The sequence below is a fragment of the Clinocottus analis genome, unplaced genomic scaffold, assembly GCF_023055335.1.
Source record: "Clinocottus analis isolate CAN_PGR_092001 unplaced genomic scaffold, fCliAna1.0.p SCAF_17, whole genome shotgun sequence".
Lineage (NCBI taxonomy): Eukaryota > Metazoa > Chordata > Actinopteri > Perciformes > Cottidae > Clinocottus > Clinocottus analis.
In genome coordinates this window covers 17,681,428-17,733,478 of record NW_027175898.1, presented here as the reverse complement: position 1 = coordinate 17,733,478, position 52,051 = coordinate 17,681,428, and the positions used below count along the sequence as shown (strand labels likewise).

At 45.7% G+C, this 52,051-nt stretch overlaps 9 protein-coding genes across 9 annotated transcripts in view; 7 read left to right on the top strand and 2 right to left on the bottom strand.

Annotated features, from left to right (window-relative positions):
- Positions 1–7,046: 7,046 nt before the first annotated feature.
- Positions 7,047–16,943, top strand: LOC137787727 (neuronal acetylcholine receptor subunit alpha-10). Its single transcript, XM_068580436.1, has 6 exons — positions 7,047–7,143; positions 13,207–13,352; positions 13,459–13,613; positions 14,012–14,258; positions 14,332–14,617; positions 14,797–16,943. Exons 1-6 carry the CDS (start codon positions 7,089–7,091, stop codon positions 15,543–15,545), a joined length of 1,638 nt encoding a protein of 545 aa, XP_068436537.1. The 5' UTR covers positions 7,047–7,088; the 3' UTR covers positions 15,546–16,943.
- A 5,230-nt stretch (positions 16,944–22,173) lies between these two features.
- On the bottom strand, positions 22,174–23,700 carry LOC137787865 (olfactory receptor 10G6-like). Its single transcript, XM_068580603.1, has 4 exons — positions 23,339–23,700; positions 22,884–23,083; positions 22,618–22,731; positions 22,174–22,232 (listed from the first exon to the last, which is right to left on the bottom strand). The coding sequence occupies exons 1-4, from the start codon at positions 23,698–23,700 to the stop codon at positions 22,174–22,176; spliced, it is 735 nt and encodes a 244-aa protein (XP_068436704.1).
- Positions 23,701–26,191: 2,491 nt separating this feature from the next.
- LOC137787864 (olfactory receptor 52E4-like) lies at positions 26,192–28,591 on the top strand. Its single transcript, XM_068580602.1, has 5 exons — positions 26,192–26,553; positions 26,782–27,008; positions 28,143–28,222; positions 28,370–28,483; positions 28,568–28,591. Exons 1-5 carry the CDS (start codon positions 26,192–26,194, stop codon positions 28,589–28,591), a joined length of 807 nt encoding a protein of 268 aa, XP_068436703.1.
- Positions 28,592–30,054: 1,463 nt separating this feature from the next.
- On the top strand, positions 30,055–31,002 carry LOC137787863 (olfactory receptor 8G17-like). Its single transcript, XM_068580601.1, has one exon. It carries the CDS (start codon positions 30,058–30,060, stop codon positions 31,000–31,002), a length of 945 nt encoding a protein of 314 aa, XP_068436702.1. The 5' UTR covers positions 30,055–30,057.
- A 3,172-nt stretch (positions 31,003–34,174) lies between these two features.
- On the top strand, positions 34,175–35,140 carry LOC137787861 (olfactory receptor 8G17-like). Its single transcript, XM_068580600.1, has one exon. It carries the CDS (start codon positions 34,178–34,180, stop codon positions 35,138–35,140), a length of 963 nt encoding a protein of 320 aa, XP_068436701.1. The 5' UTR covers positions 34,175–34,177.
- A 5,073-nt stretch (positions 35,141–40,213) lies between these two features.
- Positions 40,214–41,158, top strand: LOC137787661 (olfactory receptor 52N5-like). Its single transcript, XM_068580330.1, has one exon. It carries the CDS (start codon positions 40,214–40,216, stop codon positions 41,156–41,158), a length of 945 nt encoding a protein of 314 aa, XP_068436431.1.
- A 1,419-nt stretch (positions 41,159–42,577) lies between these two features.
- LOC137787860 (putative olfactory receptor 52L2) lies at positions 42,578–43,522 on the top strand. The gene has a single exon (XM_068580599.1). It carries the CDS (start codon positions 42,578–42,580, stop codon positions 43,520–43,522), a length of 945 nt encoding a protein of 314 aa, XP_068436700.1.
- A 2,834-nt stretch (positions 43,523–46,356) lies between these two features.
- Positions 46,357–50,694, top strand: or6at1 (odorant receptor, family 6, subfamily AT, member 1). The gene is made up of 4 exons (XM_068580598.1): positions 46,357–46,384; positions 48,470–48,654; positions 48,769–49,431; positions 50,560–50,694. Exons 1-4 carry the CDS (start codon positions 46,357–46,359, stop codon positions 50,692–50,694), a joined length of 1,011 nt encoding a protein of 336 aa, XP_068436699.1.
- A 1,065-nt stretch (positions 50,695–51,759) lies between these two features.
- Positions 51,760–52,051, bottom strand: part of LOC137787856 (olfactory receptor-like protein COR5) — a 945-nt gene continuing 653 nt past the window's right edge. Inside the window, exon 1 of the mRNA XM_068580592.1 lies at positions 51,760–52,051. This exon is cut by the window's right edge and continues 653 nt beyond it. Within this exon, the coding sequence (XP_068436693.1) occupies positions 51,760–52,051 (292 nt within the window).

Sequence of the window (52,051 nt, the reverse complement as noted above, 5' to 3'; positions counted from 1 at the left end):
CACCACAAGGGAGAGCTGCTTGTGGGACTGAAATGGAATTGGTGCAGCCTGCCTGGGTGGGGGAGCTAACCCAGCTGGTGAGGGCTGCCACCTTAAGAGAGGAGAGACAAGACAGGCGACGACTAAGAGTCTGCTGGGGATGTGGACAGCCTGGCCACCTGCTCCGACACTGCCCCCGTTCCACCGCGGACAAGGGAAACGATCCGGGGACCGCATAATCGGGACGATGCGGACCCCTGGCACTCTGTCCCAACCCCCTGTCATTACCAAAGCTACACAACAACCCGACCAAGTATGGACACCCAGACCACCGGAGGATTTCGATGGTCAGCTGGAGCGACTAGTGGTGCTGGGCCGGACCTGGATAGGAGACTGTTGGTATGCACCACTCACTATTGGAGGGACATACTGCTCTGCACTGGTAGACACAGGTTCATCAGCAACCCTGGTGAGGCCCGATGTGGTAAAAAATGGAACTGTTATTTTTCCCACGTTAGTGAAACTACAGTCAGTCACCGGAGAGCGAACTCCTATGGTTGGGGAAGCAGTAGTGACTCTGGGGCTGGGAAGAAAGTCCATCCGCTGCCCGGTGTGGGTTGCCATCCTAGAAGACTGTATACTGGGACTGGATATTCTCGGGGCTTTGGACTGTGTCATCGACACAAAGAGAGGAACTCTCACATTCCCTGATGGACATGTCATCCAGATGTGGCGCCAGCCACCCCGGCCTGGCTGTGTTGCGACCCACACTGTTGCCACACTGATGGCTGAGACAACAAATTTTGCTGCTCCCTGCTGCAGTCCTTCAAATGAGCCACCTCCACCGGCCTCCACCCTGCTAGCTGCTGAGCTGCACCCACCCCCAGCCTCTGTCCGACCAGCTGCAAGTCCACACACACAGGTGACGAACGCTTCTCCACCTGACGACTGTGACAGAGTCTTGGCAGTGAGGGAGGTCTGGCAGAGAAACTGCGACGGTCTGACTCCTAGTGAACAAGAGCTGTTGTGGCAGCTGCTTCTTGAGTTCAAGGACTGTTTTTCACTGTCGGAGGACGATGTGGGCTGCACAGATCTCATTCAGCATAACATCGACACCGGTGATGCACGGCCGATCAGGATGAGACCTCGACGCCTCCCACTGGCCAGACAAGCTGCGGCAGATAAAGCCCTACAAGGGATGCAACGTGCGGGAATCATCGAGCCTTCCACCAGCCCCTGGGCCTCGCCGGTCGTCATGGTTCCCAAAAAGCAGAAGGAGGCGTGGCGTTTCTGTGTGGACTTCAGACCCCTCAACAAAGTTACAAAAAAGGACTCCTACCCCCTTCCACGCATCGACGAAGCTCTCGACACAGTGGCAGGGTCAGCCTGGTACTCCTCTTTGGACCTGCGGAGTGGGTATTGGCAGGTCCCCCTCAGCCCTGAAGCTCGGGCCAAAACGGCCTTCATCACTAATGGGGGCTTGTGGCAGTTTAAAGTCCTCCCGTTTGGCCTCTGCAATGCTCCTGCCACATTCGAGAGACTAATGGACAGGGTCCTCGCTGGTATCCCCCGGCAGGAGTGTGTTGTGTACCTGGACGACATACTGGTGCATGGTGACTCCTTCCAGGCGGCTCTCAGGGCCCTGAGGCGGGTGCTGGAAAGAGTGGCAGCAGCAGGTCTAAAGCTGCACCCACAGAAATGCTCCTTCATGCAGCGGGAGGCCACATTTCTAGGACACAAGATTGGGGGCGGTGGTGTGGGCACCATGGATGATAAAGTGCAGACTGTGAAGGATTGGCCTACCCCCAGCACGGTACAGGACCTGAAAAGCTTCCTGGGCCTGGCCTCCTACTATAGGAAGTTTGTGAAGGGGTTTTCCTGCATAGCTGCACCGCTGTTCCACCTTCTTCAAAAAAGGGTGGTATTTGATTGGACTGAGGAATGCCATGCAGCTTTCACTTCACTGCAGAGAGCCCTGGTAGAGGCCCCAGTTCTCTCACCGCCTGACCCCACCCTGCCTTTTGTCCTCGACACAGACGCCAGTAATGCAGGCGCAGGTGCTGTGCTAGCCCAAGTGACTCCTGAAGGAGAGCGAGTGGTGGCTTATCACAGCAGACAGTTTAACAAGGCTGAACGCCGCTACTGTGTTACGAGACGGGAGCTGCTTGCTATGGTCAGTGCCATCCGACATTTCAAGTATTACCTTGGGGGCCTCCACTTCACAGTTAGGACCGACCACTCTGCCTTACAGTGGCTCATGTCCTTCAAGGAACCAGAGGGCCAGCTAGCACGCTGGATTGAGGAACTTCAGGCGCATGATTTCACTGTGATCCACAGACCAGGGGTGCGCCACGGAAATGCTGATGCGCTTTCACGCCGGCCTTGCAGCGCTAAGGGCTGCAACTACTGTGAGAAAAGAGAGGCGCATGAAGAAGAGCGGCTGCAACCTGATGTGAAATGTGCTGCAGTGGGCCCAGGGTGTGCGCCGGCAGGCCCTGGACTGACAGCTGTGGACGCAGCAGAGTGGGAGTACAAACAGGAAGAGGATGTCGACATAAGGCCGGTGCTGGCTTGGGTGGGATCCCAGCAGCGACCACCTTGGGGAGAGATCACCATGTGTTCTCGAGCCACAAAAGGGCTGTGGTCAATTTTTCAAGCCCTGCGCATGTGTGATGGTGTGCTGCAGAGGGGGTGGAAAGAGCCTGTGACTGGAGAGACGCAGTGGCAAGTGGTGGTACCCAGGGCTCTGAAAGAGACAGTGCTCCGGGCGATGCATGGAGCGCCGGGATCTGGTCACTTCGGGGTTAATAAGACCCTCCGCCGCCTCCGGCAAGGGTTCTACTGGGGCCAACATCGGCGGGATGTGGAGGACTACTGCCGCCGCTGCGACAGCTGCACTGCAAAGAAAGGCCCTGCGGACAGATCTCATGCCCAGCTCCAACAGTTTCCGGCTGGGTGCCCCATGGAGAGGGTGGGGATTGATGTTCTCGGGCCATTCCCTCACTCAGAGAGGGGTAACCGTTACATCCTCACTGTCATGGACTATTTCACTAAGTGGCCTGAGGCTTACTGCCTGCCAAACCAGGAGGCGGAAACGATTGTAGATGCTCTGGTGGGTGGAATGTTCAGCAGATTTGGGGCCCCTGAAGTCATCCACACGGATCAAGGCAGAAACTTTGAGTCTCGTGTCTTTGCTGCCATGTGTGACAAACTGGGCTCCCACAAGACCCGCACAACACCTCTCCATCCACAGAGCGATGGGCTGGTTGAGAGATTCAACCGCACGCTGGCACAGCAGCTGGCCATAGTGACGGCTAAACACCAACGTGACTGGGATGATCATGTACCTCTTGTGCTGATGGCTTACAGGTCTGCTGTGCAGGACTCCACGTCCTGCTCTCCTGCCCTTCTCATGCTCGGCAGAGAAATCCGGACGCCAGCAGAGATGATGATGGGGAAACCTCCTGACGCTCCGGCCGGGCCCCCGGGGCTCGACTATGCTCGGAAACTCCAGGACCGCTTGGAGTCGGCCCACGAGTTTGCCAGGAAACAGCTGCACTGTGCGGGCGCGAGACAAAAGAGGAACTACGACGTCCACGTCAGAGGGCGACATTTTGAAGTCGGCGAGCTAGTCTGGGTTTATAGCCCGCAGAGGCAGAAGGGCAGGTGCCCAAAGCTCGACAGTGAATGGGTGGGACCCTGCAGAGTCCTGGAGAGAGTTGGGGAAGTGGTATACAGGGTCCAGCTGCCACCACGCGGGAGGAAGGTCGCTCTGCACAGAGACAGGCTGGCCCCCTATCGAGGCACAGGCACCCCACCAGGACGAGAGCTTGGGACACGACGAACCCTGGACTCAGCCCGGATGACCCCCCAAACCTTATCCAATGGACCCGGTCTTTCGCCCGCATCTTCACCGGTTGGTCTTGGTGCCCCTGGACTCTCCCCTTCCTTGCCATCCCCTGGCCCCAGTATCCCCTCAACCACTTTCCCTTCTCCCCAAGACCGACGGCGTCCTCGGCGGAGCCGGAGACCCCCAGGGCACCTGAGAGATTTTGTTTGCCCCCTCGGGGGCGAGGGACTTTGTGGGGGGAGGGTAGTGTAACGGACTCAGCACATGTAATGTTATGGTTTCGATGTTAATTGTTATGTAATGTTATGGTTTCAATGTTAATTGTTAGTTACTAGTTCAGGAGGTCAGTGAATGTCACATAAGCTGTGTTGCTGTGTAAGCTGTCACTCAAAGTAGCTACCTATGAGCGTGCCTGTGATTGGCAGAGCGAGTGAGGGGGGGTGGATTGATGCGTGTGGTGTTGCGGTCCGGGGAGAGGACGACAGACAGCGAACCTGAAGCTCGTTGCGAGACTTTGAGTGTGGTTTTTGGGTTGTTTTGGCGTAGGCTACGGCCAACAGTAGCCTGTTCTGTGTTGTACAATAAAGCATCCAATAAGCCAGACGACGTCTCGTAACTTCCTGACGCAGGGTCGCTACAATATATATTACTTTAATGAGTACGTGTACATCTGAGATGTAGTAGGAAAGAAGTAGCTCAACATGAAAGAACCTCAAACATGTACTTTGGTGGTAAAGTTACTTTGAAGTAGATTATAAACAGAAACAACTGATGAGACTCACGAACCAACAGGATGATGTTGTCACACACACACACACACACACACACACACACACACACACACACACACACAACGCGCATGCGCACACCCACTCCTCAGCCGTTGTGTCGCAGAAGGAGGAAGTTGTGTGTAAAGTGTGTCGCTGTGCCCGCGGCGCTACCTTGCAGGGGAACGGCAGCGTGGACGCCACCTTCTCCATGGCCAGGTTCCGGATGCTCGGGGTCAGCGGGCCGCGGCAGGTCGGGCAGCAGCTCAGCTTCTGGCGGCACAGGTTGCACACCAGGTGGCCCGCCTGGCACTGCAGGATGGGCGGCAACACGTAGTCGAAGCACACCGGGCACTCGAACAGCGCCGTGAGCTCTGGGGAGTGACCGGGCAGGCCGACCGCCGCGGCGGCCAGAGACACGGGAGGCGCGGCGGCGGACCCGGGGCTCACCCCGCCGCCGCCGGCCGCCGCCGCCACACACGCAGCAGCGGCGGCGGCGCCTCCGTGCTTTCCTCCGCCTGCTTTACCGGCCCCGAGTCCTCCTCCGGCTGAGGACGGGCGGCTCATGGCTTCCAGCTGCGGTCCGTTTCCCCCGTGAAGTGCCGAGCGGGCGGCGGGTACCGTCATCGACTGTGTTTACTACCGGGACGTCGCTCCTCCTGGACCCCGGGGACACAACATGGCGGCTGCCAGTTCGTATCGCCTTTTGCTGCGAAGCTCCCATTGGACGCCGCGTCGCAGAGTGACGGGCCGCTCGGCCAATCAGAGAGGAGAGTGTCATTGCGTATCGATGGCAGCGGAGTGGACGAGTCAAACTATAATAATAAATCTATTTAATAAACACAGAGATTTAGTAGAAATGTGTTATTAAATACAAGTCATAATTATGATATACTATATATCTCTATCTATCTATCTATCTATCTATCTATCTATCTATCTATCTATCTATCTATCTATCTATCTATCTATCTATCATCCATCCATCCATCCATCCATCCATCCATCCACACACACACACACACATCCTGGGTCCTTCACACCTCAGAGGACCGGCTGCAGAGCTTTGGCTCCTGGTCCGGTTCCTGCTGGCGGCTCCGTCTGGCTCGGCTCTCGGCCAATGAAAAGCTCTCACTGTATTTCCAGGGGGAGGCGGCCTGCTGGCCAGCAGTGGCACAGCTCAATTAACCTTCAGATGCCTTCAAGGTCACGAAGAGAAGAGGAGAGGAGGAAACAGACACATGCTGCAGCTTCTACTGGCACCAAGTCCTGAGGCCTGGCAGGGCTGCAGGGAGCTCAGGGGCGTCCTAAGGGGTCTTTTGAGGGGCCCTCAGGGGTCCATGATATCACCACAACGTCCACTCCCCGTGTCCTTTAACCTGCAAAGGGTTAAACTGCTTTGCCTCCATAGAGACACAGGAGGAGGAATCTGATTGGATGAAACTCTCTTAAAGCAGCTTCAGCAGAGCAGCAGAGGAAGAAGACACAATGACATCACTATGATGACATCACTACGATGACATCGCTGTGACACATGCAGTGTGTTAGTGGAGAACTATGAAGTCATGAAACGTCCAGACCTCAGTGAGGGCGTAGAGCCTCCAGCTGGTGGGTTCTCACAGCAACGTTCATGAGACGTTTGACTTTATGTCAGATAATTCATCTCCTGCTAATCCAGTAATCTTTTCTTCAAACTCTATTTATTATTATTATTTATTTATTCATCCGACTCTGATGAACAGCGCTCAGTGAGAGGAAGGAACCTGAGGGTCTTCTGTTCTAGCTCCATGTTCTGCTAGAACCTCCTGAGAGGAGAACGAGCAACGAAGAGAAACGTTCCAGAAGAGATAACACGAGAACAGGTAGAGAACAGAGAACCTGAACAGGTAGAGAACAGAGAACCTGAACAGGTAGAGAACAGAGAACCTGAACAGGTAGAGAACAGAGAACCTGAACAGGTAGAGAACAGAGAACCTGAACAGGTAGAGAACAGAGAACTTTAAATGTTTGAACATAAAGAGGTAAAATATGTTTTCAGGACATCAGCAGTTTCTTGGTGAAAGTTCTGTTCTGAACGCTCACCCTGACTCCCTCTCTCTCTCTCTCTCTCTCTCTCTCTCTCTCTCTCTCTCTCTCTCCCTCTCTCTCTCTCTCTCTCTCTCTCTCTCTCTCTTTTAGCTCCAGAGTTGATTCATGTCTGTAACTCAGAGAAAGAACTGGACATGTTTTACAGTCTCAGCTTGAGGCACTAACGACCCCTCATACAGGAGAGCACCGCACTACAGCAAACACAGTGTCTCTCTCTCTCTCTCTCTCTCTCTCTCTCTCTCTCTCTCTCTCTCTCTCTCTCTCTCTCTCTCTCTCTCTCTCTCTCTCTCTCTCTCTCTCTCTCTCGTCCTCTCTCCTCGGTGGTCTCTCTCTCTCGTCCTCTCTCCTCGGTGGTCGTGTGATCATATTGTTCTCGTCGTTCATATCTTCAGCATCACAGCGTGATGAAGCTCCTCTGCGGCTCCGTGGAGTTCCTCCTGGTTCTGTTCTGTCTTCCAGGTGAGAACCGTTCCTCTGCAGAACTTCTTCATGGAGACTTTGTTCTGCTGGTTCTGTTAGAGACCAGCTCAGTGATGTAGAGATGTAAATGTGTAAAGGTTTAAAGGTTTAAAGTGGAACATGCCGTCAGTGATGAAGAGCGTGATGAAGACCTCTGTAACTTTGGTGAGAATTTCACCTGTAAATAAATAAATCATTTAATAACTTAACATTTGTATTTCTATAATACATTTAACAAACAATTAATTATCCTGATATTATTAACAAAAGTGTAATTTTATAATTTATTTCCAATAAAGCTGCAACTACCTAATTTTCATAATCAATATTATTGCACTTATATCAATGATTGGTTGTAATTAATAACACTTATTAATGAATAATTGTTTAAAGCAGGACTACAGGTTAATGCCTCTCAGCGGACGGTTTATGGGTTTTATTCCTTCTGTTGAACTCGGTGGTTCAAGTCCTCTGAGACACGAGGACATGCCTTCAGTCTGCATGCTTTTATTGTGAAGGAATGAATGAGGGATACTTTATTAAAGGCTTCATCTGAAGCAGCTGATCGTTGCTTTGACTTCATTCACAAAACTTCAGCAGTTTGTGTGTCAAGTCGTTCAAAGTGTCTGAGACAAAAGTTTGTGTCTCAATCTGTAGTTTAAGTCTTCTTCTATTCAGCAGGATGTTCACTCAGTACATGATGGTCTGTTAGAGTCAGACCAGCAAGCGGTGGAGGCTTTAGGGGCGGGGCTACAGGCTGATTGACAGGTCTACCAGAGTCGTTGTCCAGTCTGAGAGTTGTCTGTGTTTGTATCGTACAACTTTAACCCTTTCAGAGTGTTTCCACGACTGCAAAGATAATTGGAACATTTAATCATCCAAAATCAAGATGGTGGCGTCTATGAAAACAAGATGGCGACGTCTATGAAACAAGATGGCGACGTCTATGAAACAAGATGGCGACGTCTATGAAACAAGATGGCGACGTCCTGAAATAGGATGTAAATCAAATGCTGCTCATTTGTGCTCCGTTATGATATCGTTATATTATCGTTATGATATAATTTTGAACAACAGGGTCACCGTTATGAGGAAATAAAACCTTTTAAACCAGAGAGCAAATAGAGCCATATTCAAAATGATTCATCCAAAAATCTAATCAATGCTTAAATAGTTTTTATAGCGATGTAAACGTCTCTGAATGTTATAGTCTGTGATTGGGCTCTTGCCACAATGCACCCTGGGAATGTATGAACTCTAAGTCGTTGAGGAGAATCTCCTCACGTCCAACCGGCCTGTTGAGTTATTACATTTATTTCCTTCCAGGCGACAAATAAATGAGCAAAAAACTAAAATAAATCTTAAAAACACCTAAATAAAACGTGAAACCAGCTCTTCTCCTATGTATGTGTTATGTGTAGGGGAAGCTGTAACACACACACACACACACACACACACACACACACACTCCTGTTGAAGATCATGTTGAATAAGTGCTGCATTGTGTGTGTGTGTGTGTGTGTGTGTGTGTGTGTGTGTGTGTGCCAGCTGGCGCTCTTGGAGCCGTTAGCTCTCACACTTTGAGTCGATGCGTCTCTCAAAGTGCTGAGTCATGAGTCCAGCGGACCGTGAAGACGTCCAAACGCTGGACGGAGACAAAAGGAGGCGGAGCTTCAGGTTGACAGGAAGTCAGTCTGAAAGAGCAGCACACAAATCACACACATTTTATTTTAAGCATAATTATATTAGACTAATGTTCCCTCCCAAGAAGTTCCAGTAGGTGTTTTGGAAGTCAACACTATTATTGAGCAGGTTCTAGAGGTTCTTTGATTGGTTCTCTGGGTCTTCATGAGGTTCTAAAGGTCCTTTGATTGGTTCTCTGGGTCTTCATGAGGTTCTAAAGATCCTTTGATTGGTTCTCTGAGTCTTTATGAGGTTCTAAAGGTCCTTTGGTTGGTTCTCTGGGTCTTCATGAGGTTCTAAAGATCCTTTGGTTGGTTCTATGGGTCTTCATGAGGTTCTAAAGATCCTTTGGTGGTTCTTTATTGCCTTTGGGTGGTTTTATGAGTCCTCTAGGTTGTAGAGATCTTTTGATTGGTTTTAGAGGGAATTTAGGCAGTTATATTGTTTCTTTAGGTGGTCCTAGGCATTGCTTTTGGTGGTATGGTCCTTTAGATTGATCTAGAGGTGTTATGGGTCCTTTAGATGTTTTACAGGTGATTATTGAGGTCCTTTAGGTGGTTCAATGGGCTCTATGGCTCTAAGAGTACTTGGGGGGTGATATGGATCCATTATCTGCTCAGATGGGTCCTTTAGGTGTTTGTTGGTGTTTGTGGGTTCAAGTCATGATTGAGGACACGTTGCTCTGCCGGTCTGTTTCTTTTTCCTAATACTACGGAGGCCGCCACGATAATCAGACAATACGTTGCGCATGTGTGCAGCGCCAACACCAAATAAGGAAATAAAACCCAACCAAGTGCCAAGAAGGACGTTCATGACGTCATCAGAGAGCCACATGAGCTCCGACCAGAACACTGAAGTGCTTCCAACAGAGACGAGACCTGCTGCCGCTTCAGCCGCCATCCGTCAGCCGTCTGTGTACAAGACGCCAAGTTAACGGCCTCTGCTGCGCCGGCACTGAATCCATCATGGGAGGAAGACCCGACACGGAGGCAGGAAGCCTGCTGTCATTGGTTCTGTCCCTCTGGTCCTCTGGTCCTCTGGTCCTCTGGTCCTCTGGTCCTCCGGTCCTCCGGTCCTCTAGTCCTCTAGTCCTCTGGTCCTCTGGTCCTCTGGTCCTCTGGTTCTCTAGTCTTCCGGTCCTCTAGTCCTCTAGTCCTCTAGTCCTCTGGTCCTCTGGTCCTCTGGTCCTCTGGTTCTCTAGTCTTCCGGTCCTCTAGTCCTCTAGTCCTCTGGTCCTCTGGTCCTCTAGTCCTCTGGTCCTCTAGTCCTCTGGTCCTCTGGTCCTCTGGTTCTCTAGTCCTCCGGTCCTCTAGTCCTCTAGTCCTCTGGTCCTCTGGTCCTCTAGTCTTCTAGTTCTTTGGTCCTCTGGTCCTCTAGTCCTCCAGTCTTGGTTGATTGGTTGACTGATAACTGATTGACTGGTTGACTGGTTGGTTGGTTGGTTGGTTGATTGATTGATTGATTGATTGACTGGTTGGTTGATTGACTCATTGGTTGGTTGATTGATTGATTGATTGACTGGTTGGTTGGTTGGTTGGTTGACTGGTTGGTTGGTTGACTGGTTGGTTGATTGACTGGTTGGTTGGTTGACTGGTTGGTTGGTTGACTGGTTGGTTGATTGACTGGTTGGTTGGTTGACTGGTTGGTTGGTTGACTGGTTGGTTGATTGACTGGTTGGTTGGTTGACTGGTTGGTTGGTTGGTTGGTTGACTGGTTGGTTGGTTGACTGGTTGGTTGGTTGACTGGTTGGTTGATTGACATACAGAACCATGACGTCTGAACACCTGATTGAGGGACTCGTGAGTTTAATCCCTCACAGGGTGAACGCAGCCGAGCAGAATCTGTTCTGCGTGAGGTTTCTTATCAGATGCAGAGCTTCACTCCTCCATGTTCGTCCCTCTGCCTCCGCATAGTTGAGTCATGAATAACCGTCTCTGTATCTGAAGGCCGCTGAGCGGTCCGTGGTCTCGTGCGCTTCCTTTTTTGTGCAAGTTATGTCGTGAAACCCTGTGAGTCTTTATCGCTGTTGTCGAGCCTTCAGAGCAGAACTTTCTACTAATTCACTGAGTTCAAAATAAATCTGCTGGGTCAAAAGATAATTAAGAGTCGAAGAAAGAAACTAAAATTACATATTCTAATTTGTGCTTTTTCTTTTGACTGGACGACCTCTAAAGATCTTTGAAATGAAACAACCCGAATATAAAAAAAATCACTTTTATGGAAGCTTGTTTCTGTCAGTAAGAGACAAAAAATAAGATGAGCCTTTCGCTCTGATAATGAAAATATCCCCATGATACTCATAAGAAGCTCCAGACAGTCCAAAACAAGATGCTGACGTCTATAAAACAAGATGCTGACGTCTATAAAACAAGATGGTGACGTCTATAAAACAAGATGGTGACGTCAATAAAACAAGATGGTGACGTCTATAAAACAAGATGGTGACGTCTATAAAACAAGATGGTGACGTCTATAAAACAAGATGCTGACATCTATAAAACAAGATGGTGACATCTATAAAACAAGATGGTGACGTCTATAAAACAAGATGCTGACGTCTATAAAACAAGATGCTGACGTCTATAAAACAAGATGCTGACGTCTATAAAACAAGATGGTGACGTCTATAAAACAAGATGCTGACGTCTATAAAACAAGATGGTGACATCTATAAAACAAGATGGTGACGTCTATAAAACAAGATGGTGACGTCTATAAAACAAGATGCTGACGTCTATAAAACAAGATGCTGACGTCTAGAAAACAAGATGGGGACGTCTATAAAACAAGATGCTGACGTCTATAAAACAAGATGCTGACGTCTATAAAACAAGACGAGTGTCTCCACAGCCTCAGACCTCTCAGTGTGTGTTGGAGGAAACAGACACACAGCTTTTCCCTGTGACGTCGTTCCAGTGATATGAGCTGAAAGTCCTTCAGAGTCCATAAACAGTTTACGGATGAACAGTTTACACCTGGTCTTATACTTAGATCACCATCCTTCATCAAAAGGTTTTCTGTCGTCTGTTTCCACTCTGAATGGGAGCTGAAGTCGGCGGCAGCTTCAATCCTCACCGTTTGGATCGTTTGCCAAAGAAAACCCATTGATGAACACGTCGAGTGTGTTTCTGCCTCCTCGAACTCTCTGAGTCCTGAAGCTTCTCCTTGACCTGAAAACAACCGTTGAGGAGAAAGTCAGACTCCGCTACAGACCCTGAACCGCAGGTTGAGCCCCAGGTTGAGCCCCAGGTTGAACCCCAGGTTGAGCCCCAGGTTGAACCCCAGGTTGAACCGCAGGTTGAACCCCAGGTTGAGCCCCAGGTTGAACCCCAGGTTGAGCCCCAGGTTGAGCCCCAGGTTGAGCCCCAGGTTGAACCCCAGGTTGAGCCCCAGGTTGAGCCCCAGGTTGAGCCCCAGGTTGAGCCCCAGGTTGAGCCCCAGGTCGCTCCGCAGGGCGGGCCGTTGTATGAATGTGTATTACACCTTTGTGTTGTCTACAACATGGAGGCAAATGTCCCACAATGAACCCAACATGAGTTTGTGACGTAAACGTCCTCTTCAGAAGTGGACGTTGTAGAAATTATCCATTTAAATTTGAAAACAAACAACAAGATAATGCATATTGAATGCATACACCTTTCATTTTGATCTCATTTTGTGTTACTTTGTGCTGTTTTTGACGTGACAGAGACGTTTTAAAAGAACAGTGATGGACGTGGTTTCTTCCTCCATCGCCAGGAGTCTGAGGATTTAGAGGCATTATCAGTCTGCTGCTCTTCTGCAGACGCTAACCGCTAACGTGTCAAACCTGAGGCGATTAGCAGGTTAATTGAACTGGGAAATGTGGTTTCCATGTGCATGTGTTATTATGGTGTGTGTGTGTTCAGAGTGGTTCTGTGGGACGGCTGCAGGAGATATGAGACGTTTCAGGATTAAAAGTGAAGTGAAAATGATTTTATAGACACTGACAACCTCCGAGCAGTGAAAGTAACACAAAGAACAATCTGCCGGACGTTGGGAAAGTGAAGACTTCAAAGTGTGAAAACACGGAGCGGCTCATCTGTTCAAACACAAGAAATTACTTTCCCAAAAAGATTCAATTACAGTATTTAAACTGATTCACCAACAGTAACCCAAAAAAAGCAGTCAGTTAAATTTGGTTTGAAATCCTAAATAAAAAAAGTGGGAAGACTTTCCACATGAAGCCGAAAGGCGACTGACGAGTAGAAGGAAACAGAAACACAACCCTGATGCAGCTCGTAGCTTCCATCACCACGAGCGGAGCGACACCAGTGGTCTAGACTGTGATGGTGGGTCCTCTGGGGAGGACGAACGTGACCACGAGGTCATGATGAAGACGCTCCTCCTCTTCCTCCCCAGGTTGCCTCGCCGCTCACGGCCGCTACGCGCAGAAGCTGATGAAGGACTTGTTCTCCAACTACACCAACGCTCTGCGGCCGGTGGAGGACACCGACCACATCATCAACGTCACGCTGCAGATCACGCTCTCCCAGATCATCGACATGGTGAGCGCACCCTCGCCGCCATGCAGGTGTGTGTGTGTGTGTGTGTATGTGTGTGTGTGTGTGTGTGTGTGTGTGTGTGCTGAAGCGGGTGTGTACTTTTCCCCAGGATGAGCGGAACCAGATCCTGACCACCTACCTGTGGATCCGCCAGGTGTGGATGGACGCCTACCTCACCTGGAAGACAGAGGACTATGACGGCCTCGACACCATCCGCATTCCCAGCAGCTACGTCTGGAGACCGGACATCGTCCTGTACAACAGGTAGGCGTGGCCTCCACACGACCTCCTGCACTATCAAGGATAACCTGACCGAGAGGCTAACTATAACCACCTAAAGAAACAATAGAACTACCTAAATTATCTCCAAAACCACTCAAATGACTTCTTCAACCCTGTAAAAGACCAATAAAACCACCTAAAGCACCCATAGAACTGACCAAAGGACCTCTCAAACCACCTAAATAAACTATAAAGCCACCCAAGGACCTCTAGAACACCTAGAGGACCTCTAAAACCCCTCAGTCATAACCTGACCCTCACAAACACCTACTAGAACCACTTAAGGACATCTAGATCCACCTAAAGGTTCCATAGAACATCTAGGTCGACCTAAAGGATCCATAAAACATCCAGATCCACCTGCACTTCCTCCTCCGCAGTGCCGACGACGAGTTCTCCAGCTCCATGGAGACCAACGTGGTCCTCCGTAACGACGGCCAGGTCATGTGGGACCAGCCGGCCATCACCAAAAGCTCCTGCTCCGTGGACGTAGCCTTCTTCCCCTTCGATCTGCAGCAGTGTCACCTCACTTTTGGATCCTGGACTCACAACGGCAACCAGATGGACCTGTTCAACGCCCTGGACAGCGCCGACCTGGCCGACTTTGTGCCCAACGTGGAGTGGGAGGTGAGCGGGAACCGAGTTCCTGGTGCTCAGAGCGAGCCCTCCCGAATATGAACCTAACGATGTTTCTCTCCAGGTTCTGGGCATGCCGGCGAAGAAGAACGTCATCCTGTACGGTTGCTGTTCAGATCCGTACCCGGACATCACCTTCAGCCTCCATCTGAAGAGGCGGGCCTCCTTCTACATCTTCAACCTCCTCATCCCCTGCATGATGATCTCCTTTCTGGCTCCGCTGGGCTTCTACCTGCCGGCGGACTCTGGTGAAAAGGTTTCTCTGGGCGTCACCGTGCTGCTGGCCCTCACTGTGTTCCAGCTGCTGGTGGCTGAGAGCATGCCGCCGTCGGAGAGCGTCCCTCTGATCGGTGAGTCAACCGTCAACTTCTACAGCGGACCGTCAGGTTTCACCTTACTAATAAGTACCCCTTAATAAATACCCCTTAAAAAGTCAGATTTCACTAATAAACACATCTCACAGTTTCACGATCTTCACGGCTTCAATCATTTGACTGTTGGTGTTGAACTCTAAGTGGTTTCTCAACAGGAAAGTACTACATTGCCACCATGACGATGGTGACCGCATCAACAGCGCTCACCATCTTCATCATGAACATCCACCACTGCGGCCCGGAGGCTCGGCCCGTCCCCCGCTGGGCCGAGCGCTTCATCCTCAACTACCTCGCCCGCATCTGCTTCGTCTACGAGGTCGGCGAGAACTGCCTCGGCCGGACGAGGTCCAGGAAGCAGCCTCTGGAGCCGGACGCGCCGCCGGCCGCCGGCCACAACGACACCAAGGGAACCAACTGGGACGTGAAAGGGCAGGTGTGGGCGGGGAGGGTGGAGGAGGAGGCGGAGGAAGAGGACACCGGGGGGCCTCTGAAGCCGGGCCGGGACCCGACCGCCCAGACGGAAGGGACGGAGGATCTGTTCGTGACCGTCGACCACTCGGAGGAGGAAGGAGCCGCCGGAGGGCGCGAGGGGGAGCGGGAGGAGGCAACCGGCGGAGGAGGAGGCGAGCGCATCGAGGAAAGGAAAGGTGGAGGAGGTGAGCGAGGAGGCGGAGCCAGAGGCCGCCGGAGGGAGATCCTGGTGAAGACCCTGTGCGTCTGCCAGCACCAGGGACTGCGCAGGAACGTCGAGTACATCGCCAACTCGTACCAGGACCAGCGGGCCGCGCAGCTGCGCATCGGGGAGTGGAGGAAGGTCGCCAAGGTCATGGATCGCTTCTTCATGTGGCTCTTCTTCATCATGGTCTTCTTCATGAGCATCCTCATCCTGGGGAAAGCCATCTGAAGGAGGTCTCGGTGTGAGTCGGTACGCCGATGAAATAAATGGTCACTTTTTCTTTTTTTAAACAAGAAAACAATGTCGGTTCAGATTGTCATGACGTTCAGATGGTTTACAGTTCAAGGTTGAATTCAACATCCTGCTTTACATTTTAACATTTCAACTTTCAAACAAAAATGCAGATTGGGGTTTGGTACCTTTGTGTTTGTAAAGTAGACGGATCTTCGTTCAGCGCTTTGGTCGGCTAAACACACAGATCGTTATCAGTCGACCAATCAGAAAACACGTCAGAATAACAGAAGAGTTGTCGCCTTAATGAACCCAGACTATACTTCTTAAGTCATGTGTTTCTAGAAAGCTTCGCATTTGTCAATAGTCAAAAGCATCGATATACAACCGGAACGACGCGCCTCAAAGCAACACTAAAGAAACGATGGCCAATGAAAACCAATGAAAACCAATAAAATCATTCAAAACTCTACAGTTGTGTGCGACGCGCTCATGATAACACAACCTGGTGACACTCAGCCGGATGTTCAGCTGCTATGATTTTAATGTCGTCAGTTATAAGTCCACTAATGCTTTTGAACCACAGGAGGCTGCCGACGCGTCGTCAGAGCGCCTGAAACAAGTAAACGGAGCGACTGGAGCACGGAGAACCCGACACGGAGAACCCAACACGGAGAACCCAACACGGAGAACCCAACACAGAGAACCCAACACGGAGAACCCAACACGGAGAACCCAACACAGAGAACCCAACACGGAGAACCCAACACGGTGGAACCCAACACAGAGAACCCAACACAGAGAACCCAACACGGTGGAACCCAACACGGTGGAACCAGGTGGAACGTCTACCAAAGTCAATCTGAACGTCGTCCGGGTTCTGAACTCATGGAGGCTTCACCAATGCTCTGATCAATCCCTCGTGTGCTGAGGAGTTCAGAAATGAACTTTGAAGGTAAAAGAGAAGTTTCATCTGGACACATAATCCTCTTTGTTCAGAGAAAAGATCTCAGCTCTCCAGGGAGAACCTTCTGAACATTAACCATTCACATGTTAAAGAGGAACGTTACAGGATCCTGGAGGCCTCCAGATGATTATATGTTTACAACTGAACACACACACACACACACACACACACACACACACACACACACACACACACACACACACACACGTTTGCAACACGGTTTTTACTCAGACATGAGTGTTTTTTGACAACTTAAATGCATGCAGGGTGTTTTTTAAATCAATGACATTGAGGTGACGGCATGTGGGACTGTAACTATGAATATTTCCTTTCATGAATTTAATTCAATATAAAGAATTTAAAAAAACTTCAATTTATTCTCTTCTCAACTCCTCAAAACAAAGTTTGGAGATTAAATTACCTTTTTTAATTTTGTGTCAATCAACTTTCTACTCGCTTAAAGCGAATGTTTGAAGAGTCAAATACGATAATGAAAATAAGGATGGGAGATATTCTGTAGGAGAGAGGAGGTAAGGAAGGAGGGCAGGAGGCAGGAGGTAAGGAAGGAGGGCAGGAGGTAAGGGAGGAGGGCAGGAGGCAGGAGGTAAGGAAGGAGGGCAGGAGGCAGGAGGTAAGGAAGGAGGGCAGGAGGTAAGGGAGGAGGGCAGGAGGTAAGGGAGGAGGGCAGGAGGCAGGAGGTAAGGAAGGAGGACAGGAGGTAAGGGAGGAGGGCAGGAGGTAAGGGAGGAGGGCAGGAGGCAGGAGGTAAGGAAGGAGGACAGGAGGTAAGGGAGGAGGGCAGGAGGTAAGGGAGGAGGGCAGGGGGTAAGGAAGGAGGGCAGGAGGTAAGGGAGGAGGGCAGGAGGTAAGGGAGGAGGGCAGGAGGTAAGGAAGGAGGGCAGGAGGTAAGGGAGGAGGGCAGGAGGTAAGGAAGGAGGGCAGGAGGTAAGGAAGGAGGGCAGGAGGTAAGGGAGGAGGGCAGGAGGTAAGGAAGGAGGGCAGGAGGTAAGGGAGGAGGGCAGGAGGTAAGGGAGGAGGGTAGGAGGTAAGGGAGGAGGGCAGGAGGTAAGGGAGGAGGGCAGGAGGTAAGGGAGGAGGGCAGGAGGTAAGGAAGGAGGGCAGGAGGTAAGGGAGGAGGGCAGGAGGTAAGGAAGGAGGGCAGGAGGTAAGGAAGGAGGGCAGGAGGTAAGGGAGGAGGGCAGGAGGCAGGAGGTAAGGAAGGAGGGCAGGAGGTAAGGGAGGAGGGCAGGAGGCAGGAGGTAAGGAAGGAGGACAGGAGGTAAGGGAGGAGGGCAGGAGGCAGGAGGTAAGGAAGGAGGGCAGGAGGCAGGAGGTAAGGAAGGAGGGCAGGAGGTAAGGGAGGAGGGCAGGAGGCAGGAGGTAAGGAAGGAGGACAGGAGGTAAGGGAGGAGGGCAGGAGGCAGGAGGTAAGGAAGGAGGACAGGAGGTAAGGGAGGAGGGCAGGAGGCAGGAGGTAAGGAAGGAGGGCAGGAGGCAGGAGGTAAGGAAGGAGGACAGGAGGTAAGGGAGGAGGGCAGGAGGTAAGGGAGGAGGGCAGGAGGTAAGGAAGGAGGGCAGGAGGTAAGGGAGGAGGGCAGGAGGTAAGGAAGGAGGGCAGGAGGTAAGGGAGGAGGGCAGGAGGTAAGGAAGGAGGGCAGGAGGTAAGGAAGGAGGGCAGGAGGTAAGGAGGGCAGGAGGTAAGGGAGGAGGGCAGGAGGTAAGGGAGGAGGGCAGGAGGTAAGGAAGGAGGGCAGGAGGTAAGGAAGGAGGGCAGGAGGTAAGGGAGGAGGGCAGGAGGTAAGGAAGGAGGGCAGGAGGTAAGGGAGGAGGGCAGGAGGTAAGGAAGGAGGGCAGGAGGTAAGGGAGGAGGGCAGGAGGTAAGGGAGGAGGGCAGGAGGTAAGGGAGGAGGGCAGGAGGTAAGGAAGGAGGGCAGGAGGTAAGGGAGGAGGGCAGGAGGTAAGGAAGGAGGGCAGGAGGTAAGGGAGGAGGGCAGGAGGTAAGGAAGGAGGGCAGGAGGTAAGGAAGGAGGGCAGGAGGTAAGGGAGGAGGGCAGGAGGTAAGGGAGGAGGCATATCAACAAACTGTTGTGATGCTGAATTATAATAATAATAATAATAATAATAATAATAATAATAATAATAATAATAATAATAATAATAACAATAACAATAATAATAATAATAATGACAATAATAATAATAATAATAATGACAACAACAATAATAATAATAATAATGCTGGTGAAATACATCAACAACACGGTTCACATGTTTTGCATTGATTCATTAAGTGTTGGTTTGATCTTCTTTCTGCTTCAGTGTTTTAATGTTTAATAACTTCATCACAACTTCAACTAAACTGTTGATTTAATTAAACTTTTCACGCCTGTTTTCAAAGTAAAAAATAAAACTTCTTTCTTTGCAGTGTTTTTATTCTTCATGATGTAAAAACAAGAGCAGACGTTTCACTGTAACTGCATATTTATTAAATATGAACATCTCATGTTATTCTCTTAAAGGACCGAACGCTCCTTTAAGAGTGCACCAAGTGCACCCTGTGTGTGTGTGTGTGTGTGTGTGTGTGTGTGTGTGTGTGTGTGTGTGTGTGTGTGTGTTGATTTGTCAGAAGACACATTTACACACTGTAGTTTCAATGAGACATTACAACGTCTCATTGAAACTACAGTGCGTTGATGTTTGTGGGCTGGTTGAGTCTTTGAGGCAGAACATGAATCTTCATGTCTCATGAAGTCTGAACGGACTCCAGACTTCAAACTGTGACCTCGTGTCCATCACAGAGCTTCAGAGTTCACTTCATATCGCCGCTCTATGTTCAGCGACCTCACAACAAGTACAGAACAACTGCAGCAGAGGGAGCTACAGAGCTGCCAGAGAGAGTGTGTGTGTGTGTGTGTGTGTGTGTGTGTGTGTGTGTGTGTGTGTGTGTGTGTGTGTGTGTGTGTGTGTGTGTGTTCTCTTGGCTTCACTTCGACAAACATTCCTATCAATGTGTTGCGACACGTTAACACAACACGGTAACACAACATGTTACTGCCTGTACGGTGGCCCTGGAAGGTCACGCCAGGTTTTCATGGGCTTTGCTTCCCACAATGCCTTGCTCTCTGGCGGCCGACCTGCTCAGCTGGAGAGCAGCTCTTCCAGCCGGCGATGAAGCGGGTCAGAAGCTCTCAGCCGGTTCTGGTTCATGACGGCGTTTCAGTCCCGAGGCAGCAGCAACAAGATGGAGGAGCATGAATGAAGGGTGATGAGGTCGTCCTCCAGCTGAGCTGAACACACGGACGTGACCTCACAGACGCTCTGACCGTAGCCGTAGCTTAGCATCACATTCACCACCCCGAGCACCAACGTCCTCCGTCACTGGAACGCATTGAAGATCTGTTCTCTCTGAACGACTCCGCAGCTCGACTTTACCCCACACACACACACACACACACACACACACACACACACACACACACACACACACACACACAGTGTCGTCATAATTCCAAAATGTCGATCTGCATTTGTTGTGCAACTTTGTTCTGAACAGCCAAAACAGTTAAACCAACAGTATGAACTGTTGCATGCTGGGAGCTCAGGGGACTCAGTTACATCACCTCGCAGACGGTAACGAGCGTTAACGCCTCTCACACTAATGGGGCCATTAATGAGGTCCGCCGCGAGCGGCTGCCACGCTAAACACTTATGAGCGGCGCCGGGCGGTAACCGGGCCCCGGAGCCGAGCGAGGGGCGGGGCCCCAGAGGGCGGGGCCCCAGAGAGAGCGCCACGGCGGCTTCAGGCGCTAATGGACGCCCCGAGGGCCACGGGCCTGCTCCTGTGTTACCTCATGCTGCTGAGGCCACAGAGGACACACACATGTTGTGTTACTCTGTGACGCACACGGTCACGACAACCGCGTGACTTTACTCTTCTTCCTCGCCGCGGAAAGAAAGTTTGTTCTGTCTTTGAGTCGACAAATCAGGAAGAAAACCTCCTGATGCGCTGGGAACCAGTTCACAATGAACCGGTCCATAATGAACCAGTTCATTATGGACCGGTTCATAATGAACTGGTCCATAATGAACCGGTCCATAATGAACCAGTTCATTATGGACCGGTCCATAATGAACCGGTCCATAATGAACCGGTCCATAATGAACCGGTCCATAATGAACTGGTCCATAATGAACCGGTCCATAATGAAGTGGTCCATAATGAACCGGTCCATAATGAACTGGTCCATAATGAACCGGTCCATAATGAAGTGGTCCATAATGAAGTGGTCCATAATGAAGTGGTCCATAATGAACCGGTCCATAATGAACTGGTCCATAATGAACTGGTCCATAATGAACCGGTCCATAATGAACTGGTCCATAATGAAGTGGTCCATAATGAACCGGTCCATAATGAACCGGTCCATAATGAACCGGTCCATAATGAACTGGTCCATAATGAACCAGTTCACAATGAACTGGGTTTCTTGAATTGGCATGGAAGAACTTGACAGAACCTCAACAATAACCAAAACTTCAGGTATGAACGAGGACATTGGCCACGTGTCCAGCAGCCAGCAGGTTGTTGTTTCCAGAACACACAACAAAAGGTCTGCAGGCTCTCTTGTCTCCAGAGGACAGGGTTTCCCTGCCCTCTGGCCCTGAACGCCTCACTGCAGCTTTTAATTCTATCATCCTGCCGGTCACTGAGAGCTCTGGGAGCTTCGAGGCCTCCAGGACTCACACTCCAGCTGCGTCATTACAACACAGACGAACCACAACACACACTCTCCCAACCTGACACAACAGCTGAGATGAATCCATTATTGGTGAATGTATTGTCATTTAATTGTTTGTGTTGTTTTCCATCTGAAAGCAGCTTCAAAGTGATCAGTCGTCTGCAGAGCATCCAGAGTCCAACAGCACCATGAAGACGTTATGTCACAACCTAGGAACTCGACTATGATACATGTTTTGTATAGAAGTTGAAGTTTTGCTTGGAAGAAAGTATTCAAACAAGGTGCTTAGTCGTGAATATTCTCAATAAATTGTATTGTTTCTCAGCCAGAAGCTGTCAAATCAATATCTCTGATACGTTCACCATGTACAGATGAATTGAGTGATGAAGTTCAAACTGTGGCATCATCTTCTGAAAGTGAACTTTCCTGTGTGACACGGTGGCAGTGTGTAATCCCAGCAGAAGGACAGGACGTCCCTGCAGGGTTCCCATCGCCACTTCCTGCTAACCACTAATGAACAGGCTGATAACAACAACAACAACATCAACAACAACAACAAACAGTATTCCATTACTTCTGGAATGTTCTTAGAGAACTATCAAGATACTTAATGTGCCGCTGAATCAATTGTACTGTGGTTTTAATAAAAGTTGAAAGTTGGCAATGGACTTGGGGACTGTGATGTATAGTATACAATCATATTTTATAGTACAATAAGGCAATATTTTTATGTTTTACATTTTAGTTCTTCTTTCCTGTGTCCTACATCAACCAATAAACCAATAAAACATATGCTGCTATATGAATCTGTTAACTGGTCTCATGAGTGTTTTCTGTCTTTTATACTTGTTGATATTACTCAAATAGCCCTAATGGTTGAGGAGATATTCTGTATTTACTGCGGGGATGCAAACATTGACTATCTTTGAGAACATGTCTGGGTCTTAAGGTCCGAGGAGGCGAACAGGATCACATCATCTGCAAACAGCCGAGCGGATCCCACGAGGACTTGAAGAGTGAAGAAGAGCTCCTGATGAAAAATTCAGCCCCCATTTTGGGAGCCAATGGAGCTCAACAGCTATCAGGATGGCATTGACCTTAAGAAGTTAAACACTTCTAATTTTTTTCCGACGGATGTGTATATTTAAAAAACGCTTGATGATGCTATCACGTAACTCTTTACTGACCAGTCCATATATGACGGGGTTGACACCTGGTGGAATGATGATGAACATGATGCTGAAAAACTTCTTGATATTTTGTGACAGTGAGGGGAACCTGTGACTTATAATTATGACCAGTGTGGCTATTTGGTAGAGGACGTAAATAATAAGATGGGGGGCGCACGTCTGAAAGGTCTTACTCCGCACGCCGAGGCCAGCGCTGCCTCGTTTTACACAAGCATGCAGGATTCTGGAGTAGGAATAAGCAATGATGAGGAAGACGCTTGAACTTATAAACCAGTAGATGACCAGACCTAAAAAACAAACAAATATGTTCAATTATTCTGTGAGTCAGGTGTCATGAAAACAGTGCAACATGCTAAATTTGCTGAACACCTTTCGATGAGGGCCAAAGTGAGACAACATATCGTTTATTTGCTCCGTTACTCTAAATGAAAGCAGGTACCGTAGATGTCATTGATGGGGGTGGGACTGCAGGCCAGGTTCAGGATAGCACGGTTGCTGCAGTAGACATGTTGGATGGTATTGCCACACAGCGGGGAATTCAAGTGGAGGAGGAAGAGCACAGCAATCAACAGCACAGCGATGAACCAGGCCAGAGCGCAGCAGGAATGTAGCCGAGCCGATGTCATGATGGACTGATACCTGAGTGGTTCACACACAGCGATGTACCTGCAGAAGGAGAGTCAACAACACACACACACACACACACATCCAGAGCTGCTTTACAGTTACAGATTAAGTTTAGCAGGATCCTAGCCTATCAAACGGTCTGCATCCGTTTTAACCTGACCAAAGACAACAATTACCAGGTAATAAAAGGTACACATGTGAGATGGTTTTCAAAGTGTTTAAACGAAGACTTCATGCATGACATTAAAAGACTTGACGTTTCTGTACCTGTCATAGGCCATCACACTCAGAATAGTCTGCATTGCCGCGCCATACGTGTGCACAGAGAAGGCCTGGGCGATGGCCGACACGTAGTCGATCTTCTTCTGGCCCATCAAGAAGTGCATCATGAGGCGAGGCAGCACCGCCGTGGCCCCCAGCAGATCACAGACTACAAGGTTACACACCATTATGAACATGGGCCTGTGCAGGTTCTTGTCCAGGACAATAACACACAGCACCACACCATTGGCCAACAGCATGACTATGAAGTAAACCAGAGCCAGGAAGAAGAAGAAAGCTCCATAGCCAGGTGGCACATAGAAACCCTCCAGCTGGAAGACGATGGGCTGTTTGAGAGGCTTTACCATTGTTACGTTCTCCATCCAGAACCGTGTGCTTCTGTGAAACAATGACAGTTCATCAAAACCCTCCAAACCTCTCACACATCATATACAATAATAATCATTTCACTCACAACCACAGGTTACATTAAACTCCAGAACAGAGTTTTAAAATGTGAACTTTCCCTGTAATTCTTCAATGAAACAGTTTACAAAGTAATACCTGCAATAAAACCACTGACATGTGTCTCAGAGCAAATCAATGTTCCATCAAACCAATACAAGTGAAATACCTCAATGTAATGTCTAGTGATCAGAGCAATGTTCAGGTGTTTGTGTAGAGCCTAAAGCCTCTTCCACCCTTCCATCCTCTCTTCAGAGCTGATGCTGCTCTGACGTGTTGAGGAGAGTGTGTTCGCTTATAATCATTTTACTTTGTGCTGTGTATGTCCAGTAGTAACCAATCCCTCGATAGCAACGTTGCTGTTGACACATCAACTCCACCTCCTGCAGCCTGCATGTCTGAAGCTGGCACGGAGATCACTGCTTACGTGTAAAAGGCGACTTCCTTGAAATGATTTGTTTCCACAGAAAACAGAGCCCACGGGCTGCAGACCGGGGTGCTGGTTCCCATCTTCAGGAAGGGTGACCAGAGAGTGTGCTGAACTCTCAGGTATCACACAGGTCAGCCTCCAGGGGAAAGCTTATGCATTGTCAAACCTTGGATTCAAGAATCGCGGAGTCCGTCCCGGTCGTGGACCAGCTCTTTACCGTCAAAGACCACTGGAGGGGTTCTGGGAGTTTGCCCAACCAGTCTACATGTGCTTTGTGACCTTGGAGAAGGTTTTCGACTGGGACCCCTCCAGTAGTCTTTGAGGGTAAAGAGCTGGTCCACAACCAGGACAGACTCCGCACTGCTCTTCTCAAATCTGAGGTTCGACAATGCATAAGCTTTCCCCTGGAGGCTGACCTGTGTGATACCTGAGAGTTCAGCACACTCTCTGGTCACCCTTCCTGAAGATGGGAACCAGCACCCCGGTCTGCAGTCCATGGACTTAAAAAGGCGTGTCAGCCAAGACAGCCCAACAATGTCCAGCGCTTTCAGCATCTCAGAGCGGATCTCATCCACCCCCGGCGCCTTGCCACCAAGAAGCTCTTTAACTCTCCAAGAAACATGTTGGCCAGGTTTAGAAGTTCCTCAAAGTGTTTAACTCCAGCAAAGCACAAAGTCCAAACCTTCTCCAGGAGCTTGGTTCCAGAGCCCTTGCTGTGCGTGGAGGTGAGCCCAAGTATATCTAGCTGGTACCACTCCACCTCCTGCACCAGCTCCAGCTCTTTCCCTGCCAGCGAGGTGACGTTTCACATCTCTAGTGCTAGTCCGTGCTGCTGGAGATCGCCCAGGCCTCCCGCCCGGCCCGCCGCTCGGTTTGCATAGCACCCGACCCCGATGCTCCTCCCTGCAAATGGTGAGTCCACAGGGTGGATTGGAAAACCCTTCCTGGTAATTTTGTGATTTGTTGTATTGGGCAATTCAAATAAAATGTATTGAAAGAATAAATAATTTGAATGTGTCTTTACTTTTTATGATTCCCTACAGCTCAGTAACAGGTGGTCGACTGGAACAATGTGAGCTTTGTGGATAATTGTCAGACTTTCTGGGTAAAACCTGGTCTGATTAAAAGTAACGGCATTCACTCCACTTTGGACCGAGTGGATTTAATATTTAGAAATCTGACCGAGTTTATCAACAGACCGAAACCATCACACCCAGAATTGAGACCAAGAAGCAAAGTTCTTCTCTGCTCTTTGTGAGCCTCTTTCTTTTCCAGGCCTGGAAATAATTATTTTTAAATTCCATGACTTTTTCCAGGGTTTTTTTTTAAGAACCCCGTTGAAAAAGAGTAACCAACCAATTATTCATGCTTAGCTTTGTGTCTTAAATTAAAATATTTTTCTGTGGAAACAAATCATTTCAAGGAAGTCGTCTTTTACACGTAAGCAGTGATCTCCGTGCCAGCTTCAGACATGCAGGCTGCAGGAGGTGGAGTTGATGTGTCAACAGCAACGTTGCTATCGAGGGATTGGTTACTATTGGACATACACAGCACAAAGTAAAATCATTATAAGCGAACACACTCTCCTCAACACGTCAGAGCAGCATCAGCTCTGAAGAGAGGATGGAAGGGTGGAAGAGGCTTTAGGCTCTACACAAACACCTGAACATTGCTCTGATCACTAGACATTACATTGAGGTATTTCACTTGTATTGGTTTGATGGAACATTGATTTGCTCTGAGACACATGTCAGTGGTTTTATTGCAGGTATTACTTTGTAAACTGTTTCATTGAAGAATTACAGGGAAAGTTCACATTTTAAAACTCTGTTCTGGAGTTTAATGTAACCTGTGGTTGTGAGTGAAATGATTATTATTGTATATGATGTGTGAGAGGTTTGGAGGGTTTTGATGAACTGTCATTGTTTCACAGAAGCACACGGTTCTGGATGGAGAACGTAACAATGGTAAAGCCTCTCAAACAGCCCATCGTCTTCCAGCTGGAGGGTTTCTATGTGCCACCTGGCTATGGAGCTTTCTTCTTCTTCCTGGCTCTGGTTTACTTCATAGTCATGCTGTTGGCCAATGGTGTGGTGCTGTGTGTTATTGTCCTGGACAAGAACCTGCACAGGCCCATGTTCATAATGGTGTGTAACCTTGTAGTCTGTGATCTGCTGGGGGCCACGGCGGTGCTGCCTCGCCTCATGATGCACTTCTTGATGGGCCAGAAGAAGATCGACTACGTGTCGGCCATCGCCCAGGCCTTCTCTGTGCACACGTATGGCGCGGCAATGCAGACTATTCTGAGTGTGATGGCCTATGACAGGTACAGAAACGTCAAGTCTTTTAATGTCATGCATGACGTCTTCGTTTAAACACTTTGAAAACCATCTCACATGTGTACCTTTTATTACCTGGTAATTGTTGTCTTTGGTCAGGTTAAAACGGATGCAGACCGTTTGATAGGCTAGGATCCTGCTAAACTTAATCTGTAACTGTAAAGCAGCTCTGGATGTGTGTGTGTGTGTGTGTGTTGTTGACTCTCCTTCTGCAGGTACATCGCTGTGTGTGAACCACTCAGGTATCAGTCCATCATGACATCGGCTCGGCTACATTCCTGCTGCGCTCTGGCCTGGTTCATCGCTGTGCTGTTGATTGCTGTGCTCTTCCTCCTCCACTTGAATTCCCCGCTGTGTGGCAATACCATCCAACATGTCTACTGCAGCAACCGTGCTATCCTGAACCTGGCCTGCAGTCCCACCCCCATCAATGACATCTACGGTACCTGCTTTCATTTAGAGTAACGGAGCAAATAAACAATGTTGGGTATATATATATATATATATATATATATATATATATATATATATATATATATATATATATATATATACATACATATATAGCAGCTGTGAGCGGGTCCTCGCTCAATCTGGCACGTCGGGGGCGCCTGCGGGGTGCCGGCTTGCCCGGCCGAGAACATACGCCCACCTGGCGCACGTTCTCGGCCGGACGTGCCCTGCGACCCTTCGGCGCCCTCTAACGAACCATACTCACAAGGGTCTTGAGATCATCCCTGAACAGAATTCAAGTCAATCGGATAAAAATTGTAGGAGGAGATACAGTTACAAGAAAGTCAAAAAAAGGCGAAAAATGACAAAAATGCGCTAAAAATCCCAAATTGGCTGAATTACTGTACCGCCCCCTAATGTTTGAATTACACGACTGATTTATTGCACGTTAAGGAATGCAATGTGCACATACACAAAAAGTTTGAAGTCATTAGTCTATAAAGTTCTAATGTTATGAAAATTTAAAATTAGGACACGCCCCTAAGAGGTTAATTGGTCTGATTCTCCTCAACGCAATGAGATATTAGAAATCTTTTAAAGCAGTGTCGAACATACAGATTCATTAATGATCCACAGGAAGTTTGGTATGAATCGGACAAAGCGTTCTAGGATTAAAGTGCAAATATGTGTTTTTCACAAAATTCAAAAATGGCGGAAAATTTGGGTCGGTGGACTTTGTGGGTCTGAGAGGCGTTTTTGTGGAGCAGGTGGAGCTGGACATGTGGGACGTTTTTCAAGTCAATCGGACAATCTGGGCGAGGGGCGTCGCCAGTTCAACTTCTAGGAGGCGCTAGAGAGCCATTTGTTTTGACATAAAATTGACACCTATTTCATACGTCTGTTTTCACCAGTCTGGACGAGCGTGCAGCATTTGGTGAGTTTTGGAGTATGACCAGTCCGTAGGGTCCGTCAGTCGCTCAGCCCCTAAATAGCCAGAACTTTGTGACTGTGTTTAGTTCAGCAGAGAAGGCTTAGCAGGCGCCGACGGCCCGCCACTGTCATGTTGCACTGTTTTCATGATACCTGACTCAGAGTAATTGTACATTTTCTTTTTTTTTCGTAGGTCTGTCCATGACCTGGACTTTGAGTACGAGCGTCTTCCTCATCATTGCTTATTCCTACTCCAGAATCCTGCATGCTTGTGTAAAACGAGGCAGCGCTGGCCTCGGCGTGCGGAGTAAGACCTTTCAGACGTGCGCCCCCCATCTTGTTATTTACGTCCTCTACATATTATCTTCACTGGTCATAATTGTAAGTCACAGGTTCCCCTCACTGTCACAAAATATCAAGAAGTTTTTCAGCATCATGTGCATCATCATTCCACCAGGTGTCAACCCCGTCATATATGGACTGGTCAGTAAAGAGTTACGTGATAGCATCATCAAGCGTTTTATTTATTTACATGTCCGTCCCAAAAAAAATAGAAGGGTTTAACTAAGTCTCTGTATTGCTCATAGTTGTGTTCAACCCATTTTACCTGTTGTAAAGTTTTCAATAGTTTACCACATTTGAGCCGATTGGTCCAGATATTTCCTCATTTCTCTGCTCTTTAGTTACTATCAACTATCACTTCTTTCCTTGTTTTGATTTCTCAGACTTATCGCTGGCAATGTTTCATAGAAAAATGTATAAAGCTAAAATTTCTGGACATTTTACAAATAAAATGACAACAACATCTGTGCTTCTTCCCGATGTACAAGGTCCCTAACAACTAATCATTGATGATTAGAGCCGGTAGTCAGTCCAAGAGGAACCTATTGAAATAATATCGCTCATTATTTTACAGTGTGTTTTGGAGTGGGGAAAAAGAGGTGATTGGGCGAAACCTTATGTTTCCAAAATGTTCACAACCATCTGATTTGGTGGAAACTCTTATCTAATTTGTGTGTCTGGCAAAAGTCGGAAAAAAACTGCTCGCTAGCGCCCCCTTTAGTTGTAAAAGCTATCTATCCATAATTTACACCGATGATGTTCGGTTGGGACTACAAAACAGTCAAGCAGACCAATAAGCTCCGCCCACTTAGACTTTCCGCCATTTTGGATTTTGTAGAAAACACATTCTTGTCTCCTAATCGCTGGTTCCGATTATTCCAAAACTTTCTGTGGATCATTGTTGGTTCAATGTGATCAAACAATACTTTCAACTTTGTTTATATCGCATTGCTTTTCTAAAATATGAATAAATTCACCTCGTAGGGCCATGGCTTGGTACGTCAATACCCTTAACCTCCATTTCACTTGGCCTATAGCTTCAAACTGTGCAGCATATGTCGACATCGTGTTGCTTAGCTTGCTCACATTCTTTCATAATATTCCAACATTAGCAATCATTGTCTGATAGGTGGAAACACAGTGAAGTGAGTAAGTGGACAATGTAATTTCTGTAAATGTTTTTTGTTTGAAAATTAAACTGTTTGTGGCTTTAAATCCCTCTTTATGAGCGGTGTGGGCTTTATGTTTGCTAACCTGTAATACAGCAATATGTGTCTTCTGTTTCCTGTGCTCATGGTTGAAATATCAATGTCAATCACTTATTACACATTTTATTTTGAATGAAGATATTTTCTCTGTATCTTTTGTTCCAATTAAAGCTGAGAAACAATCAGAAGAATCCGTCACTTTTTCTTTCGTGAGGAAGCGGTTACTTCTTGACTCACATTGGGAATCATGAATGTTGCATCACATCACCTGACGTAATAATTCCCACTACAGTAATGTCGTGTCTCTAAAAGTCAGGAGCTCATGACAGGAGGAAGGTGTCAGTAGTGATCGAGGACGGCGAAGATGAAAGAATGAGGAACGAGAGACACTTTAAGGTGACTTTATTAATCTGCTAGTGAGTGTTTCTTCCTCATCTCTGATCAATGTCAACACAATATATTCACTTCTGTAGCTTTTAATGTTGCTCATACATCTCTGTCTTTGAGAATACAAAGATATTCTCTGTGACTTTAACATAGCTTTGTTGTTTCAGGTTGATGGAGAACTACACCTTTAACAGCCCCACGCTCCAGCTGGAGGCGTTAAATGTCTCAGAAGCGTCTGTCTACCCGGTCTTTCTCTTGTTTTTGTTCGCCTATCTGTTTTTAATGGTCGCAAATATGAGCATTGCTGTTCTGATTCTCATTGATAAGAACCTTCACCAGCCGATGTATCTCCTTTTCTGCAACTTGCCCTTAAATGACATTCTTGGAAATTCTATCCTGATGCCTCGTTTGCTTCTAGACATGATGAAGCCTTCCTCTGAGCTCTTCATCAGTTATTATGAATGTGTGGTGCAAGCTTTCACCACACACATGTTTGGTACCACTAGTCTCACCGTGCTCATGATCATGGCGTTTGACAGATACGTGGCCATCAGTAACCCTCTGCGCTATGCGGCCATCATGACCAACAAGATGCTGATGAAGCTGATAGCTTCAGCCTGGGGAGTGGCTCTGGTTCTGGTCGGGGTTCTGCTCGGTCTGACCATACGGCTGAACCGATGCAGGACTCTGATTGAAAGTCCTTACTGTGACAACGCCTCTCTGTTTAAACTCTCCTGTGAGAGCGTGTTCATTAATAATGTGTACGGCCTCACGTTCACTGTGGTTCTGTTCACGTGCTCCATCGGCAGCATGGTTATCACCTACACAAAGATTACAGTGGTGTGTCTCACCAGTAAGAGCAAGTCTCTGAACAGTAAAGCCTTGAAGACCTGCAGCACTCACCTGGTGGTGTTTCTCATCATGATGTTCAGCGCGCTGTCTAACATCACTCTGCATCGCTTCCCTCAGTTCACAGACTACAGGAAGCTCAGTCGCATTTTGTTCCACATTGTCCCCGGCAGCCTCAACCCCATCATCTACGGAGTGCAGTCCAAAGAAATTAAGATTTTTTTGACGAAGTTTTTGGAGTCCAAAAAAGTTTTGCCATTGTCATAAAGAGAGTTTCCTCTTTTTGTTTGTATATTTTTAACATACAATGTGAGCTCACTGTGCTCCTGACTTTGTCCTTTATTAGTGCTAATGCATTAATGCTGCTAATACTTTTCACTTATGTTGTAATTTCACAATGTTTGTTCTGTGCATGTGTTGCGCTGCTGCTCCTCCTGGGAGAGGCATCGCTCCTCAGTTGCTCCACCTGACTCATACCTTTGTTTTTTGTCAGGTTTTCCTGTTCGAGGACGGACGATGTTTGTACACTGTAAAGATTGTAAAAATCAAACGTGTGATATTGAGCTTATCAAATAAAAATGCATTGAAAAAACTGCAATGAGAATGTATGACGACACAAAGTGATGAAGAACATTAAATGATGGTGACGGGATGATGCCGAGTGTCCTTTATTATTTAATTTACAAATAGGCAATCTGTCATTTTTAAAGTATGAAAACCAAATCATGAAACGCATTATAGTCAAGCTTAATAATTAAGAATGAAACATTTATATGAATTGCATACTAATGAGTGTTCATGTTGGAATAATGATTTTTAAATGAGGAATTAAGTGTTATTTATGCTTTACTAATGCTAAATAGTGTGTTGTTATTATAAGGTTTTACTGAACAATTACCATTTCAGCCCCCACTATGAAAATAGCCACAAAATTACACAAACATCTAAACCTATATTATATATATATATTATTTGATTAATTTGCGTCTGTGCATTGACTTGCATGTGATGTACTCGTGCAAAAAATGTGCAAATCTTTTGTTGTGAACGCAGCATTAGACAGAACGGAGGCACGTTGTAGTGAAACTATCTCTGGATTCCAGCTCAGAACTGATCGCAGACACATTGAGCTCTTTGTTTAGCCGGTTCTGTCAAAAAGGACCAAAAGCCCCTTAAAAGAAGAAACACAGTCAAGTGAAGACATACATTCTGCGTTTATTCGTGCTACTACTGCTATTACCACACTGTCTATTGTACCGCTTCTGCATTTGGATTGACTGTCACATATGCAATACAATACATTATGTTGATGTTCATTCAAATGTGTGATTAGTGGTATTGGGCTATACAATTTAATTAAATCGAAAAATGGGCCCTGAGGGTAAACACTGATGTGGCAGCTGGACCAGGCCAAAGAGGGAAAAGGGACTACCCATAATGTGCTGTATTTTTGTAAACATTTTATTTTCTGATAAAGACATACATGTTCTCTGTATATTTTTTTCATTAAAAGCACAGCACTTACTATAAACCTAAGCTCTCTGGTGGGGTAACATGGTACTATGATCTCTCTAGTGGGGTAACATGGTACTATGATCTCTCTAGTGGGGTAACATGGTACTATGATCTCTCTAGTGGGGTAACATGGTACTATGATCTCTCTAGTGGGGTAACATGGTACTATGATCTCTCTAGTGGGGTAACATGGTACTATGATCTCTCTAGTGGGGTAATATGGTACTATGATCTCTCTAGTGGGGTAATATGGTACTATGATCTCTCTAGTGGGGTAATATGGTACTATGATCTCTCTAGTGGGGTAATATGGTACTATGATCTCTCTAGTGGGGTAATATGGTACTATGATCTCTCTAGTGGGGTAACATGGTACTATGATCTCTCTAGTGGGGTAACATGGTACTATGATCTCTCTTGTGGGGTAATATGGTACTATGATCTCTCTAGTGGGGTAATATGGCACTATAAGCTCTCTAGTGGGGTAATATGGTACTATGATCTCTTTAGTGGGGTAATATGGTACTATGATCTCTTTAGTGGGGTAATATGGTACTATGATCTCTCTAGTGGGGTAATATGGTACTATGATCTCTCTAGTGGGGTAATATAGTACTATGATCTCTCTAGTGGGGTAACATGGTACTATGATCTCTCTAGTGGGGTAATATGGTACTATGATCTCTCTAGTGGGGTAATATGGTACTATGATATCTCTAGTGGGGTAATATAGTACTATGATCTCTCTAGTGGGGTAATATGGTACTATGATCTCTCTAGTGGGGTAATATGGTACTATAAGCTCTCTAGTGGGGTAATATGGTACTATGATATCTCTAGTGGGGTAATATAGTACTATGATCTCTCTAGTGGGGTAATATGGTACTATGATCTCTCTAGTGGGGTAATATGGTACTATAAGCTCTCTAGTGGGGTAATATGGTACTATGATCTCTCTAGTGGGGTAATATGGTACTATAAGCTCTCTAGTGGGGTAATATGGTACTATGATATCTCTAGTGGGGTAATATAGTACTATGATCTCTCTAGTGGGGTAACATGGTACTATGATCTCTCTAGTGGGGTAACATGGTACTATGATCTCTCTAGTGGGGTAATATGGTACTATGATCTCTTTAGTGGGGTAATATGGTACTATGATCTCTCTAGTGGGGTAACATGGTACTATGATCTCTCTAGTGGGGTAATATGGTACTATGATCTCTTTAGTGGGGTAATATGGTACTATGATCTCTCTAGTGGGGTAATATGGTACTATGATCTCTCTAGTGGGGTAACATGGTACTATGATCTCTCTAGTGGGGTAATATGGTACTATGATCTCTTTAGTGGGGTAATATGGTACTATGATCTCTCTAGTGGGGTAACATGGTACTATGATCTCTCTAGTGGGGTAATATGGTACTATGATCTCTTTAGTGGGGTAATATGGTACTATGATCTCTCTAGTGGGGTAATATGGTACTATGATCTCTCTAGTGGGGTAATATGGTACTATGATCTCTTTAGTGGGGTAATATGGTACTATAAGCTCTCTAGTGGGGTGATATGGTACTATAAGCTCTCTAGTCTCTCTAATATATTATCTATACATTTATTTTCTTAGTTTAGTTTCCAAGCTGCAGCATTCTAGATCAACTGCAGATATTTAACAGACTTCTTAGATCAATATGGTAATGGTGATGAGGAATTGCAGTATTCTGGTCTGAATGTTGCATCACATCACCTGACGTAATAATTCCCACTACAGTAATGTCGTGTCTCTAAAAGTCAGGAGCTCATGACAGGAGGAAGGTGTCAGTAGTGATCGAGGACGGCGAAGATGAAAGAATGAGGAACGAGAGACACTTTAAGGTGACAAAAGATATTCTCTGTGACTTTAACATAGCTTTGTTGTTTCAGGTTGATGGAGAACTACACCTTTAACAGCCCCACGCTCCAGCTGGAGGCGTTAAACGTCTCAGAAGCGTCTGTCTACCCGGTCTTTCTCTTGTTTTTGTTCGCCTATCTGTTTATATTATTCGCAAATGTTGGCATTGCTGTTCTGGTTTTCATTGATAAGAACCTTCACCAGCCGATGTATCTCCTTTTCTGCAACTTGACCTTTCACGAAATACTTGGAAATTCTATCCTGATGCCTCGTTTGCTTCTAGACATGATGAAGCCTTCCTCTGAGCTCTTCATCAGTTATTATGAATGTGTGGTGCAAGCTTTCATCGCACACCTGTTTGGTACCACCGCTCACACCGTGCTCATGATCATGGCGTTTGACAGATACGTGGCCATCAGTAACCCTCTGCGCTATGCGGCCATAATGACCAACAAGATGGTGATGAAGCTGACGGCGTCGGCCTGGGGAGTGGCTCTGGTTCTGGTCGGGGTTCTGCTCGGTCTGACCATACGGCTGAACCGATGCAGGACTCTGATTGAAAGTCCTTACTGTGACAACGCCTCTCTGTTTAAACTCTCCTGTGAGAGCGTGTTCATTAATAATGTGTACGGCATCACTTTCACTGTGGTGCTGCTGACAGCTTCACTCGGCACCATGGTTATCACCTACACAAAGATTACAGTGGTGTGTCTCACCAGTAAGAGCAAGTCTCTGAACAGTAAAGCCTTGAAGACCTGCAGCACTCACCTGGTGGTGTATCTGATCATGGTGTTCTGTGGGATGTCTAACATCACTCTGCATCGCTTCCCTCAGTACTCGGACTACAGGAAACTCAGCATTGTTTTGTTTCATGTTGTCCCCGGCATTCTCAACCCCGTCATCTACGGGATGCAGTCCAAAGAAATACAACTGTTTTTGCGCAAATTATTTCAGTCCAAGATTTCATTTCATTTTGGTACATTTACCAACAAAACATAGAATATGACCTCAGGCTGCTCTGGAAGCGTATTAGGACTTTGAGCACAACTTTCTGCTTTTTTTTAGTGCTATTCCTGCTACTACTACTATATGTGTGTATATTTATAGCTTTTGTCATTTGAATTGACTTGTTGTCATTTTATAATGTTTATTCTGTACATATGACATCCTCTCTACCTCTTCCACTGACATGGATTCTGGTAACCTGGATTGTGTACCATGTGTATACTACTCATTATATGTACCATGTGTATACTACTCATTATATGTACCACGTGTATACTACTCATTATATGTAACATGTGTATGCTACTCTTGTATTTGTGATTTTGGGCTATACAAAATAATCTGAATTGAATTGAAGTCCATTGCACTTATGATGAGTGGGGGGGGGGTTATCTTTATTCCTTGGGTCCAAACCATAGACAGCGGATGTCGTTTGCTGTAGCTATTGTAAAACCCTCTGTGGAAAAATTGGGATTCGTAAGATTTAGCTGTTCTAATAAAATTTGACAGAAAAAATGAATGCCTGGACGTATGATTACTTTTTATTTCCCTGAAGCTCAGTAATCAGCGGTGATCCCTGACAATCGTCTTATGAGGAAAGTAAAATGACAAGGGCTTTGTACGATCTACTGTCTGTATATCTGAAGACAGATATGAGTTCGAACATAATAACCTTGAATTGTGACAATGAGTGTTGCTTTTCTCTCAATTATGTGAAATTAGTTTTAGACTAAACTCAGATGGCCAAAGTCATTGCTTAGAACATAAGAGTAGTTTTGAGCAACAACATAGACTAGACAAAAATGAAGAAAACCCTCACTAAAGGTTGAACCACAGCTAAGTTAAAGAAAACAAAAAACAGGAACAATCTGAGTTAAATACATGTTTTCTGAGGGCAAGCCAGACTCCAGGTTGTCTAAACATAATCCAAATGGAACATGCCTCCAGTTTCAGTCTGAGTAAAATAATATAATATTGATAAAAAAAAGTGCTGTATAATTCAAAAAAGGAGCAAACGTCGACCTAAAGATAATGAAACTGAAATGTGATAATAATAACAATGACCGAATCTAAACTGATAAACTTAGTCCAGACTGCTTCCGTGAGCCCGACAGTGAGGCAAAGTGTTTGGACTCTTAATTCACGTCTCTGGACAGACTCCGAGCAGCTTGAGGTCAATCTTGACACTGAAACTAATGTATGAACTAAAAGACCTTTGTAAAGGCTGAGCCGACAAGGACGTATGACCCCACCTCTCTGGTTTTGCTAAAATGTACATTCTCAGGAGCAGAAGCATCGGGTGCGATGCAGACTGGACGGCGGGCCAAGCAGGAGGCCAGGGCCAGCCGATCTCCGGCAGCATGGATTAGCTCTAGAGACGTGGAAGCTCCTTTTGCTACCGGGGAAAGAGCCGGAGCTGGTGCAGGAGGTGGAGTGGTACCAGCTCGACGTAGTCGGGCTCACCTCCACGCACAGCAAGGACTCTGGAAACAAGCTCCTGGAGAAGGGTTGGACTTTGTCCTTTACTGGAGTTGCTTGTGGTTGCAGGCGTCTGGCGGGGATCCTGTCCAGGAGGTCTTCAACTCCAGATACTGACCCGGACGAGGGACATCGTAGGGCGGGAGAGAAACCCGACCAACACGTCCCCTGGAGAGGGGGCAGCGCCTGAAGACTTGGGGGTGGTTGCACCTTTATCCCTGGCGGAGGCTGCTAAGGTAGTCAAAGAGCTCCTTGGTGGCAAGGTGGGGGATGAGATCATCGATGCCAGGGTGCTGGAAAGGAGGCTCCGACCATTTGTTGAACCACAGAGTCAAGAAGAGCAGTGGGGACTGCGCCCTTTTACTTCTTCTGCTGTTCGCATTGAGGATAGACCCAACCGGTCAGCTTCTATTGTTTCATGCTTTAGCGCCCATAGCATTAACCCTCTCACTGCTGCTTGCACTGCATCAATGTTTTCAGGTAACATAATGTTCTTTCTAACAAAAGTGGAACGCTGACCAAGTAAAAAAGAAAAGGACACATTGGCAAGGCCTGCGGTTCTCAATTGTTGGTATTCCTTTAAATACAGAATTCATTTTGGGAAAAGTACATCAAAGATATTGCTTGGGTATTCAATTCATCCTTCCATCCATTTTCCGCCACTTATCCGGGGTCGGGTCGCGGTCGCAGCACACCTAGCAGACCGACCCAGGCTTCCCTCTCACCCGCAACATTTTCCAGCTCGTTCTGGGGGACCCCGAGACGTTCCCAGGCCAGCCGGGAGATATAATCCCTCCAGCGTGTCCTGGGTCTTCCCCGGGGCCTCTTCCCAGTTGGACGTGCCTGGAAAACCTCTAATGGGAGGCGTCCAGGAGGCATCCGGATTAGTAGACCGAACCACCTCAGCTGACTCCTTTCGATACAAAGGGGCAGCAGCTCGACTCCAAGCTCCCTCCTGATGTCCGAGCTCCTTACCCTATCTCTAAGGCTGAGCCCGGCCACCCTACGGAGGAAGCTCATTTCGGCCGCTTGTATCCGCAACCTCGTTCTTTCGGTCACGACCCAGAGTTCCTGACCATAGGTCAGGAAATCCACCGGGTTCCGGCAGAGAACCATGGCCTCAGATTTGGAGGCGCTAACCCTCATCCCTGCCGCTTCACACTCGGCTGCAAAACGCCCCAGCGAATGCTGGAGGTCACGGTCCGAGGAAGCAAACAGGACCACATTGTCTGCAAACAGCAGAGAGGCGATCCTGAGGCCCCCGAACCGGATTTCCTCCGCCCCCCGGCTGCGCCTAGAAATCCTGTCCATGAAAGTCACAAACAGGACCGGTGATAAAGGGCAGCCCTGACGGAGGCCAACACCCACTGGGAACCTGTCTGACTTAATACCGAGGATACGGACACAACTCCTACTGCTGGCGTACAGAGACCGGATAGCCCGTGCCAACGGATCCGGCACCCCGTACTCCCGCAGCACCCCCCACAAAACTCCCCGAGGGAACCTGGTCAAAAGCCTTCTCCAAGTCCACAAAGCACATGTAGACTGGTTGGGCAAACTCCCAAGACCCCTGTACTTGTCTCGCAAGGGTAAAGAGCTGGTCCACTGTTCCACGACCGGGACGGAATCCGCACTGCTCCTCTTGAATCCGAAGTTCGACAAGCGGTCGGAGTCTCCTTTCCAGCACCCTGGCATAAGCTTTTCCCGGGAGGCTGAGTAGTGTGATACCACGATAGTTCGAGCACACTCTCCGGTCCCCCTTCTTGAAGATGGGAACCACCACCCCGGTCTGCCAGTCCATGGGCACTGTTCCCGACCCCCATGCGACACTGAAAAGGCGTGTCAGCCAAGACAGCCCAGCAATGTCCAGCGCTTTCAGCATCTTAGGGTGGATTTCATCCACCCCGGCGCCTTGCCACCAAGAAGCTCTTTAACTACCTCAGTGACCTCTGCCAGGGATATGGGTGCACCCACCCCAAGGTCTTCAGGCGCTGCCCCCTCCCCAGGGGACATGTTGGCCGGGTTTAGGAGTTCCTCAAAGTGCTCTTGCCACCGCCCGACAATGTCCCCAGTCCGAGTCAGCAGTTCCCCTCCCCCTGCTGAGAACAGCCTGGGGTAGGCCCTGGGGTAGGCCCTGCTTTCCCTTTCTGATCCGCTGGATGGTTTGCTAGAACCTCTTTGAGGCCAACCAAAAGTCCTTCTCCATGGCCTCCCCGAACTCTTCCCATGACCGAGTTTTAGTATCTGCGACCGCCGCAGCTGCAGCCCTCTTGGCCTGCCGCTACCCGTCAGCTGCTTCAGGAGACCCCTGGGCCAACCAGGCCCGAAAGGCCTCCTTCTTCAGCTTGACAGCTTCCCTCAACCCCGGTGTCCACCACCGGGTTCTCGGGTTACCACCGCGACAGGCACCGACGACCTTCCGACCACAACTCCTGGCGGCCGCTTCCACAATAGAGGCTTTGAACAAGGTCCACTCGGATTCCATGTCCCCAACCTCCCTCAGGATGCGTGAAAAGTTCTTCCGGAGGTGGGAGTTGAAGACCTTCTGGACAGGACCCTCAGCCAGACGTTCCCAGTTCACCCTCACGACACCTTTGGGCTTGACAGGTCTTTCCTGCCGTCTCCCCCGCCATCTGATCCAACTCACCACCAGGTGGTGATCAGTTGACAGCTCTGCTCCTCTCTTCACCCGAGTGTCCAAGACATACGGCCGCAGATCAGATGATACGATTACGAAGTCGATCATTGATCTCCGGCCTAAGGCTGCTAATTCATCTTCTTCATTAACAAATATATTTTGACTACAAACCAGCAAAGAAAAATCCTTTTTCATGGTGCATCAAAATGGTTACCACATAACCGGTCGTGATGACCAACAGTCTAACTTGACCCCAGCTTATCCCTGTCTTCGGTCTAACATAACCCAAACATGTCCTTGTCTTTGGTCTAACATAACCCCATCCTATCCTTCGAGACCCTGCTTAAAATCCCACAATATTTTCTTGGGGTCTATCTGGGTCCGCACTGTCCTATCTAGACATAATGTAAAACATAATACTCAATTTATGTAATATATAATATTGTGTACTGTTTATTTTTGTATGAATTTAATCAACAAAACTAAAAAGATAAGTCATGTTTTTCGGAAAAACAACGTTCAACATGTGTGTGTGAGATCTAAAGTCAAAACTATAACTATAACTCTCAGACGGCCAAGAAAGGGTTGTTTGTGAATTCTTGCTTCATAACTCTTCATAAATCTCCCACTGAGAATTGAACTGCGACTATATTAAAGTGCAATCAAGGAGGAGAGGTTTGTTGAGTGTTAGCTAGCAACAGACACACAAGAAACTGCCTAAAGACGGATGAACGAGAAGACTCCCAGGAGGCATCACTAAACAACAAACAGGCCAGTCTTTCTCTAAAACAAACATTGAACATGTTTGATCAAATTATACGCAATTATCTCTATCTTTATTATTGATGTATTTAGTCTTTTATTGAAGTGCATTTTCCAGTAGAACCTCATTGTTTATGTTGCTTGCAGTTATCTGTAAAGTGTAAACTGTGCCGTGTCGTTGCAGGTTGATGGAGAACTACACATTCAACAGTCTCACGCTGCAGCTGGAGGGGCTGAACGTCTCAAAGGAATCTGCCTACCCCGTCTTCCTCTTTCTCTTCTTCTCATACATTTTAATAATACTTTTGAACGTCGGCATTGCATGTCTGGTTTTCATTGATAAGAACCTTCACCAGCCGATGTATCTCCTTTTCTGCAACTTGCCCTTAAATGACATTCTTGGAAATTCTATCCTGATGCCTCGTTTGCTTCTAGACATGATGAAGCCTTCCTCTGAGCTCTTCATCAGTTATTATGAATGTGTGGTGCAAGCTTTCACCACACACATGTTTGGTACCACCGCTCACACCGTGCTCATGATCATGGCGTTTGACAGATACGTGGCAATTTGTTATCCTCTGCGCTATGCGGCCATCATGACCAACAAGATGGTGATGAAGCTGACGGTGTCGGCCTGGGGAGTGGCTCTGGTTCTGGTCGGGGTTCTGCTCGGTCTGACCATACGGCTGAACCGATGCAGGACTCTGATCATGAACCCTTACTGTGACAACGCCTCTCTGTTTAAACTCTCCTGTGAGAGTGTGTTCATTAATAATGTGTACGGCCTCACGTTCACTGTGGTTCTGTTCACGTGCTCCATCGGCAGCATGGTTATCACCTACACAAAGATTACTGTGGTGTGTCTCACCAGTAAGAGCAAGTCTCTGAACAGTAAAGCCTTGAAGACCTGCAGCACTCACCTGGTGGTGTATCTGATCATGTTGATCAGTGGGTTTATTGTCATTATTCTGCATCGCTTCCCTCAGTACTCAGACTACAGGAAACTTTCTGCCATTCTGTTTCATCTCATCCCCGGCAGCCTCAACCCCATCATCTATGGCGTGCAATCTGCAGAGATCTGCAAATCCTTGTCGAAATTATTTCGATCTAAACCAGTGATGCCGTTATTCTGAGTCAAGAACTAAAGTTAATGTTTAAACTTCAAGCCAAAACATTTCCAGATTGAGAAAAAAACATCACATTTAACCTCAATGTCCACATTGTATTTAAAAATATATGTTACATATGTTTTGGTGTTTTAAGTTTGATGTATATGTTTTGAAAAATTATGAAATTGAAATATGATAAATATGTTGAAATATGTTAAGCGCACACTTATTATTATTGGATTTGTGTATATGGATGTATAAATATGTTACGTATAAAATCTGCCAGTGACAAACAATAAAGGCTGGAATGAAATGTCCATACTGGAGTCAAAAGTTCTGTCAGTGTGGTGGTGTGGGCGTTGTTGACCTCCCATACAGTCTGCTAGTGGTCATTGTGCAAGGGCAATATAATATTATATATATATATATATATATATATATATATATATATATATATATATATATATATATATATATATATATGTATATATATATATATATATATATATATATATATATATATATATATATATATATATATATATATATATATATAATCCAAACACAAAATGAAAAGCAGAACAAGTCCTACCAACACATGTAGATTTACAAGGTCCAACAAACAACAACCAATCAAACAAACCCGACCCGTACACAAGAGGAAGGTTAAGCACATTATAGACAATAACTAGTCAATGCTACTTTATGAATGTCAACAAAAGGAAAACATTCAAATCTCTAAGAGAGTTAGTAAAACATGTTATCAGTCTTTGTGCTGCAACATGAAGAGAGGAAGAGGAAAACAACATGGAGCGTCTTGTTGACAGCTTCCAATAATCCCATGAAGATTGCGTCATGTTTTCCTCCGTAAGGATCAGAGTTTCCCCGGAGGAAATGATGACGCTCATAAAACAGATTCATGTGAGCAGATTGTTGAGAGGCCTGAAACGGAAGGCCTGAAAGCCCACGAGCTGGAGAGAACGGCTCCTATGGTTGCTTCTCTGACTTCACCTTCACCTCAATGGATTCCTTCATGCAAGTCAGTGCAGGCGCCGAGTCTGACGGCACAAAGTCTGAAATGTCTCTGAAGCTAAACTGATGCAGACGATGAGAGAGGAAACGTATGGTTCATACGTGAGAACTCTCTTGTTTCAGCAGAACTGTGGTAACAGTCCAGAGCAAAGGGGTTGCCTAGCTGAAGAATTGGTTGTGTTGTTTAGTGCTACTACTCATGCTACATGGAACGGTGTTTTTCCCCGAATTCACTTACGCAAGCATACTTTGTCCGGCTGCTGGTGAAGGTTAAAGAGCACCTTCATATCTTTCAAGAGTATCGTCGGCATAGAAGAATATTTTATTTTCTTGTCAGAAGTTTATTTGCTCACATGTCTGTCATTAATATTGTCCTCTCTCTTTCTCTTGTTTCTTTCTTGCATTGCTCAGATGGAAAACTACACGTACAACAGCCTCACCCTTCAGCTGGAGGGGCTGAGGGTCACCAAGACGAACAAGTACCCTCTCTTCATCTTCCTGCTCTTGGCCTACGCGTTCATCTTAATCACCAACGTGGGCATCGTGGTCTTGATATGGACGGAGAGAAGCCTCCACCAGCCGATGTACCTCCTCTTCTGTAACCTTTCCATCAACGACGTCATGGGGAATTCCCTCCTGGTTCCCCGGCTGCTGGCCGACCTGCTGGTGCCGCCGTCCGAGCGCCTCATTCACTACTACGAGTGTCTGATGCAGGCGTTCACCACGCACATGTTCAGCACCAACGCTCACACCGTGCTCATGATCATGGCGTTTGACAGATACGTGGCCATCAGTAACCCTCTGCGCTATGCGGCCATCATGAACAACAAGATGCTGATGAAGCTGACGGCGTCGGCCTGGGGAGTGGCTCTGGTTCTGGTCGGGGTTCTGCTCGGTCTGACCATACGGCTGAACCGATGCAGGACTCTGATCATGAACCCTTACTGTGACAACGCCTCTCTGTTTAAACTCTCCTGTGAGAGCGTGTTCATTAATAATGTGTACGGCCTCACGTTCACTGTGGTGCTGCTCACATGTTCCATCAGCAGCATAATCGTCACCTATTTTAAAATCACGGTGGCCTGTCTGACCAGTAAGAGCAAGTCTCTGAACAGTAAAGCCCTGAAGACCTGCAGCACTCACCTGTGCCTGTACCTGATCATGCTGGTCAGCGGGTTGATCCTCATCACCCTCCATCGTTTCCCTCAGTACACAGAGTACAGGAAGATTTCAGCCATTCTCTTCAACGTTGTCCCCGGCAGCCTAAACCCCGTCATCTACGGCCTCCAGTCACAAGAAATACACAAGTGTTTGTCAAAAATATTCCACCTGAAAAAAGGCACACCGTCACTTTAATTCTGTCGGTTTTTCTTCTGCTGTTGTCTTTAAGTGTGGACATGAACGCTGAACCGACGATGGAAACCTTTATTGTAAAACCTGACCCAAACCGTAAAGTAATGTTACCTGTGACTCTAGTTGGGTGTTCATGTCATTAAATTAATTGTTCACGTTGTTCTACTTTCATGTATTTTTTTCGCTGAATGTTCTAAAGATGAACAAAGGAACTGACACCAAACTAAATGTTTCAATGTTAAAGTTAAAACGTTCTTTACTTTTCTTTACGTGTTTATTAAAACTACTAAAAATGAAACAATCTAAATGGTATTGTTATTTATTTGTGTTTGGTTATAAGATGATGAAACTGAAATGTGATAACAACAATGACACAATCTGGAGTAATAAACTTCATCCAGAGACTCTCAGGAAGCAGAAGGTTCCTAAAAGGTTAAACCATCAATTCACCGTTTAAGCTGCTGTTCCATGTTTCTACAAATACATCCAACTATATATATATATATATGTATATATGTATATATGTATATATATATATATATATATATATATATATATATATATATATATATATATATATATGTATATATATATACATATGTATATACACATATGTATATATATATATATATATATATATATATATATATATATATATATGTGTATATACATATGTATATACATATGTATATACATATGTGTATATATATATATATATATATATATATATATATATATATATATATATATATATATATATATATATATACACACACAATATTACCAAGACTAAAATATATGATGCATAAAAAAACTCACCTTCTTTGTAAAATATTCACAAATATAATCTTGTTGTCATCATACAAACCTCATTACTGACTCACTATAGTTTGTCTGTATACATTTATTATGCAGCTTGACATTATGTATTGTTCAGTTCATGATAGCTAACTCGGTTTACACAGTCGGTCCAAGAGGAGAGGCGATGTCCTCGTGCCGCCTCTAGGCCAGGACATTAGTGTGTCATGCAGACAGGTACACATGTACATCTACATGTCGGGGCCATTATCACAAGGTGTGCTATTTCAGTAATTGTTGAATTAATTCTATATTTAGTTGATCAACTGTTTGGTCCCCAGCTTTCAAATATAGAGTAATTCAATCAACAATGTAAGAAACTAATATTAGTTCCATAAATACAGTTAAATTAAATAATCAAGACATAATCTTCACCCCAATGGTCCAGTTTCTGACAGAACCAGAGCTTCACACCTGAAGGTACTGACTCTTAAATGTACTGCCTCTTGGAGGTACTGCTTCTTCGAGGTACTGAGTCTTGAGGTACTGCTTCTTGGAGGTACTGACTCTTGGAGGTAGTGACTCTTGAAGGTACTGACTCTTAAAGGTACTGACTTTTAAAGGTACTGACTTTTAAAGGTACTGACTCTCGGAGCTACTGACTCTTGGAGGTTACGCTTCTTGGAGGTACTGACTCTTGAAGGTACTGACCCTTGAAGGTACTGACTCTTGGAGGTTACGCTTCTTGGAGGTACTGACTCTTGAAGGTACTGACCCTTGAAGGTACTGACTCTTGGAGGTACTGCTTCTTGGAGGTACTGACTCTTGGAGGTACTGACCCTTGAAGGTACTGACTCTTGGAGGTACTGCTTTCTGGAGGTACTGCTTCTTGGAGGTACTGCTTCTTGGAGGTACTGCTTCTTGGAGGTACTGACTCTTGGAGGTAGTGACTCTTGAAGGTAGTGACTCTTGAAGGTACTGACTTTTAAAGGTACTGACTCTCGGAGCTACTGACTCTTGGAGGTTACACTTCTTGGAGGTACTGACTCTTGAAGGTACTGACCCTTGAAGGTACTGACTCTTGGAGGTACTGACCCTTGAAGGTACTGACTCTTGGAGGTAATGACCCTTGAAGGTACTGACTCTTGGAGGTACTGCTTTCTGGAGGTACTGCTTTCTGGAGGTACTGCTTCTTGGAGGTACTGAATCTTGGAGGTAGTGAATCTTGGAGGTACTGACACTGATCCCGACCTCCCCAGTGTGAGCTGAAGGTCACGGTTTAAAACTGCAAAGAACCGTTCTGAGATCCTCAAAACACAACTTGAGATTTTTTCTGAAATGTGTTGTCTTTCATTTATGAACGTATTAATGTGTTTATTTTACTATTAAACTTCAAATACATCTAGAAAACTTTGACAAATCTCAAGATGTTGACTCTGATTGTCTGGTTCAGTCCAACTTGTGTTCCAAGAAGCAACAACAGGAAAGACACATATACACATGCAGAAGCAATTAAAGTACAGTTTGATAATTAATCTCTAATTAGGAGTTAAACATTGGAAGCGGATAGTTGTTGTCGTGGCAATTGGCCCAATTATGTTTCTTCTGTTTTCTTTTCGGGTTCTCGTTCAGAACCACAGAGGTTACTTAAAACTGGTCCCTTTGGGATTCTGCTGCCGCCATGTGTATAATTTATGTTTTTAATCAAAGGGATCTGATGTCACGTTGTGTAATTAACGTTGTTTGGTCTCATATTCTTCCTTCTGATCAGAAATCAGCTCAGTCGCTCTTGAAAAGGCGAAATGAGGACTTCTGGTCTCCGACTGAGCGGCGTCTAATCCTTCAGGTGAGACGATGAGACCTCTTTAAAATATGACAATCTGATGGTGTTGTGTTGTGGAGATCCTTTTAAAGTATACTCTTATTCCACGTTGTAGCTTGTGATGTCACACGTTGTGTTGTGTTCAGAGGAAGTTGCAAGTTGAATTGACTGCAGATTGTTCTTCTTCCTCCCAAATACTCACCTGTCAGCCGAAGAGATGGAGCTTCTGCCCGAAAGCCTCAGAGGTCTGTGAGTTTCTGTTTTCATGATTCTAGTGCGGTCAAACCTCAAAGTTTATAATTTCATGAATTTATCATACATTTATTTATTCAGTTGAAAGTTGTACTGTTATGTAAAACATGTAATATGGTTACAGTCTAAAATAATATCTGTTATAGCTTCAGTGTAAATGCATGTCAATGATTTAACACAATAACACACAAACTTTATTAAACTTGTCTTTTTTTCCAGCACCTTTTATTTCTTATAATTTGCATGAAGGCTATTAACTGCATAACTGCTCTAGTGGTGCTTTGCTGTGTCTGGTTTGTTTGTATAATGTAGTTAACACTTTAGTAGTTGAGGAGCTGATGTGATGTTAACATCAAGAGTGTTTTATGAGTGGTAGATATCACTGTTAACTTACACTGTAAATAACTGTCAAGTTACACTGTTAATTCACATTGTAAATAACTGTCAAATTACACTGTAAACTTACACTTTAAATAACTTTCAAATTACACTGCTAACTTACGCTGTAAATAACTGTGAAATTACACTGTTAACTTATACTGTAAATAACTGTGAAATTACACTGTTAACTTACGCTGTAAATAACTTAAATTACACTGTTAACTTATACTGTAAATAACTGTCAAATTTCACTGTTAACTTACAGTTAATTAACTTACACTGTTAATTAACACTGCAAACTGTTAAATTTCACAGTTAACTTACTCTGTCAATAACTGTTAATTTACACTGTTAATTTACACTGTAAATAACTGTTAACATACACTGTAAACGTACACTTTAAATAACTTTCAAATTACACTGTTAATTCACACTGTAAATAACTGTGAAATTTCACTGTTAACTTACAGTGTAAATAACTGTTAACTTACACTGTTAACTTACAGTGTAAACAATTATTAAATTACACTGTTAAATTACACAGTAAATGACTTTCAAATTACACAGTTAACTTACACTGTAAATAACTTAAATTGTACTCTTAACTTACAGTGTAAATAGCAGTTCACTTATACTGTTAATTCACACTGTAAATAACTGTGAAATTCCACTGTTAACTTACAGTGTAAACAATTATTAAATTACACTGTTAAATTACACAGTTAACTTACACTGTAATTAACTATTAATTTACACTGTTAACTTCTAGTGTAAATAACTGTCAAATTTCACTGTTAACTTACAGTGTAAATAACTGTTACCTTACACTGTAAACTTATACTTTAAATAACTTTCAAATTCCACTGTTAACTTACAGTGTAAACAACTATTAAATTACACTGTTAATTCACACTGTGAATAACTTTCAAATTACACTGTTAACTTACAGTGTAAATAACTGTCAAATTTCACTGTTGACTTACAGTGTAAATAACTGTTAACTTACACTGTAAACTTATACTTTAAATAACTTTCAAATTACACTGTTAATTTACAGTGTAAATAACTGTGACATTACACTGTTAACCTACACTATAAATATTTGTTAACTTACACTGTTAACTTACACTGTAAATAACTTAAATTGTACTCTTAACTTACAGTGTAAATAGCAGTTCAAGTATACTGTTAATTCACACTGTAAATAACTGTGAAATTCCACTGTTAACTTACAGTGTAAACAACTATTAAATTACACTGTTAATTACACTGTACATAACTGTTAAATTCCACTGTTAACTTACAGTGTAAATAACTGTGAAATTCCACTGTTAACTTATACTTTAAATAACTTTCAAATTACACTGTTAATTTACAGTGTAAATAACTGTGAAATTACACTGTTAACTTACAGTGTAAACAACTATTAAATTACACTGTTAATTACACTGTAAATAACTGTTAAATTACACTGTAAATAACTTTCAAATTACACAGTTAACTTACACTGTAAATAACTTAATTTACACTGTTAACCTGCAGTGTAAATAAATGTTAAATTACACAGTTAACTTACACTGTGAAGGTGAAGCTTTGGATTAAATGTCAATCTCTTCATTGATGACTTTTACAATATTAAAGCAAAAATGTTTAACGTTAAGCTCTGCGATGAAACCCTGACCGTCCCCCTGCTCCAGATCCAAACCGGTCCTCGTCGACCAATCACAGGTCCTCCATTAACGGCAGCTCGGGGCCCGATGACGTCACTTTCTTCATCATCCAGGGCCTCGCGAGCCTCGGCCAAGAAAAGACGCTCCTCTTCGTCGTCCTGCTCCTGGGCTACATCGTCATCCTGGGAGGAAACAGCATGATTATTTATGTGGTAAAAACAACAAAGCCGTCAGTGTAGTTGTGATCATGTCGTGTTCTTTGCTTCAGTCTGACAGACATTGAATTGTTACTTTCATAATCGCTGCAGATGTTTTTTTTCACGCAGGTTTTAACTGACTCGAAGTTGAACTCTCCCATGTTCTTCTTCCTGTCCAACCTCTCCTTCGTGGACATCCTGTACACCTCCACCACCATCCCCAACATGCTGTCTGGTCTCCTGGCAGGCGTGAAGACCATCTCAGTGCCGGGCTGCTTCCTGCAGATGCACTTTGTCATTCAGCTGGGCGTCACCAGCCGAGCCATCCTGACCGTCATGGCGTACGACCGCTACGTGGCCATCTGCGACCCGCTGCGCTACGGCGCCGTCATGACCCGGACCGCCCGGCTGTTGCTCGTCGCGGGGGCCTGGAGCTTTGGCGCCTTCTGCACGATGCCAAACTCCTCCATGGCCTTCCAGCGGTCTTACTGCTCCGCCAACGTGGTGAAGCACGGCTGGTGCGACCCGTCGTCCGTCCGGCGGCTGGTTTGCGGCAGCGTGACGGCGGACAACATCGTGGCGCTCGCTTTCGCCGTGGTGGCGCTCCTGACCACGGGAGTCCTCATCCTCACCTCCTACATCCTGATCGGTGTGTCCGTGTCAAAGATGGCCGTCGCTCAGCGGCTGAAGGCCTTCGGGACGTGCGCCGCCCACCTCACCGTGGTGTCCATCTCCTTCAGCTCGGTGTCGTGCGTCTACATCTCCTACCGGGTGGGGAACTTGCCCACTGAGGTACGACATGAAGCATGAAATCATATCCTGACTATTCAGCCCTGCTTTTGTCTTCCTACATGTCTCATGTGTGTCCACCAAACAGGACATTTAGGCTCATGGGTAGAGCGCCAGTATTTAACCCTCTGGAAACCGTGCGCGTCTCTTATCACACACATTTATTAAGGTTTCATCAATTATCTCCGGAACCACATCGATGTTTAACTTCATCTAAATTGTTACAATACCACAAACCATCAGGATGATTCAACATGTCTGAATGATGCTTTGACTGTCATTTAATTTAATGACATCGCCAAGTTTATCTTTAAATTCCTGTATTATACAAAACAATGCAACTCTTTCCTTGTGAGCGTGTTGACTCAGGACCTGCAGACGGGTTCACACGCTCATGGAAAACCTGGTTTTATAATGGTTATTTCCAGGCCTGGAAAGTCCTTGAATTAAAAAATGAATAAAAAAGAGTAGTAAAGGTCATGTAAATGTGTTATATTCATGTGTTCATGACGTTCAAATGGAAGCCCATTTCTGCCACAAAACACAATCATAATTCTGATCCCCACCAAAAGAAAGTATAACTGTTTTTTCTTTTTTTTTAAGTATGACTTCTTTTTTTTAAGAGCCATAATTATGACACAAAAAAACATAATTATGACAACAACAAAAAGAGTATGACAAAAAAATAAAAAGTCACCAAAAAAAAATTTTTTTTCGTCGACTTTTTTTCATAATTATGACTTTTTTTTTGGCGTAAATGGGCTTCCATAAATTAATTTTCATTTAAATTAGTTTAAATAATGAATAAGGTTTACTGTATGCTTTGAATCCTCATACTACATTTTATCACTTTTTACTGTTTACACACACATTTCACACAATGTTTGCTCATGGACACTTGGGTTCAAGTCATTAAATTTGTTTGAAGATGGTTTAAAGTCATGTAAAAGTGGTTTAAAGTCATGTAAAAGTGGTTTAAAGTCATGTAAAAGTGGTTTAAAGTCATGTAAAAGTGGTTTGAAGTCATGTAAAAGTGGTTTAAAGTCATGTAACTCCAGTGGTCACAAAGTGTCTGAGGCCTGGAGATAAAATAGCCAAACGTCCATTAAGTCCTGCTGTGTTCTGCTTCAGGTCCGCATCATCGTGTCGGTTCTGTACGCCGCTCTGACTCCGTTCCTGAACCCGGTGATCTACAGTCTGAAGAACAAAGAGCTGCGAGAATCCATCCGGAGAACGCTGAGCAGAGCGTCAGCGAGCAAACGCTGAGCTCTGAGCTGCTGGAGCTCCTTCAATGTTAAAGATGTCTCTTATTATATTAATAAAACACATTTATTATTGTATGGAAACGTTTCTGTTCTTTCTGGTCACAGACGACGTTCAACCCGTTTGTTTAGGAACCAGATGAAGGATTCTTTAGTTAGTTCCTAACTTTACTTTTCACATTTAGTACTTTTTAGTACTTTTTTTACATTTCCTTCACAGACACATCAACATATTTTATTTAATTTAAATTGTAATATTCAGCATCTGCTAAACAATGAAATAAAACAATGTATTGTTGTGCTTTTATTAAAGTGGTCTTCCTGAAAAAAAAATGCATTTTTCAATAGTTAATAATTTATTATTCATAGTAATAATACTAATGATCATAATAATAAATGGTGCATTTGAGTGTCCAATATGTTTATATTCAAGAGTAAAGGGAAAGCTTTGAGTTGACATAAATACTTTATGATAATTTGTTCAAACAAGATGAAAACATGAATCTGCAGATGAAGTCACAACTTTTGGTCAAAATGAAAGAATAATAATGTAAAACAGGTTTAAACTGAGCTTCCATTAAAGTGTCCAGCAGGATATTTAATACTTTAAACACATGACTGTATCTACAGAGAAAGACGACAAGAAAACAAGCTCAAGCAATTAAAATGTACAGAAATATGATCATGTGTCAATAAATACAATTACTTTACATTTAGATGAGACTTTTATCCAGAGACTCAGAATGAGTTCATTTAACACGAGAACGAACGCAGAACCACAAGAACCAGGAAAGTGATTCCTTCATTAAAGTTAAAGTACAAAGTTCTGTCAGTAAGAGATGTTTAAGAGTTAATAAAGTGTTTTGGACATTTAAGACGTTTAAGTTCTACTGTCTTTATTCAAGGTGAAGTCAGAAAAGATGTTTTTAGTTCATTCACAAACAATCTCAGTTTCATGATTCTCCATCTGATGAAATCAAACGCAGTCAACAGATTAAACTTAATCTTGAATAAAAATATTTCTCGTCATAAATTCACTGAACTTGTTGCACATAGTTTGTGGAGTTCTTCATGGAAAGCTCTCCCTCGTGTTGCCCTGGATCATCCTGAAGATCCGGAGCCGCAGCTCTTTGCACTGCATCCCGTAGATGACGGGGTTGAGGACCGGGGGAACCACGTGGAACAGGACGGACGCCACCTTCCCGCTGTCGGCCCAGTCGGGCCGGCGGTGGATGATCATGGGCGTGAAGGACGCCACCAGCATGACGAGGTACGCCGCCAGGTGGGAGGCGCAGGTCTGCAGCGCTTTGCTGTTCAGAGACTTGCTCCGGCTGCGCAGACACACCACGGCGATCTTCAGG

Excerpts from the sequence above, each read along its gene's own strand:
- LOC137787861 (XM_068580600.1), top strand. The coding sequence starts at position 34,178 with ATGGAGAACTACACCTTTAACAGCCCCACGCTCCAGCTGGAGGCGTTA.
- or6at1 (XM_068580598.1), top strand. The coding sequence starts at position 46,357 with ATGGAGCTTCTGCCCGAAAGCCTCAGAG. Across the intron at positions 46,385-48,469 it reads TCTGCCCGAAAGCCTCAGAG|ATCCAAACCGGTCCTCGTCG; the intron begins GTCTGTGAGTTT and ends CCCCTGCTCCAG. Across the intron at positions 48,655-48,768 it reads ACAGCATGATTATTTATGTG|GTTTTAACTGACTCGAAGTT; the intron begins GTAAAAACAACA and ends TTTTTCACGCAG.
- LOC137787863 (XM_068580601.1), top strand. The coding sequence starts at position 30,058 with ATGGAGAACTACACCTTTAACAGCCCCACGCTCCAGCTGGAGGCGTTA.
- LOC137787865 (XM_068580603.1), bottom strand. The coding sequence starts at position 23,700 with ATGGTAAAGCCTCTCAAACAGCCCATCGTCTTCCAGCTGGAGGGTTTC. Across the intron at positions 22,732-22,883 it reads CCCCATCAATGACATCTACG|GTCTGGTCATCTACTGGTTT; the intron begins GTACCTGCTTTC and ends TTTGTTTTTTAG. Across the intron at positions 22,233-22,617 it reads CGCTGGCCTCGGCGTGCGGA|ATGATGTGATCCTGTTCGCC; the intron begins GTAAGACCTTTC and ends GGCTGTTTGCAG.
- LOC137787661 (XM_068580330.1), top strand. The coding sequence starts at position 40,214 with ATGGAGAACTACACATTCAACAGTCTCACGCTGCAGCTGGAGGGGCTG.
- LOC137787727 (XM_068580436.1), top strand. The coding sequence starts at position 7,089 with ATGAAGCTCCTCTGCGGCTCCGTGGAGTTCCTCCTGGTTCTGTTCTGT. Across the intron at positions 7,144-13,206 it reads GGTTCTGTTCTGTCTTCCAG|GTTGCCTCGCCGCTCACGGC; the intron begins GTGAGAACCGTT and ends CTTCCTCCCCAG. Across the intron at positions 14,259-14,331 it reads TGCCCAACGTGGAGTGGGAG|GTTCTGGGCATGCCGGCGAA; the intron begins GTGAGCGGGAAC and ends GTTTCTCTCCAG.
- LOC137787860 (XM_068580599.1), top strand. The coding sequence starts at position 42,578 with ATGGAAAACTACACGTACAACAGCCTCACCCTTCAGCTGGAGGGGCTG.
- LOC137787864 (XM_068580602.1), top strand. The coding sequence starts at position 26,192 with ATGGTAAAGCCTCTCAAACAGCCCATCGTCTTCCAGCTGGAGGGTTTC. Across the intron at positions 28,223-28,369 it reads CCAGAATCCTGCATGCTTGT|AAGTTTTTCAGCATCATGTG; the intron begins GTAAAACGAGGC and ends CAAAATATCAAG. Across the intron at positions 28,484-28,567 it reads AGCGTTTTATTTATTTACAT|TTTTCAATAGTTTACCACAT; the intron begins GTCCGTCCCAAA and ends CCTGTTGTAAAG.